Source organism: Mercenaria mercenaria, chromosome 3 (genome assembly GCF_021730395.1).
Source record: "Mercenaria mercenaria strain notata chromosome 3, MADL_Memer_1, whole genome shotgun sequence".
NCBI lineage: Eukaryota > Metazoa > Mollusca > Bivalvia > Venerida > Veneridae > Mercenaria > Mercenaria mercenaria.
Window position 1 is genome coordinate 62704168 of NC_069363.1, and position 72089 is coordinate 62776256.

The 72089-nt window shown below is 35.1% G+C and overlaps 1 protein-coding gene and 1 long non-coding RNA gene across 4 annotated transcripts; both read right to left on the reverse strand.

The window, feature by feature from the left end:
• Positions 1–854: 854 nt before the first annotated feature.
• Positions 855–36961, reverse strand: LOC123524549 (midnolin-like). 3 transcript variants are annotated; one of them, XM_045302828.2, is made up of 7 exons: positions 36607–36961; positions 16340–16427; positions 5872–5928; positions 4935–5111; positions 4409–4529; positions 4051–4233; positions 855–1770 (listed from the first exon to the last, which is right to left on the reverse strand). In XM_045302828.2, the coding sequence occupies exons 1-7, from the start codon at positions 36801–36803 to the stop codon at positions 1466–1468; spliced, it is 1128 nt and encodes a 375-aa protein (XP_045158763.2). In that variant the 5' UTR covers positions 36804–36961; the 3' UTR covers positions 855–1465. The 3 variants fall into 3 exon arrangements, with proteins under 3 accessions (XP_045158763.2, XP_045158764.2, XP_045158765.2); XM_045302829.2 differs by lacking the exon at positions 36607–36961 and adding an exon at positions 24731–25258; XM_045302830.2 differs by lacking the exons at positions 16340–16427; positions 36607–36961 and adding an exon at positions 8731–9125.
• On the reverse strand, positions 26855–36589 carry LOC128555667 (uncharacterized). Its single transcript, XR_008370254.1, has 2 exons — positions 27915–36589; positions 26855–27268 (listed from the first exon to the last, which is right to left on the reverse strand). It is a non-coding gene; the product is annotated as an uncharacterized LOC128555667 (long non-coding RNA).
• Positions 36962–72089: the final 35128 nt, after the last annotated feature.

Below are 72089 nucleotides of genomic sequence, written 5' to 3' on the forward strand. Positions count from 1 at the left end.
ACAGTGTAAACTAGCTTTTCCTTTGATTTGACCTGGTAACCTAGTTTTTTAACCTACATGACCCAGATTCAAACTGGACCTTAAGATCATCAATATTAACATTCTGACCAAGTTTCATGAAGATACAGTCATAAATGCGGCCTCTACAGTGTTAACAAGCTTTTCCTTTGATTTGGCCTGGTGACCTAGTTTTTGAACCCAGATAACCCAATAGCGAACACGTCCAAGATTTTATTAAGGGTAACATTCTGACCAAGTTTCATTAAGATCGGGCCAAAATTGTGACCTCTAGAGTGTTAACAAGCTTTTTCTTTGATTTGACCTGGTGACCTAGTTTTTGACCCCAGATGACCCAATATCAAACTCGTCCAAGATTTTATTGAGGGTAACATTCTGACCAAGTTTAATTAAGATCGGGCCAAAATTGAGACCTTTAGAGTGTTAACAAGCTTTTCCATTGATTTGATCCGGTGACCTAGTTTTTGACCCCAGATGACCCAATATCGAACTCGTCCAAGATTTTATTGAGGGTAACATTCTGACCAAGTTTCATTAAGATTGGGCCAAAATTGTGACCTCTAGAGTGTTAACAAGCTTTTCCTTTGATTTGACCTGGTGACCTAGTTTTTGACCCCAGATGACCCAATATCGAACTCGTCCAAGATTTTATTGGGGGTAACATTCTGACCAAGTTTCATTAAGATTGGGCCAAAAATGTGACCTCTAGAGTGTTAACAGTCAAATTGTTGACGACGGACGGACGGACGGACGGACGGACGACGGACGACGACGACGCGGACACAGGCGATCACTAAAGCTCACTTTGAGCACTTCGTGCTCAGTGAGCTAAAAAAAGGAGAACATTTTACAGTAATGACAGAAATGTTTATGAAAGACTAAGAAAATTCTGTGCAATTATATCCCACTATGAAATACGTTTCTAGTTACAAAATATGTATGCAAGTGAAAAAAGGCTATAATGATGAAGCAGTAGAACAAAATGGCACTTTGGGCAGTTACAAACCAACAAACTTATTATCCCCTCGACATACAGTTACCAAGTTTACAAATCATACAATAAGTAAACTGGTTATCCCTTTGGACAACCCTTGGCAACACACCATTATCATGGATACAATTCCCAAGCATATTCTTTTACATATCTGTGTCCCATTCACATAAACAGTATAACAGCTTGTACATGTGAATACATTCATGTACATCGTACTACACAAATAGTATGACTCCCATCAGAAAAAAATGGAACAACCCAATCAACTGCCCAATAAATGTGCCTTCTGGTTTGACTGGTCAAACTGTTTAAACCAATCAAAACCACCACCAACATCCCATCCTTCAAAAAACAAAGATGGCTGCCATTGCAGACAAAATGGCCTCCAGACAAAATGTGTCTAAAGAGTTAGACACTCCAAATGTGTAAACCAATTTTCAGCCTGGGCTAGCTTCAAACTAGTACACTTTCATGTTCTATTGCTGTTGCAGACGCCGTTGAAAATGTTGCATCAGAGGCAGCATGGTTTTCGGTCTTGGTGACGTCTCGATCCATCCCCAAAGGTGATTCAAATTTCACTGAAGTGTGCATTCGCTGCCGTGCTGATGACACTCTACTAGACCACTGATAAGGAGCTTTCAGTCCACGTTTTTGTTGGCGCCGCAGTTTTCTCTCCTGCATCATTTTTTGCAAAGTTTGTACCTTTCCCCGTAATGAGTCCTCTACCCGGTTATTATCAGTCTGATCAACAGTCTCACCTGAAAGGAGGACCAAATTCTGTCTTTAACTTGCCGTTAATATCAACTAGAGCTTGCATAACATCTGTAACATTTCTAGAAACACCTAAATATTCTCTAAATGTATCAAACATTTACACCCTTTTTATTGCAATTATAATTCAAAGCCAGTGAATAACTGCACTAACTGACATATATTTTGTACCTTTAAATGTATTTATTAAAGTAAAAAACAATTTGTTATGATTTAGTGACATAAAGCAAAAAATTTACATATAAAAGCCACAGCCAATATCATATCACTTTCGCCACTTGTCATACATAAAGTAAACTAATTCAACAGATTACAAATTACAATAAGGAAAGCTTGATTTTCAGCAGAATGTAAATAGGTATAAAGACATTCAGTCTATTGAGGAAGGATGTAAAAACCACATTCTAAATAATATTCTCTAAACCTAAAACAAAACTAGAAAATGCTTTTGTAAAAAAGCGTATGTCTCCCCCAATGCAAAGTCCTATAGGCAAGAAGTTAATAGGGGTCAGGAGCGAAAGTCAAAGAGACACTGATGGTTGGCTGCAATAGGGATCATCTACTTGGCATGTCCAGTCATCCCGCTAAATTTCAACACTCTTGGCCTAGTGGTTCTCAAGTCACTGTTCAGGCTCCTGTGACCTTGACCTTTAATCAAGTGACCTCAAAATATGTAGGGGTCAACTACTCTGCATGTCCAATCATCCTATTAAGTTTCAACATTGTAGGTCAAGTGGTTCTCAAGTTATTTCCAAAAAAATAATTTTACATGAACAGGCCACTGTGACCTTGACCTTTAATAGACTGACCCCAAAAACAATAGGGGTCATCTACTCTGCATGTTCAATCATCCTATGAAGTTTCAACATTCTGGGTCAAGTGGTTCTCAAGTTATTGATCGGAACTGGTTATCAATGTTCAGGCCTCTGTGACCTTGACCTTTAACCGAGTGACCCCAAAAACAATAGGGTTCATTTACTCTGCATGAACAATCATCCTATGAAGTTTCAACATTCTGGGTCAAGAGGTTCTTAAGTTATTGATTGGAAATGGTTTTCCATGTTCAGGCCCCTGTGGCCTTGACCTTTAACAGAGTCATCCTAAAATCATTAGGGGTCATCTACTCTGCATGACCAATCATCCTATGAAGTTTCATCATTCTGGGTCAAGTGGTTCTCAAGTTACTGACCGGAAATGGTTTTCAATGTTCAGGCCCCTGTGACCTTGACCTTTCACAGTGACCCCAAAATTGTTAGGGGTCATCTACTCTGCATGAGCAATCATCCTATTAAGTTTCAACATTCTGGGTCAAGTGGTTCTCAAGTTACTGACCGGATATGGTTTTTAATGTTCAGGCCCCTGTGACCTTGACCTTTAATGGAGTGACCCCAAAATCAATAGGGGTCATCTACTTTGCATGTACAATCATCCTATGAAATTTCAACATTCTGGGTCAAGTGGTTCTCTAGTTATTGATCGGAAATGGTTTTCCATGTTCAGGCCCCTGTTACCTTGACCTTTGATGGAGTGACCCCAAAATCAATAGGGGTCATCTACTCTTCATGACCAATCATCCTATGAAGTTTCAACATTCTGGGTCAAGTGGTTCTCTAGTTATTGATCGGAAATGGTTTTCAATGTTCAGGCCCCTGTGACCTTGACCTTTGACGGAGTGACCCCAAAATCAATAGGGGTCATCTACTCTTCATGACCAATCATCCTATGAAGTTTCAACATTCTGGGTCAAGTGGTTCTCTAGTTATTGATCGGAAATGGTTTTCAATGTTCAGGCCCCTGTGACCTTGACCTTTGACGGAGTGACCCAAAAATCAATAGGGGTCATCTACTTTTCATGGCCAATCATCCTATGAAGTTTCAACATTCTGGGTCAAGTGGTTCTCTAGTTATTGATCGGAAATGGTTTTCAATGTTCAGGCCCCTGTGACCTTGACCTTTGACGTAGTGACCCCAAAAACAATAGGGGTTGTCTACTACAGCAGCCCTACAACCCTATGAAGTTTGAAGGTTCTAGGTCAAATGGTTCTCCAGTTACTGCTCGGAAATGAAGTGTGACGTACGGACGGAAGGACAGACGGACAGGGCACAAACAATATGTCTCCTGGGGGAGACATAATAATACTCTCTAAACCTTAAACAAAATAATACTCTCTAAACCTAAAACAAAATAAAGCTCATCAGTTATTATTTTATTGTGACATCTGATTTTTTTGCATTAGTGTCAGATTTCGCCAAAACAAAATATTTACCTAAAACAGTCTTGCTAGTTTGCTGTAGATATTCATTTCGTTCAGCTGGAGTAGTGGTTACATTTCCAGCAGACTGTCGTAGCTGAGGCGAAGCTAAAAGGAGGTCATTCAAAATCTGGAGAATAGTGTTAATGTCACGTTTCGGTCGCCCAGTCGGGTCTTGCAATGTAGGGTCTAACGTGCCTGCAATCGTAGTAACATGTCATTTAATTTGATTTTTGAAAAACAATTAGCCTCAAATAGTAGATTCTATTATCAGTCTCAAACATAAAATTCTACAAAGCTTTAATTAGTGTTCTACTGAACAGATATCAACAAAACTTACAAATGTAATATAAATTCACTGAAGAATACTCACCAGAAAAAGTCCCTGAATAGACCCCTTGACCTAGATGATTTACACTGTCAATAATGGCTCCTGGAGCTTGACTTGCTGGGACTGGACTAGCTGTTGATGGATTGCACGCACAGTTTGGCTTCTGAAAACCATATGCTTCCATTGAATATATGAACTCAAACTAAATTTAAACATGTCATTCTAAGAGAGGGCCAATCTGCTAACATGTACGGAAGTTTAATTTAAATGCAAGGACAGAATCACAAAGAGACAACCCTACAACCTGGCATCAGTGATGACTCACTGGTCTTGTTAACTTAAGACTGCCCAGTAATTTACAAACCCTGACAAACTTACACTTCATGTGACCTTCAGTGCAGCAAACATGCAAATGTAACAGATAAACAATCAGAATTAATTGAAGAATGAGTACAATGTAAATATATAGTTTTTTATTTCTTTGCGAAAACTGTCATTACATGAAATTCTCTTCCCAGGTGACAGTCCTTAAAGATACTCTCAAGGTCGAAAAACAAGAGTACTTTACCTCACGTGGTTGTGTATGATTGTTCATATTACTGCAATGTGCTGGATTTCCACCCAGCAATGTCCGCCGCCGAGAACTACACGATGACGTTGATAATTGCAATTGCACAAACATCATATGTTCACCTAGCTTCATCGCCAATAACAACGGGGCCCGGCCAGTGAGAAAATCATTCACCTGAAATACATGATACACATAAGTCTTTTTCTTTTATTATAACATTTAACAAAGACTTCCTTACTAAGCAATATCTATTAAACTTAGTTTATACCAATTTATTTTAGCTCCAACTGTGATGAAAGCTTCAAGCTGAATTGAACCACTCTTGTGTCCGCTTCCTAGAAACCTAGTGCAGATGTTCTACGAGAACGTGTAGTCTGGACCTCAATATGGAGGCAGGAAATGAAAAATGTTGATGGAAGGATGGACCAACAATGCCATTCCATAATATGTCACTTTTTTTTTTTTTTTAATCATGTACTCTGACATTGACGTAATGAAAGAATCAAATTAATAATTAGCAGAGGAAGCATGTGGGCTGATAGAAACTGCTTTGTATTGCAACATCTGACTAATGCTCTTAAGTAAAAACTAGAAAATGTTTTTCCTTCATTATGAAAAATTGCCCGAATTCATTTGAACACATAAGACCAACAGCTGTTGAAACAACAAATTGTTTTGTATAGTGTCAAGTGCTGTTACTCTGTTTCTTGGATATTGTGTGATGTTGTAATTCAGTACATTTGATATTGTATCAAATGTTGTTATTAAGTACATCTGACAAAGTTTGTGGATATCACAAGTTAAAATGCAGTCAGAAGGACCTGGTATAATGAAGCTGCAGATATTAAAGTTCCTTTTAATTACAAGCAGATTTCAACTGTTGCTATTACACAGAAAAGTTCCTAAACAAAACCTAATTCACATCCATACTAACCTGTGACTCGGAGAGATTTTCCAAGGCCTGCATGACTCGACAGTTGGAAGTTTTGTTCTGTAAATACAATGAAAAATATATTAATCTTCTGGCTGTCACAGACATAGTTCAAATATTCTATAAGGAACAGAGTGTTTAATATCTAGTTGTTTTAATTTCAAAACCAAAACGGTTCATCACAGTTGCATATAATGTTGGGTGAACTATTAACATATACTGTAAAATCATTTAATTTTGAGGGCATGAAATTTCGTGGTCTTGGTCAAAATGGCAATTTCGTGGGGATATGAATTCGTGGATTTCAAGTTTTGTACATAAAATGAATGGGAATTTTACTTGTGCATTTGGATTAAATTTCGTGGATTGACTCAACCACAAAATCCATGAAAATGAGTCCCCCATGAATATTAATGATTTCACAGTAGTTGAATACACTTTCAACTTCCCTGTATGCAAAACAAAACATTTCACTCAGAACAATCAAGTTTGGGGTCAGTGAGAACGGATAAACACTAAGTAGAAAGACCAAAAGTTACTGTGATAATTCAGGGGTTGCTGACAATTTTGTCAGCCGATCCTTGTCAGTTTCAATTCTGATTTGGAGCATTTGATTTATTTCACACAGAAACTAAAGTTTTTATTTTCACTATTCATGGTTAAATATTATAGAGATATATGGAACTGTAAACCATTATTTTATGTACAAAGAATCTTAGACATTTAATATAACATTTTAACCTTTAGCAATCAAAAATGTCAAACAGAAACTATTTCAACTTCTTAATGAAATATGACTTAAAGGCAGGCTGAACTTTCAAATCTAAAAGCCTGCCTAGCATTTGACATTTCAGGAAAGCTGTTTTTCATATTTGTTCTTTTGTAATGGTAACAATTAAATGAAATCCTGAAATGTGAAAATTCAAAACTGCTTCCAGTTTACATACATGGATATGAAATTCCAAATTTGCAATACCATGAAACATCTGAGATACCAAGAAACAAAACAAATATAAAAAGGAGAGATTGCAATGTGTTCGATTGGCTAATGTTGAAAAACACTTCCTAGTTGCAATATTATTAAATATTAAAGCTCACTTCCTGAAATCATTTTTTTTTTTATTTGTCCCCTCGGTGTTTTAAAGTATTGTAACTACATACAATTTATATACACAGCTTTATTTACGAGGTGAAAGACCCTAATCTTAAGCTTAATCTTAAACGGTCACGTCATTAAATATTTACTTTATCCAGTATGTAAATATTTTGAAATCTCACCCCCCAATCCTAAAAAGGTACAAGTATTTTGGTTTTATTTGTGACGTTTTTTCTCATGCTCACAAACAGTATCTTCAAACTGATTGAACAATCCTAAAATATTAGACTGATGGAAACAGAAGTATCTCAAGGACTTTCTTGTTTGTGGTACAAAAAGGTTTTGCCTTTTATAGAAAAAAGGTCTTGCCTATTACAGAATATAGAAAAAGATGATTCAGTTAATTTATATTTTCACTTGAGGTTTAACAGACCTGTGATGACATCTAATAACAGCTGTTTATATGGTGACAATGATCTTTTGAAAAATTTAAATTACTTTGCACTCAAATCTCATAATTTATAATATGTTATAGTTACGATATAAATATACAAGTCAACAAGTGCAGACTTCTACTTCTACTGGCAGATTCCAACCAAATTTTTTTTTTTTAAGGTTTTTATGTATCTAAATATAAAAGTTTCTGACATGGAGCCATACTCTTTAACCTTTAGCATGCTAGATAAATTGCCGTCTGCTGGAAATGTCGTCTGCTAAAATTGTAAAGTTCATTCAATTTGCTCCAAAATTGGAAGAAATATTGTCAGAGTAGCAAACAGCTTGGAACCTGATCAGACGCCGATTTAATCGGCGTCTGATCAGGTTCCAAGCTGTTTGCAAAGGCTGTTAAGTTCACCTGCAGCCGGCTAAGGGTTAAGGTTTCCACTACATACATTTAGGGAAAAGTGACTATACCCCCTGGCATCCTTTTTTTTATGAAACACAATAACATAGAGGATCACAGAAACACTTATTTGTGTGAAATTATTCTGAAATAGGAAAAGCAGTTTAGGACGAGATATTATTTGAAGATTTTTTCTATTTTTAGCAGCGGACAGTTTGAACAATTTTGGAAGACCACCCAAGGAACATCCAGGCCAAGTTTCATCAACTTCCACCTCATGGTTTAAGAGATGTGGATGGACTCTGAGTGATCACAAAAGCTAACCCCGAGCGCAATAATTAGCTTATGTGAGCTCAATACCTATTAAAACCAGCTAAGAATTTTAAAAAAAAGCTAATAAAACTAGGCAGTTTCATAATTAAAGATCTCAGTCATTGAGCATTTGAAAATTTGACACATGTCAATGGCGCTTGCATGAAATCTGTAAACAAACTAAAAAAAGTGCCACTGTGCATGGGAAATGATAATCAAAGCAATTAATATCTATTAAATTTTTGTCGATAACATATTGAATGTAAAAAACTGTGCTGGAATTAATCTATTACTGATATTAAAGATGGAAGTACATAAATTGTATACATTACAAACACATATTTTTACCAAATTTCACCTAAAACAGTATTTGTGATTTTTAAACTATTCTCTTTCATCCGTATATAGTTGACAGCAGGTCAATTGCGTTTATGTGCATGTCTCTTACACGTTCTCATCACATTTCACATAATTTAAGACATAAAAAATAATTAATACAAAATTAATACACAAAATGAAAAATGTTACATAATTATATACTATATATACATAATGATAAATCCTAACTCTTGTGAATTAAACACAAAGAAAATGAAAAAAATAATTATACCAGTTCTGAAAACATTCCTTCCACACTAGCCAAAGTAATTCCAAATTTATGTATATATATATATAACTTCTACTTTTATTATATATCAATCTACGTCTATCTGCTTTACGTATGTACTGACTTCTGACTGCTTAATAAATTGTTAGTTCTTTAACTCTGGTTGTACTTCCTGATCAATCAAACACTCCTACACAGGCTGAAAAGTGTACTTGCTGTTTTTATCTCACCCACTTCCCCATACATTCTACTTCATACTATATCATATTTACAGAGAAAAACTGTAAGTTTAATGATCGTATCAAAGTATCTGTAATTTTCAACAACTGTTCTTTAGTTCTTTTAAGATTCTTTACGATTTGAAAAAAAAAATATAAATGAAGCATCAAGCTCTCACGCCTACACATCTTAAAATAAATTACACAAGTTGTAAAAGGAAATTGCACTGATCGTTGTAGCATAAAAAATCATGGAACTGCGTGCGTGTAGTTTTTTTACAAACAATATGGTTTAATGGCATTCCGCAAGCTTAACTCCTTATATTTTATTAGCTGCAGTTTATTTGCATTTATGAAATTCTTTTCACCTGATGTAAATCAAATATAATCGCATTTGTTGGTTTTATACTTAAACACTTTTCTTAATCACTTCCACCACTTAAACATAGCCTCGATACAGTTTATTCAGTGTATACGTTACAAACTGACTAAGTACACTAACATACGATTTATTACTATATGTAAAACAGCCAAGTCATGGATACTTATTGGTATCTACGTACAGTGATAAAAGTTGTACCAAATTCAAATTAAACAGCTATGATTTTTAAGTCTCTTTTTTGGGTTATTTTTCAAGTAATTAAATAAGCATGTTGATAAGGAAAAAAAACAACTAATGTCCAGCCAGTCCAGAGCTTGGACCATATATGTCCAGAGGGTGACATACCAAGAAAATTTCCACCATAACAAATTTGACAAGACATTTCAATTAACTAAAAAATTTATTCATTCTCCACTTTAACTTTATGAGTTGAAGTTGTTTTTTTTTTTGTAAGGTCATATAGCGACTTTCCAACTTTCGATGGTGGAGGAAGACCCCAGGTGCCCCTCCGTGCATTATTTCATCACAAGCGGGCACCTGGGTAGAACCATCATCCTTCCGTAAGCCAGCTGGAGGGCTTCCTCACATGAAGAATTCAACGCTCCGAGTGAGGCTCAAACCTACATCGATGAGGGGCAAGTGATTTAAAGTCAGCAACCGTAACCACTCGGCCACGTAGCTGAGCAAAATGAAGCAACTAAGCCAGGTGATCAGTCACAAATATTTCTGAAACCAACTTTAAATAGCCAATTTATTGTCTAATTCTCACGAAAGCTTGAAATTGTACACAAAAAATGTGTTCATGTGTCAAGCAAACAGCTTTAACATAAAAACATCATGAGCATAAAAGAAGTTCTGTTCAACATTACTTCCTTCAGCATACCATGTCACATATCAAAGTATCCTTATATCAGTCAATCTGAGCCAGGTCTTAACATTCATTACCTTTTTACAATTGATTACATTGTTAATTCATACCTTTGATGAACTGTATACAAAATTACAACAAAAGTAATGTAGATTCATGCACTGAAATACCATAATATAATTATATACCTTTATAGAAAAAACATGGTATCCTTAGATATTAGCAAACAAGGGGACCAGCCAGTATAAATTAGCAGCAGAATCAATCAATAGCCTTTATTTCTTGTCTAAAAGTTATGGCAAACAGCTCAGTTTCTTTAAAACTCGAACAATATGATCTTGTAACTTAAAACATCCATTCTACAGTACAGTATTTCAACCAGACATTGTGGCTTTGCAATATATCCTTCAGACTCTTCGGCAGTCTCGGAGTCTCTCTCACTATTATTGACTAATACTAACCCACTACAAGCGGAAAGGATGTGTTAGATTTATAACTTTTTTTTTTGTTCAAAAACGTTTGTTTCTTACATTCCGTTTTACATCTAGTCTACTATTTTGCCTGCTTTAGTAACTTTGTCTGACCTGACAGGTACAAAAAGTCAGTGTACAGACAGTAACACAAGTTCATTCTTTGTTTTGCCTTCATAAAAACCCACTTACAAGCCATCCATCACTGTGGTAAGGTAATTAATAAATCTGACATATATTCACCTTGCTTTTTCCCCCTGTCTTGTCATGCACACCATAAATGATAACCCTTCATATGAAAATTATAATTAATACTGTTATTTCTGAGAAAACAATTATAAAAAATAACGAAATATCCAAAACTTCCCCTCGCCTCTGCATTTTCTGCAGATCATATAAGCATTCTATTCTTTTCCAGGAACACTGTAGTTATTTTTATTGCACAGATTACTGTCAGGTACAAAATGTCAGTTGTTTTACACCTACTTACAAACAGAAAAACTTTTCTATGTTACCTTGTCATCAGAAGAAAGGAATGGGAAATGGCAAAACAATTACAACTATGTACCATTTTTTTATTACTGGTTCATTTATACATGAACATTTTTGTTAAAATGTAACAGGCCGTCACTGACCTACCTAACAGTTTTGTTTTTTTTTGCTTATTATTTGATAATTTTGTCATGGGACGTCAACTTAGAGTTGTATTATTAAAACGCTCTTCCAACCCATCGCATACGGGATGAGAGTGGATTTTTGAGATTCCTCATAGAGCAATAAACAAATCCATCCCTGGCAGACAAGGACACTCACTTGCATATTATAACAGGCATGTGTTGTCAAACTGTAACCAAACTGGAAACTAACTTCATAGTGTGCAACAGTGTCATCGGACAAATTGCATCTAAAATAATTTGTTCTCCATCTTTAATGCCAGTGGGGATGTTGTCAGTTACTTGTAGAGAACAAGTCAGTACACATACAGAAATTACATTCTGCAAACTGATCACTCTTTACACTGGAGAAACCCTGTAAATTAGTTTGTTATATTAAACCCATACCAAACAAAACAAACAAACTGAAGAAGAAAATATTGGAAAATTGTCACATGGTCTAGTAAGTAAGAATCCATTAACTCCCACACATGTGGAGTGTTCATTGCAGGCTTCTTGTTAATCAAATTCTTCTCCATTTCTGAGAACAAATTAGCATTTTTACACTCAACAGCAGAATCTAAATGTTGTGATGTCAGTATCACTGTTCTGCTGCTTGCATTTGAGGTTTTATTCAAATATTTTTAATTTGTAGACTAGAAATTGTTTGATACACTTTCAGATTATTGCACACTTCAAAATATTCAGTTTATTTGTGACTGATTAATATCAGCTGTGTCATAAATGGAAGAATATTAACCATATTGACACATTTTTAAGTCATAAGAAAATGACAAAGGTTCCATAGTCTGTATCATAAAAACATTTTTCCGCAGTACAATGACATGTAGCCCTGTGTGGGTGTACCTATCTACTGACCTATGTTTAAACTAGTTCAATGCCCTGTAAGGTATGCAAATTCAGCAAAATCAAGATGGTCAATGAATCATCTTTCTTTTTTGTCTGTTGGGCACCTGTGGAGTTTCTACTTTTTCTATTTTTAATTAATCTTAGTCATACTGACAATTTTACAAAGATACTAGGTCTTTGCTCTTGACCTCAATTTCAGCTGATTGAAACTGCACAGTTTCACTTTATTTTAACAAACTTACTGATCACTTTCAAGTTTGCTTCCTATGCAATTATGCAAATATTGGTGCTTGTAGCGAGGGAATGTTACTCTCAAGTCATTCATGCAAATATTGGTGCTTGCAGCCAGGGACTGTTACTCTCAAGTCATTCATGCAAATATTGGTGCTTGCAGCCAAATGGACTGTTACTCTCAAGTCATTCACACAAATATTGGTGTTTGCAGCCAGGGACTGTTACTCTCAAGTCATTCATGCAAATATTGGTGTTTGCAGCCAGGGACTGTTACTCTCAAGTCATTCATGCAAATTTTGGTGCTTGCAGCCAGGGACTGTCACACTCGAGTCATTCATGCAAATTTTGGTGCTTGCAGCCAGGGACTGTTACTCTCCAATCATTCATGCAAATATTTGTGTTTGCAGCCAGGGACTGTTACTCTCAAGTCATTCATGCAAATTTTGGTGCTTGCAGCCATGGACCGTCACACTCAAGTCATTCATGCAAATTTTGGGTGCTTGCAGCCAGGGACTGTTACTCTCCAACCATTCATGCAAATATTGAAGCATGCAGCCAGGGACTGTTACTCTCAAGTCATTCATGCAAATATTTGTGTTTGCAGCCAGGGACTGTTACTCTCAAGTCATTTATGCAAATTTTGGTGCTTGCGGCCAGGGACTGTTACTCTCAAGTCATTTATGCAAATTTTGGTGCTTGCAGCCAAAGGGACTGTTACTCACAAGTCATTCATGCAAATATTAGTGCTTTCAGCCAAAGGGACTGTTACTCTCAAGTCATTCATGCAAATATCGGTGCTTGCAGCCACCTGGGATTGTTACTCTTAAGTCATTCAAACAAATGTTGGTGCTTGCAGCCAGGGACTGTTACTCGCAAGTCATTCATGCAAATACCGGTGCTTGCAGCAAGGGACTAGATCTTGGAGTTAGTCTTTTCCCACTGGAATGGGCTTACTAATATCACTGTTAGTAATTTGGCTTACTTATCACTCTTATTTAGTCTTTTCTCAAGTAATTGGCTTATGATCACTCTCATTTAGTCTTTTCTCCAGTAATTGGCTTACTGATCACTCTCATTTAGTCTTTTCCCCAGGATGGGGCTTACTTAGATCACTGTCATTTAGTCTTTTCTCCAGTAACTGGCTATAATACTGATCAGTCTCATTTAGCATTTCGTAGGAATTCATATAGTTTTGGTCTTACTTTGTTTCAAGTCTGTTTCTCAGGGATTCATGCACAAATGGTCATTCTTATGTCTCAGCTTCCATAAGGCATACAACTGCTGATGTTGCAAGAGTTGATATCTAGGTCATTTTTAATGCAACAATTAAACATGGTAAATGCAATATCAGTATCCAGCCTCTATTAACTTGCTGTCTGAAATTTTCAATCTTAAAAAAGTATTCCGACTACCAAAGAACGAAATCAGCAGAATCACTGATACGCTATTATAAAGTCGCATTTCAAATTGCTTTAAAAATGTACCATTTTTGCAAATAAGAAAATCTGCATCCAACGCATTAATTTAAAAAAAAATTCAAACCACAAAAATACTTTTCTATTTATTAGAATGATTCCCCAATTTTCTCAGTAGCATCTCTTTAATCAAGTTACACAGCTGATTACCTGAGAGATTCCAGAAGCTGTGTGGGAGGCTAATCTACATAGATATCCTCTATACTTACATCTGACCTTCCAAGTTACATACTCCAGATTATTAAGGCCATTATTAATTAATTGATAGATTATCTTCCAAGTTTTTCTTTGATGTTAACCTAAATTTCTAAAATGGACTGGTCTATCATTCAATTTGGACAGTACTTTTTATTATTTGAAGGGGTGTTCACTGAAAATTTACTGACTGAACATCAAACAGTGCAGACCATGATCAGCCTGGTCACCTGACACCAGTTGGCTATAGGTTTAGAAAGGGTACTTACTCTTCATATTGGGGAATTTCAGGATTTTATTTTTCTAACCTCTCATACTTGTTAAAAATTGTATGAAAATGGTAAACAATTAAAGATGAACTTGAAACTCTGATTTTTTCAACCCGAATCAAAAATGGCATTTCTTCGTTACAAACTGAACCTATTAATTCATTTTATATTAAGCGGTCATCTTTTAAATAATAAGTCATCTTTTGTAGATCAGTTTAAAAAGATCTCAGAAGATAAATATAATAAACTTCAGAAACTTTTCTCTTTTAGTTATACTTACAGAAAGGGGCTGCAGACAGAATACCCTGCCAAGCTTATATCACATCATCAACATTTTACAATAATGCCCTACTTTTCGTTCAGACACCTCATTTGTTGAGAAGACATGTATCAATTTTTTTATCCAACTTATTAAGCATTTTATTCATATATTTTATCATTATTGTATACACTCCTCTGACTATTACATTCAGTAGGTGATGATGTACAGTTTTAACGTCACTAACTCATCATTCTGACTGTGACCTATAAAACATACCATGACCAACATATTTATGAATTACAAATAAATATATTTGCCTACATGTGTATTTAGTAATCATCCCACTAGATATTTACTCCTCATATTTTTCCATAAAGTAATATTCCTATTGAATGGCCATGGCAGATGATAGTCATATAAAAGGTAATAACACATAATGGGCTCATGATGAGAAGGCACTATGTTACGCCTTTCATTTTTTACCACGCAAGGTATTATTAATTGACACTTCCCTAATTCTGCTTTTTTTTAGATGTAAGAAGGTAAGAGTGTAGGTTTTTTTTTAGGTAAAATCGTGATTTTTAAGCTTCAATTAATAAGTGACACAAAATACTACAGATTTTAAAACTGTTTGGCAGTTTTAAAAGTTTACTAAATCAAATTCAAGGTATTTTCCAAATTCAAGGACTTTGATAAAATTCAAAGACTTTCCAAGAGATGAGCAAAAGGGGATAAATCAAGGTCACTTGTGGAAGTAAAGTGATTGAAGTATATACAGTTGAACTTCATTCGCTCGATGGGACCAGCAAAATTTGTGCAAGTTATCGATAGTTCGAGCCATCAAACAAAATGCACTATATTGGGATTTTGCCGAGACTTGGCGATGACTTCGATTGAAGGGCGGTGTTCAAATAATCCGAGTTCAAGCGAACGAAGTTTGACTGTATATGATATCTAATGAAGCCAGGTAATACAACAGTGTTCCATACAATGTTTCATGTTTTACTCCCTCTTTAAATAACCCATAAAGAGAATCAAAAACCTAACAATGAACTTCTAAAACAACATTTTCAAGACAACAGAAAGCAACAATGCATAATGAATTACCAGTATCATTAAAGTATACAAATTTATTGTTTTCGTGTCTTGCGAAGAATAATAAAGCACTCAACTTGCCTGAATAACAAGCATGTTTCTAATGTTATAAGATGCTCTAATTTTAGTACTCGGCATGAGAAAACAGATATTATACCATTTCCAGTATGCAGTGAAGCACGCCTGGCAAGCAGCACCAATATAGTTCAAGTGCCAAGTTTGTGTGGTCCCAGAATGTTTTTCCTTCTATTTTCTTATTTTGATTGTTGAAAACCCTACATGGGAAGCTTGGGTATTTTGCTCTCATTTCCTTGAGATTGAGCGATTGATTATTTTAATTAAACTGTAGCTGTCTTAATTAATTTAACTTTAGCCTGCTGGTGTAATGTGGTTTTGCCTTTGCAACCAGTGCAGGCCAAGATCAGACTGCATGTTCTATTGAATGCTGGCATACGTTGGTCAGGTAAGTGAAATCATGGAAAGTGTGCATGAACATCAAAGTATGAAATGTTCTTTTTTTAACTAAGTATATCGATGAAGTGTGAAAATTAATGTAACTACTGTAAAAATTATAACCTACCTATTATATTTACAGAAATAAAATATTTAAATAAAGCATACCGCAGTTCCTGTTTCCATATTTGGTACAAGGGTCAGGTGACTGCCGTCGCTCACTTGATTATCCAATAAATTCCCATGCAGTAATAATCTGAAATCAAATATACAGCACATTAACTTCTGATATGAGCCGCGCCATGAGAAAACCAACATAGTGCATTTGCGACCAGCATGGATCCAGACAAGCCCGAGTATCCGTGCAGTCTTGTCAGGATCCATGCTGTTCGCTTTCAAATTCTATTGCAATTAGAGAAACCGTTAGCGAACAGCATGGATCCTGACCAGACTGCACGGATACGCAGGCTGGTCTGGATCCATGCTGGTCGCAAAGCCACTATGTTGGTTTTCTCATGGCGCATTAACTTCTAATATAATTATAAGTCTACTTTTATGGAAGTACATAAACCATATTATGATGCTGAAGTAACAACCACTGTCTGAAAGGAGGAAATGGCCCCAATTAAAACAAGTTTTTCATATTACACATTTACTTCTTTATAAGGGGATAATTATCGCAAACGTCTGAACTCATAATTTAACTTAATTCAGCCAAGTACAGATGTACCTTCAACAGTTCCATTATACTCCAATCACAGAAAGCAGTCCATTAAGAACATAACACTGAGTGCTAATAACATTTTCACGAGGATGTTTGCACCCATTTACTGATTTACTGGTGGCTATTAACATTTTAGGTCTCAGCAAGCTTTTACTCTAAATATGGTCACCTCTACTGACCTAATGATCACCTTAGCCAGGTAGATGACACCAGTATCCGTATGATGTCAATAACAGTGATTGCAATGATAAAACCTGGTTTTCTTTTGCAAGTATTGTACAGATATTAACAATTTATAACCATTATAATGATATTGAGAGAAATCAAAATCAAGTTTACACTGTAACTAATCAAATAACCAAGTTCCAAACTATTTATTTCTTAATAATGACCTCAGTGCAACACAGTTGTTAAACAATACCAGATCCATCATGGTTTTGCAATGACAGGTAATGAAATATGACATTTGCTATTCAGTGATCAACTAGAACTAAATTGTATTGCAAAGAGAAAGAAATCCCTGGAGAGCAGGCTGAGTGGGAGGCTCAAATATTCACTTTGTACAAAATCTGGGTCAGAATCTCTCCCGATTATTCAAATTACCCAATGATATATCAATATCTATAAGTACGGCACAGTTTACGATTATGGTGTTTTTATTTTTCAGTATGTAAATAAACAATCAGTAACATTCTGGTTCCAAACGGAAGATTAAGAAGGAAGATCAACAGTTCAGCTTGTTGGTGCAGGGGATGGTTCGAATCTTGCATCCATCCAAAGATTTGGTTAATATGTTTTGCATAACATACTTTGTGTAAGTTTGTTTAAATGTTTACATTTTAAAACGCCTAAATACTGTGCAATACCTATAAATATAATACTGTAAAACAGAGAATTTCTGCATTTTCAAAATAGGGCTCAGACTATGAAGAACTTTCTAAAATAGTTCCATGCAAATACAAAAACATTACTAGGATACCACGATCCAATAAAACAACTCTTTTTTATCCTTCTGAGACTCAGAGTGTGCCTGAACAGACGGTTACTAAGTACTTTTCAAAACATATTATTACAATAATGTTGTAGGTGGTTAGCTTCATTTAATTAACATAAAGCACTTGAACTGCGCAATATGCTAAATTGATCTAGTTAAAATACATATATATCGCAAAAGCCCTACAATTCTAAATATATTACATAAACACTTAAAAAAAAACTACGTAAAGTATTTTTTTTTTAACATGCAACAACTGATTTACACTGCGCATTTAAATTAACATAATCAGTGGTTAAATCAAACGCATTCACAAAGAACATATAAAAGAAGTTTATATAGACATTAATATCGACAAGTACGAAGTTAAATACTGCTGGCAAGAAATTCAATGCGTAGGTTTTCAATCTCCATAAAGATAATGTGTGGGAGGGAATGCGAGCAAGGCCAATACACTGAGATCAGCAAATTTTCTTCCTGATATGTGCAACAGTGACCCTACATTATTTAAGATTTTAGGTAATATATTTCCATAAATAAGTATCTCAGTCTCAGACTAAAGAAATTCAAAACAAAAAGCTTAAAATATAAAATTGTATACATAATACTTTTAGATGTTTGTTATTTACGACTGAAATTAAGCACTTTTAATTAATTTGCCCTTAATTAATCTGCACTTAATTTTCATATTAAGGTAATCAAGCATTATGCAAAAAGCATCAATTCTAAGCCAGTGTAAAACAGATACACCCACTCAAATGATGTCAATCAAAGACTGCATGCTGTTAATTTCCACAAGGAAGCAGATATCTTGAAATCTCTGCTGTAAGCCTGAGGAGTAAACAATAGCATTTTCAGGGTCAATTTACCTGCACAAAGGCAGACTGTCAAATACAAAACCTAAAATCATCATAAAAGGGAGATAATAAAATGCCACTTCTGAAAGGGAGACAATCAGCATCACTTTATAAGGGTTGTAACAGGGAGATAATCAATATATTAGTAAAAGGGAGATAATAAATGCCACTTCTGAAAGGGAGATAATTGGTGTCACTTTATAAGGGTTGTAACAGGGAGATAATCAATATACTAGTAAAAGGGTGATAATAAATGCCACTTCTGAAAGGGAGATAATCGGCGTCACTTTATAAGGGTTGTAACAGGGAGATAATCAATATACTACTAAAAGGGAGATAATAAATGCCACTTCTGAAAGGGAGATAATTGGCGTCACTTCATAAGGGTTGTAACAGGGAGATAATCAATATACTAATAAAATTTAATGTCAACATCAGTGTCTTTTATGAAAGGGAGATAACCAAATGTCACTTAAAAAAGAGAGATAACCTATGTCACTTGTTTTTCAAAATAATATAATCAATGTTAATAATCAGTGATAATCTATAAAAGGGAGATAATTCATTGTATCTTTCAAACAGGGCTACAGTATGTGACATACTGAAAAATCTTGTTGCAAATTAAATAAAACTAGAATTGTCGGCCCTTCTGATCAACCCATCCTGATGCACATAATGTCTCCAGTATACAGTCCCTTAGTAAACAAAGTTTACCTGGGAGTCGACAGGGAGGGGAGTTTAAAAAAGTTAATTAAAGGCAAAATTTATACTAATAAGCTTTGATAATGTGGCAGTTGAGTCCAAAAAGTTCAGGGGTGTTCAAAGATAATCCATCACAGATCTATTGCAAAGCAATTATTGGATTTACCTGTGTTGGAAAATAAACAGTGTCGATTGCATTGAGGTCATTTTTACTGCCACATGATCAAAGTTTATTAGTATCTCACAACCTCTAAAGTTCAACTGGTCACAGAAGGCATTAACCACTATTGCAGACACCACACCTCCAACTTACAAAATATTTGCATGATATTATAACAAAAAATACAAAGAAGACATAAACACCATGCAATTTTACAATTATCTTTTTATCATACCGTCCATGTTAAGTAAACAAGATACATAAACAGTAAAGCAGCTGAGATTATCACATACTTGTGGTTTTAGGTACATCAAGGTTATCTTGAAACAGTAAGCCAGATTACAGTAGTCTAGTAACCTTAAGCCTGCTAAATTTCTAAAATGGACTGGTCCATCATTTTATTTGGGCAGTACCATTTATCATTCGAAGGGGTGAAAATGTAATAACTGACTGATCAGCGAACAGTGCAGAATCACTAAATTGCTGTCAGCCACAGAATAAATTTGTTGTAATTTAGAAGAAAATGTGAAATTTTGTCTCCTTATGCGACAAACAATAAATGCAGGCTGGTGTAAATGAGCTTTTTAATGCATTACGTAAGATTATCAGCATGCCAAAAAACCCCAGAATATTCTCAATCCATCAGCTACTCATAAATAATATTGATCTACCATAAAAAGTCTGATCTTCGCTGCCAAGATTTCATTTAGGAAATACCACTTAGTGAAAAACATATTCCCTCTAAAAGGATAACCTTTAAAAGAAAATGAACGCTCTGTCAAATTCCAACGGAGAGACAATTTGTTATATGGAAATTAAAAGAACCTGGTAATCTCCTTCCAATATCCTAATACTAACAGTTTACTTCTGTTTTGTGAATGTCAAGAGGTGTTTTGGCATGGTTATTTACTACAAATCTAAAAGAGAGGCTTCCAATAATAAGACAAGTGAATTACATTTCTCCCAACTCTTGAGAGATTTAAAGGTTAACTGTGAGCTTGCATACAACCCAGAAAAGGTCACAGGTTGATTAAAAACAAACTGAAGTCTGGATCTCTGATGAAATGACCTTTGATTTGTAATAAGATATAAAGTCAATATTGCCAATCATTTCTGCCAAGAATGTTTCTACCTTTAACATTTTATCAACAATTTGTGCAGAAAATATTGAGGAAGCAACCAAACCAACAATGTGAAAGAGATCTCCAATAAACAAGAGAGCCAGCATGCCACAAAGGGCATATATTGCTCACCTGATCTAAGTTCCAACCCAGATAACCTAGTATTCAGTTTGGTTTAAACATATTTATTTTCCCAATATGTACATTTCAATGATTTTTACATACATAAATTCTGGATTGGACTGGAAGCCAGTAGGCTTATTGAAGTCCTCTCAATAGTATTCAGTTTGACGTAGATTTTATTACAACAATTAACATTTGATCCATGATATGACCTAGTGGCCTAGTTTTTGATCCTAGATGACCTAGTTTGCACTGCAGGCTGATCATGGTCTGCATTGTTTAATTGCTATTTAGTAAATAAATTTGCAGTGAAAACACCTTCGAATAATAAATGGTATCTGCCCAAATTGAAAGATAGACCAGTTCACTTTAGAAATTTAGCAGGGTAATTATTAACCCTTAGCCTGCTGCAGGCGAATTTAACAGCCTTTGCAAACAGCTTGGAACCAGATCAGACGCCGATTAAATCGGCGTCTGATCAGGTTCCAAGCTGTTTGCTACTCTGACAATATTTCTTCCAATTTTGGAGCAAATTGAATGAACTTTACAATTTTAGCAGACGACATTTCCAGCAGACGACAATTTATCTAGCATGCTAAAGGTTAATGAAATTTCACAGTCCCAAGTCTTCATGTTGTGTGATGATGGTCAAATATCATAAAACAAGGCAAAAAAGTAACACCTTATTTTTCATATGCCTTACAGTCAGGTAAGTGGATACTTCATACACCTACATTATTAACCCTTAGCCTGCTGCAGGCGAATTAACAGCCTTTGCAAACAGCTTGGAACCAGATCAGACGCCGATTAAATCGGCGTCTGATCAGGTTCCAAGCTGTTTGCTACTCTGACAATATTTCTTCCAATTTTGGAGCAAATTGAATGAACTTTACAATTTTAGCAGACGAAATTTCCAGCAGACGACAATTTATCTAGCATGCTAAAGGTTAAAATCAACATTTTTCATCAATTAATTTTGCATTCCATTAATTGCAAAAAAACAACAACAACAAAGCTGTCATTTTCGAGCAATATACAACAGAAGGTCAGACAAGTATCATATAACTTACAGTGTTCAACTAACTAACTACAAATGTCAATTTATTATATAAAATCAAACAACAAAACAAGAAAAACTTCCAAGACAAACATAGAAAATGTCAAGTAATTTGTTATTTAGATTGCCCTTTAAAATGATCTTAAAAGACATAAATAATTGTTAAAAATTGATAGAAAATAATGCTGAAAATGTCTGGAGATACCACATACTGGTATACTTAAACAGTAATGATCAGGAGGACTGCTTTGTTTTTGCTCTTTAAAGGCAAAAGTTCGTGAGGTTTGATCAATGAAACAGATATTATACAAGAAAAAATTGATTTATTTAAGATTCCTATCATTATTTGTGTCTTAAATACACCCATATTACCTAAAAACTACCAAGCCAAAATTTACTAATTGTAATTTATAAACTGACCGTTTCCTTAATAATTCCTTATTCCTATGCATATATTTACAAACTCACCATGCGTAGCCTATCTGATGCACCGGACAACTTGTTAACAGTATTGTAATCTTATCAAGATTACACTTGCCCCCATCTCCCGCCCTGCCCCCACCTTCCATCCTATCTTAGTGCCGGCCTGTGCAGGAAGGGCATGAACCTAAGCCTTAAAACACATGATTTTATTTTGCAAGAAAGTCCCCAATATCCTTCACTGGTGCCTACATACATTGTAAATGAACTAAAAATGTGGGTATTGCTTCAAGTAACACACAGACCACTGCAAGATGGATGTGCATTATCTGTAAGAAAAGTTTTATTTATCACATTATCATTTCTTTGTACTTCCAACCTAATGTGAATTCGAAAGCATTACCAAATTTAATGAATAAGTGCTCAAGCATGTTGTTAATTCAATAACATATCCCACTTTAATACCTCACATCATTTTTTTCAAATTTATTTCATAATACATCAATTCATTTTCAATTAATTTTTATTAAAATGCGCATTGAAAACAGGCTTTATAAAGCCCACATATTTAATACTGTTTACACGACTTTTAAGCTAAATACATATACTACCTACACATTTAAAGTAAATGTATGTAGGTAATCAACCCCAGGTCACAATTAGTTCCCTGACCTATTAAGTCAGCAAATACGCCTACACCAAAATTACCGATCGTAATCTTTTTGTTTTAAGTAAATAACATTAGTTGCTACAATACATTGCCGTGATTATAATGATTATAACAATAAAATATTATTTCCCGAAGCAAGTAGGAACTTGCAAAAAACACTGTTTATTTAATAAACATAACACCTGATATCTAATCAACTTTCATGTAATCTTTTAACGCTTCTATACAAATTTCAAGTCATTTTGTGGTTTTAAAAAGATTAAGTAGTCCTCAATGAGTTTTGCGGTTAGCATTGACTTAAAAGTCTAATATCTCTGTTACTGTAACAAAAGCAGATATTTCCTTTCTCAGCTCCCAAGGGCAACAACCTCGGCACAACATATTACTCCCAACAAATGCAGATGCTAAATTCCCTGGAAGACCGATTTCTAACTTAAAAGACTTCAGCAGATAGACAGAACTTCTGTACAACAAATGAGCCGCGCCATGAGAAAACCAACATAGTGCGTTTGCGACCAGCATAGATCCAGACCAGCTGCGCATCTGCGCAGTCTGGTCAGGTTCCATGCTGTTTGTTTTCAAAGCTTACTGCAATTAGAGAAACTGTAAGGGAACAGCATGGATCCTGACCAGACTGCGCGGATGCTCAGGCTGGTTTGGATCCATGCTGGTCGCAAATGCACTATGTTGGTTTTCTCATGGTGCGGTTCAAAAAATTTAAATTTTACCCTGTGGTATGACATGCTTAACTGTTATAACTGCAGCTTAAGTAGTCCCACAAGTAAAGACGGCCGTGGGTGCAATCCCTTGGATTGAGTCATGCCAAGTTTAGACTCTCAGGTAGTTTACTAGCTTGCTGCTTGGTATTAAATGGGCTGTACCAAGAGGTGAAAAAAAGGTAAGATAAGATACCTTGTTTAATGGTCACATATGTAATAGCTTAAATGTTGTTTGCATGATCATGCAATGAAGCTTCGTAAGTAATCTTTATCTTTTTGAAAAATTTAGCTGTGTCATTATAACTGTCAGTGTAGCAGATATGTAATGAATTATATTCTGGTCTGTTTTTCAGTCCTGCTAAAAACAGGTTTATTTTCAACCTGCTAAAAACTGTTGTCTTTTAGCCCCGCTAAAGTCATGTGACACAACAAATAAAAGGAAGAAATCAAAACTGCTTTGTGACATTTCACGTTCTTATTTATTATCATGTCTATCTAATTATTTTCTACCAAATTCTGGGGAAAATGACTATCTTATACAATATTTTGCTATATTTAAATGCTATTAATAACAGAATTATTATAAATTATATATAATACAGGGAAACAAATATTTTCAGTGGCAGGCATGACATTCTGAAAATGTCTTGGCAATATGGTAACCTTTCCAACAGATCGTTCTGAGCAGAAGAAAGAACAGTGATAAATGATTTTCAATAAAGCAAATTGTTTATCCAAAGGAAAATGTCAGTGGGAATTAAATGTTAAGATCAGCCACTTCACACAGCTTTAATTCATAGCCCCAAGTATCAGATGATTCTGGAATTGGGGAAAGTGCAATGACATCACTGCACTGATATTTTTTTTAACATTTAAGTTCATGCACTGAAATTCTTGAATATGAAGCTGCTGCAGCATTGAAACTCTTTAATATGATGTTCATACACTAAAATTCTTGGGTATGAAGATTTCTTTCCAAATTGTTAGACCAAGTGCTTAATTGATCAGTTACCATATAATCCTGGCAGTATGTCAAGCTATTACTTCTGAAGTCAAGGGTCGACTTCTGGCTGCATAACCAAACACACTCATGTTCCTCTCTCAATTTTCTGAGCTCTAGATCTATCCATCCCTCGACTTAATATTGGTCGAAGTAGGTCCTCGTCTTATGGCTGAAGTAGTCTTATGGCCGGGAAAATACAGTTAACAAGCTGGGCCTATACTTAATTGACTCATGTACTGTGCACCATATAGTTGAACTATACATTACAATATATTATATTAAACAAATTTCTAATCTTCTGTGAATTTTCACAATTTTTCAGAGTTGTCAAACTATGTTAAACTTACACACCACGTTTGGTGCAGATCCAACAAAACTTTCATTAAAAGAAGTTGTGTTTAAAGAAAAACGTTTCTGCCAGATATCACTGACACTTAACACCGTTGTTCCTACCTTTTCCGTGACAAAAGTCTTACCTGCTTAATTTCTAAAATGACAAGTCGATCATTCAATTTTGGCAGTACCATTTATTACACAAAGGGGTGTTCACTGAAAATTTACTGACTGAATAGGAAATAGGCTGATCATGGCCATCATTCAGTCTGTAAATTTTCAAGGAACACCCCTTTGATAAACAAGTAGTACTGCCCATATTGAATGATGGGTCGATCCATTTCAGAAATTTAGCAGGGTAAAGAAACTCATTTTAATTTATGGATGGGGTGGATCAAACCGGATCTTACACAGTCATTTTCTATGTCTTCATTACAGTCATCATTTAAACAGCTCAGTCAGATCCTTCAGCTCCATGGCAAGCTAAACAACTAATTTCTAAATAGAAAGATTACAAAATGTATAATAATGCATTTCTAAATTAAAACATTCCTATCCTATATCAATTTCAGTATTTCAAAATCTTATAAATGTCTGAAAATGTCATTTGAATTCAATTTCAGGTATGCAGGGAAAGCCAATTACTTAAGTTCAATCATTAGATGCTTTGAACTTTGATCATAAAAATGAAAATGTCAAATGCACAAGCAGTAGAGACTTACCCTAATACCCTTATTACTCAAGGGAAACAACTTTATTTATAGAATGTAAAATATAGAAAACAGTTAACCTTAATCCTTAGTACCCATGTCATTTTAATGCAATGGAAAAAAAAAAATCTATATTTGGCAGCCAATGGGGGACTCAGGCCAGCTAAACCTATCCTTATTCTTCCTTTATATTTCTCACATAGTCATATGTGCAAAAAAAAAAGGTCTTCCCCTTTTTGACACAATACATATGAGCCGTGCCATGAGAAAACCAACATAGTGGCTTTGCGACCAGCATGGATCCAGACCAGCCTGCGCATCCGCGCAGTCTGGTCAGGATCCATGCTGTTCGCTAATGGTTTTTCTAATTGCAGTAGGCTTTAAAAGCGAACAGCATGGATCCTGACCAGACTGCGCGGATGCGCAGGCTGGTCTGGATCCATGCTGGTCGCACACCCACTATGTTGGTTTTCTCATGGCGCGGCTCATATTACACGGAATCCTCATTGGTACATCTAAATGCTGTCTCAAATTGGCTTTATTTCTTCATGAAAAAAATCAGTTTTTTTGGGGCCAAATGTTTGGGGACCCTCCCCCCCCCCCCCCCCCCCCCCCCAATTCCCCTGCTCTTTCACCTATGGTTTGCAGCTGATTAACCGTACGATATATGGAAAGCATTAGAACAACCAAATCAAAACAGGACACAGCAGCCAACCTTTTCATATTCTTGGCCTAATGCCCACTTTATACTTTATTACAGCCCATGTTTGAAACAACTGGTACAAATTATAATGCTTCTTTTCATTCCTAAATTCATTAACAATTCAAGTTTTATTACCAACTGGGAAAAGGTTAAAACAATAAAACTCCAAATATATAACAAATTAGGACAAAACTGCATTACAAATTAGGCTAATAAATCTCCCTTTCAGGTCAAAACATAAAACAATAGGGTACAAAAATGTAGGCAAAATTCATTTCACAACATTATAATTTTTGTCTACAATGCTGTGTTGGACAATATAACACCTTAGGGGAGAAAAAAACAACTTAAAAATTAAGTTCTTCGGTGAAACATAATAATTACAAATTTACTGTTAATCTGTTTTTAATTAAATTTGCTTTATAAGTTAGTGCACTGAAACTGTTCAATGTTCCAATCAAAGTCAAGAATGCAAGAATGTAAAGTTCATGCACTGAAATTCTTGAACATTAGGTTCACTCAGGTAAAGTTCAATTACACTGAAATTCTTGTCTGTTAAGTTCATTACACTGAAATTCTTAGACTTGAAGTTCATGGGCTGAAATGCTTGGACTGGAAGTTCATGAGCTGAAATTCTTTGACTTGAAGTTCATGCGCTGAAATTCTTGGACTTGAAGTTCATGAGCTGAAATTCTTCAACTTGTAGTTCATGAGCTGAAATTCTTGGGCTTGAAGTTCATGAGCTGAAATTCTTGGACTTGTAGTTCATGACATTAAATTCTTGGACTTGAAGTTCATGAGCTGAAATTCCAGAATGTGATGGTCATGCAGTGAAACTATTGAATGTTAAGTTGACTTTGCACTGATTGAAAATTTAATGTAAAAAAGTTCACTCATGTGAAGTTCATGCACTGAAGCATACTCTTTGAATGTGAAGTTCATGAACTGAGACAAAGAAAACACAGTTCATGCACAGAAATTCTTGAATGTGAATTTCATGAACATGAAGTTCATGCACATAAAATCTTGAGCACGATTCACTAGCAAACAGTGCAAGGTTGACTAGAGACTTTATTGATTAAAATGGAACTTGCATATCTGAACATATATTGTTTAAGGCTGTAGTACTGTACGAAATCCCAATTAGCATAAAGAAGAAGTTATAAAACTTTATACAAAAGTTCAGTTTTATTGAAAGAATACAGGTTTTATTACACAAACATATGGGCTCAATGTAAACTACTTTTTCACCCTGTTTCAGATGGTGTGGGTAACACCTATAATTTTATAAAAGATAGTCACGGAATTTTGATTTTCTTTTTTCAACTATAGCTAAATTTAGCCCTACGATGGATTGTTATCACCAATTTGAATAGGTGAACATGATGATCAGTCACGGCAAGGTACATGATCTGTATTTTGTACACTAAAAAAAGAATTAACTCACGTATACTTCAATATCTTTATCTCATTCAGTTTAAACTAAGGTATATTCTAAGGTATATAAGTATATTGATGATATTCACACTAAATTTGGAGCTTTTTGAATTTATAATTTATAACTTTTCTTGCCGGATAAAAATGATCTTTATCTTGACTATATATATTTTCAATGTTCCTGAATTCCATTAAATCAGCTTATATTTCAAAATACACAATAATCAATAAATATTCATGTTTGCTGGTAATTGCACAATTGACATTAGCTGTTACAAAATTTTGACAATTTTCAAATGGCTGAAATTTTTTTGAAATATTAGATCTATGCCTTTTGAAATATTGAATAAATAACTGGAGAGTATAGAGAACCAACCAACTTTAACAGTTATATACTGATCAGTCAATTAAGATTCATAATAAAAGGCTTTTCTATACTGGCATGAAATATGGAAACAATTATGCTGCCTGTAATCATTATTAAACAAGAAGGCCGTGATGGCCCTTTCAGCTGGTCGCCAAACGCCAAGTTTCATCAACTTCCACCACATGATTTTATAGATGTGTGGTTTAAAGAAAAGTGTGAATTGACGGACAGATGAACGTTGGACTACGAGGCAACAGACACTGAATGATCACAATATCTCATCCCGAGCACTTTGTGCTCAGGTGAACTAAAAATTATTAAATAATGCACCACGCATTCAAACCTCATTACTATATCTTCCTTTAAGAATTAGTGTCAAATGATGGATCAAAAGAAAATATTTTCATCATCTAATATGAGAGAACTTATCAAGAAAATATTTACATTTTATTTACAGACAAATTTGTCAGAACAACAGAATGATGTGTTTTCATATGTATCAGTTCTAGTATCAAATTATGAAGATGTCTTTATCTATTTGCTCATCTTCTACGTTTTAATCCTACATGATAAGAACTCTTGCAACAAGGCTTTTGTTTCCTTTTTGTTGGGTTATACTAACACAATTACTAATACGGCATATGTCAAATTTACTTTCCTATCTTTGTTTTCCTTGATGGAGAAAGTCCCCAGGAAGAACTCTGTGTGTGTGCAGACCGACATGTGACATGATATCTCAGTATACTGACACCAGGCTGACCAGTCCTAGCACTATCCTTCTTAATGTTGAGCGCCAAGTGCGGAAGCTACTAGTACCATTTTTCACATGTTTGGTATGATGCAGCCAGGGATCAAAGCCACAACCTTCCGCACTCAAAGTGGTTGCTCTACCACCTGGCTACCGATCGAGGCAGTCCTCCAGGAGAACAGCTGGGCAATATTTCAGGCAGACCATGCTGGCACCTGGGTAGAACCATCAACCGTCCATTTATAACCAGCTACCATGGCATTCTCACATAAAACAATTATTCACCCAATCTGACTAAAGTACTTGATCTTCTAAACGAAGATCTGAGAACGACCCATTCACATTCGTCTTCTGTATATTTTGGATTTCCAGTATTGCTATTTTTATTTTATCCAATCAGACGACATGTTCGAATGTCAAAGAGTAAGAAAAATGTGCAGTTATTCCAGGGCTCGAACCCAGGACCCCTCGCTTACAAAGCAAGTGGCCTACCGATTGAGCTAACCGGCTATCTGATACATTATGACATAAGAATTGTAAATATCAAAAGTCAAGGCTACAGGTAGATTTGCAAGATGTTGTAAGTTAGGCTCTGATTGGCTAGCGAAAGGGTCGTCAGAACGAGGCAATGAATAGGTCGTTCTCAGATCCTATGCGTAGCGTAATAGGATATGTACTTTAGTCAGATTGATTATTCACCCTAAGCAAGGTTTTTAACATACAGCAGTGAGGGGCAAGTGATTCGAACTCATTGACTTTTAATAGCTTCAGGGTGACATGGAGGCCGTTAATACTTCATATTAACTTCTACTATAATTATAATTAAAGTTTTCATGAATTTTGTGTATGTAAGTTAAAATTGTGCCCAACTTGATAACTAATTATGTTCAGCTGGTATAAGGCTGTTGATGGCAATGTCAAATGTTTGATCCACAGAGCAGGAATATTTGTGAAGGATGACATATTTCTGTCCCAAGTCATTCATCCGTCACCTCTGATTCATGTGGAGAAATGGTCAATTGAGCCGTGCCATGAGAAAACCAACATAGTGGGTTTGCGACCAGCATGGATCCAGACCAGCCTGCGCATCTGCGCAGTCTGGTCAGGATCCATGCTGTTCGCTAACAGTTTCTCTAATTGCAATAGGCTTTGAAAGCGAACAGCATGGATCCTGACCAGACTGCACGGATGCGCAGGCTGGTCTGGATCCAAGCTGGTCGCAAACCCACTATGTTGGTTTTCTCATGGCACGGCTCAATTACTTCTGGAGATAAGTCAGTTAACTAGCAAAGAATCCCTTAATATCCAGGTTAACTGCCAAACCAATATAAATACAATAGAAATGATATTATAAAGCCATGCAAAACCTTAATCAGCTAACATACAAAAAAAAGTGAAAATGTTATATATTTCAATAATTCATAGCCGATTTACTACCCTAAACTTACAGACTAATTGTAAGCCTGTTAGGATTTGCACAGTTATTAATACTATATTAGAGTGGGAACATGAATTAACAAATAGTTTCTCATCTATTTAAGGAACAGTCTTTCTAAATTTATCATGCTTTCTCTTCAACAGATAGAAATAGTTATGCAGGTACTAACACAACTTGTACCAAAAGCGCATTAAAACGAAGACCGCATTGACGTCAGTCCTATTTCTGTCTGTATATTATAATACAGAGTGACAAAAAAATTCGACACATCAAAGAACTGATGTTAAGTATTTACCTGTTAAACTTACACTGTTACCTGATACACAGTTACCTGTGACGTCAATGTCCTCTCCGAAAAGATAACATTAAAACCATTAAAAGTATAAATAGTTTTCTCTTTGACATGGAGTAATATAACTAGTTATTTTTTATGTTCATGAATTTAATAATTTAAAATCTCCCTCATGAAATTATTTTTTTGAATATTTCTGAACATGTCTGAACAAAGATTGTGTCCTGTCTGAACAATTTTTAGCAGTCTGAATATTGTCTGAATTTTCTGAACTTCTACTGAGATATATCAGAAATACTCAGAAATGACTTCAGAAAATTTCAAATGATGATATATAGCATTTACATAGAATGTTAATGTTTTTGTTTTTTTTATATTAAATAACTTAAACCAAGATCTGTCAGTTTTCAAATGGACTTTATTTGTAAACATAAGCATTTAGCACAGTCCAATATAAATCAGGTGAAAAGTGAAGAACTGCTGTTTTTTTTTTTTTTGATGATTTGACCTAGTGACCTACTTTTGGCCCAAGATGAACCAGTTTTTAACTTGACTTAATATTTAATACAAACAAACAGTCTGACCAAAGTTTAAGTTAAAAACGGTTTTTTGCCATGACTTGATCTAGTGACCTAGTTTTTAACCACCATGTTTTAACTTTACATAAATTTTATAAAGAAAAAACACTGTCAGCTCTAATAAGGGGTTAACAAGGTTTTTAAACAGTTACCTAGTTCTTGATCTCACTTTTATAGATAACCTGGCATTAAGGCCATACCAAATTGATTCATGGTTCTTCGGAAAATTTTCAAAAAAAATGGGAGCGAGCAAGCGAATTTTTTTTTTTTTTTTTTTTTTTTTTCTCAATTTTGATTTTTTCAGAGGCGGGTAGCTTTTACATGGAGCGAGCGGGTATTTTTTTTTTTTTTTTTTTTTTTTTTTTTTTGCAGTTATAATTATACATAAAGTTAACATTTCTTTAAGAATAACACAGGACTTAAACATTTAGTGTGACTAACACAGTAGATAGCTTTTCTATATGTTTTAAAGACTACATGAATGGTTTTGCAAATAAATTCTTGCTAAAACTCACGGAATCACTTTGTTTTTATTTTGTATTCATAATTACTAAGGGATGAGTGTCTTATTTTTAATTTTGATTGTTCTACATTAATCTGAAGGTGTGCCCATTTAACTGCAGAGGATGAGGAATATTTAACACAAAATGGGCACCCAAGTGGAATAATTAACATATCTTCTGAAACCCAGTTAGATGGCTTCGACACATGAGCAACTTTGTACCCCTAGTGAAACTCGAAATGGTAGAGGTGAAGGGCAAGTAATAAGTCACTTGACCAATGAGATCAAACGGAGTTGGGCACACAGTTAAATGCTCCGACATTGCTCGAATCCCATTGGAATAATTTCTTAATTAACAGATCAGGCTAGCTTAAGTTTTTGTGGTAGAGGTTCATTTCAGTCAAAAATGAAAACAGACGGACAAAAAAAATGATCCCAATATGGCCACTCTTAAAAGCGTTATTTGTTGTGCTTTGACTGACCAAAAAATTTTGAGTTGGGAAGGTCTGTTTTTTCAGATTCTTTCTTTCAATCAATTCACAGCAAATTAATATACTAACAGGGAAAATTGGTGTTACAATACGACAGAAATTAATTTTTATATCTACACTACATGTACTTATTTGAAAAGCTAAACATTTTTTTAAATTGAATATATGCATTTTGATAGAATATCTGACTGCAGTACTAAAGAAGTTTCATACAAAACGATCTGGGCCCCAGACAATTGATGTGATGGATCAGTCAGGATCTGTGAACAAACTTCTTTTTTTTTTTAAGAAAGCACTGGCTTTGGCTCGAGACCTAAAATAATGAACTAAACAACTGATAATAAATGGTTTGAAAACTTTATCTGAACAATATTTCTATGTTTAATCCAAATATTTTTAATTGAATCACTGTGCACGTCTTACAAGTCGGGCTTGTTCTTTTCACTGTATTGAACAACCGTAGAACGTGCCTTAACTTCATCACGTATGAGTTGTTAGAATAACAGTAAACTTGTAGTCAATCAAAACATCACAGGCGATTCACACTATCACTCAAACTATATGATCATAATAGCATATTATATACACATATAACAGGAATAATATTCAAATTTCTCAGAAAATCATTCTGGGAATTGCTAATGTGTATTCCCATGTTTTACTTAACCATGAACGGCATCAATTATGGATGTTCGTCTGATACACTGTCAGAGTGCAGATTTTCTGAGGTTTCTGCGGTTAACCTATACAGACTCGTCAAATATTTAGCCTGCAAAATTTCTTAAATGGACTTGTCTATCAATCAAGTTGGGCAGTACCATTTGTTATTTGAAGGGGTGTTCACTTGAAATTTACTGACTGAATATTGTACCAAACACTAGGATTACCATGATCAGCCTGCACAGATGTGAAGGCAGATCTTGGTCTACACTGGTCGCAAATGCAAAATCACTTGCCGCCAGCAGGCTAAAGGTTAAATGAATAATTCTGTAACAACCTGATTAATAACTTTCATGGTGACACAATTAAATCACTCAAAAGGTTATTGACTTGGAAAATTTTTAAGTAGTTTTTACAACTGTATATGATTTTATCATTCGATACAAGTTGAGAAAAAAATCACCAGAAATAAATCAAAGCATTTGAATTAATGCATACATTATCAAGCCTCAGCTATTTATATAAAACAAAACACCATTATATCTGTTGCTAGTCTTAACTGCAAATAACTGAAATTTGAATATTACGATTTTAATTGAAACAGAAATAACATAATCTTTCTCAAAACCTAACAATGTTTAGTTTATTATCTCTTTAGCTATATATATACAGAAGTTCTTCAAATAATATCAGATTCAGAACATGGAATATCTATTGTCACCATGGAATTTATCGTACTTCTGTACAGTAGTGATATTTGCATCAGCAAATAGATTAATGCTGAGTAATACCGGTACTAGAAATCAATCAATAGTGCCTCCCACCAACAGAAAACATGTGACACTATTAGATGCTAGTGAGAAGCTGTTGTTATTATTACTCATCCAGTTTCTTCCACAAACAAATATTGTATCTAACTTATTCATCTGTGGTATTTAGCAATCACATTTTTCTCAGGGAGAATTAGTGCAATAGTCGCGAAACTGTTGTCTAACGCTTAGCCTGCTAAATTTCTAAAATGGACTGGTCCATCATTCAGTTTGGACAGTACCATTTATTATTTGAAGGGGTGTTCACTGGAAATTTACTGACTGAATAGTGAACAGTTGCAGACCATGATCAGCCTGAAATCTAACTGTATTGAAGTTTGAGCGAAATCTGCTCAAATGGTTAAATTTATATTCCCAGGATTTTCATATTAAAATTGTTTAAATCAATCTGTTATCCTGTCCTAATTTTTACCCTTACAATATATGGAAAAATATAATCTAACTAAACATGTAGCAAGTTGTTCAATATTAAATGAAGTTGTGAACTCCTTTGTGTCCATAGTATCATAACAAATTTCCTAATCAATACAAACAAATGGTGTCACAGGCAGAACTGATCGCAATGCAAACAAGCTATTTCATTACTGTATAAGGTACCAGAAAGTTTAAGCTGAAACTTGATAAATGTGGGTGCTTAGCACAACAGCTGTCTTTTCATGATGTAAGAGATTCCTTCCAAATGACATCAATTGATACAATTAGTAACCACAGAATTATACATAATATTATGATGAACATGAACACACTAATGGACTACAATACATTGCTACACCCCCACTCCAATGAACTACCCTCATCTCACCATAAGATTGCATGTGGCTGGACACATATGAGGAAGGAACCAAATAACCAGATACATACATGTATCTCTCTGTAAATGACCATGAAGAGATAATTTTTAAGTGCAGCTGTAATCAAAATCTTATGCCTGTTTCTTGGTTAACCCTTATCATGCTGGACACAACTGATCAGTGCAGTTGTGACCAGTGCAGATCATGATCAGCCTGCACATCCATGCAGTCTGATCGTAATCTGCACTATTTGCTATTCAGTCGGCAAATTTTCAGTGAATATCTCTTTGAATAATAAGTGGCACTGCCCAAATTGAATGAAGGTCCAGTCCATTTTAGAAATTAAGCATACTAAGAGATAAATGTTGAATCTAGAGGTAAATCTGCTGCAAACATAACAAGTTCAAGTTTTTGAACTTCCTATGTTTACATACATGAGTCATTGGAGATTGCCAGGCAAACAATAGGATAAAGTTATCTGAAATCCTCCTTCTTGTCCTGAATTATTCTCAAACTTGTTGAACTAAATCCAGACATGGCTCTATATAAACAAGACTGAAGTGCTTACATAAGACAGGGCACTTGACTGCTGGTCAAACAAGGGCAATAACTTAGCAAGACTTATGTAACGGAGTTATTTCATACCAATTCATTACAAATAAACCAAATAAACATTATGTCATGGCAATTTGAAATTTACTTTAACTAAATTTTCTATGTCAAATGATGGCTAGTTTGAAAAAAAATTTCAACCACGAGTTGTCTAACCTGACTTTGAATGGACAAAGGAGATGCCAAGTGAAGTTTCATTTCAATATATGCATTATCAGTTGTTACCGAGTGACATACACCTTGACAAAGGTGAATGAATATAAAACTTTGACTGAAATTTCTAAGCAAAAAGGGTCATAATTTGAATTCAGTTAACCCGAGAGTTATCTAACTTGGTTATTTCAGTAGGTATATTCTTCAGCTGTTATGTTGTTTGTAAATTGAACCAATTTCTGGACACATTACGAGAAGCTGATAAACAGGTCATAGTATAAACACATGCATCATTACTGTATGATAAGATCTATGGAGTTGAAAATAGAAGCAACATGAAATGGTAGTTTGTTTAACAATTATTAATATAACCTGGCATTGCCTGGTTTGGTGCCTCCAAAATTAAAGTGTGCAATATAACATCACAAAGGACTGACTCGATAGTTAACTTAGTTCATTGTCTCATGATTAAGTCAACAGTGGTTGATATTCTTAGAGGTTTAGGTATCATTTAGCTGTTAACTATTAAGTAGTTTTGTACTAAAAGTTATCTTATATATTTTCAAACTATGCGTTTTAATAAAGCTGCTAGCAGGTGTACAGTACTTCATCTATCTAACTGCATCAAAACTATAAAGACCATACATTTACTGAATGGCTTGCCAGACAATAGTTGAAACTATTGACTCTCAGTAAAAGATCTGGAGGACTGAGGGTCATTAATTTTGATTATTATATGACTTCTTATACAAATCTCTGGTCTGAAGTTTATGCCATTTGAGAGTTTTATGTTCAACACAGGGTGGGCAAAAAATGAAAACTGAAAATTAATTTCTGATGTCAATGTTTTAAAATGAATGGCTTTACTGGTCAATAGTCAAAGCTATTGCCTTCAGAGATCAGGCAATAGTTTTGACAACTGACCAACAAGTTATAAGCAATTCCATGACTGCATTCTATATAATGACCTGCAAACCATTCAGAAGTGTTTTACATTGAAATGCCATCAAATTATTTCCACACTTTTCCGTTAAATTATGACATCATGTCAGCAAAATTTCACACTGAAATAATTGTAGATTGGTCAATAAGAAACTTTGGGCCAGGACATGTATATAGGTATAATAACAAATTGATGCTTCTTTTAGATCTAATTAAGAACGCTCTCCATATTATAAACAGCTGTACAAAACAAATGCAAAGAATATAAATAATAACATTAAGTTTTTTAAAAGCTTACCTTTCTTTGTACAAAATGCTCATGCGTTCTGCATGTAAGCGAAGTTTTCGTGCAAGCGTGCACTTAATTCCTGCAATAGATTCAAAGGGTGAAACTGAAAGTTGATAGTGTCCGCCCGTAGTCGGACAAATTGTCAAGCGCAATGGATGAAGCGCTGGTCTATTTACAAAACTAATCCTATTGCTTTCTCTGTTCATGTTCACAAGCAAAAAAGTCCCTTATTCCTATCAATTGTGCAAGTTTTTTAAAGTCTTGACGAACTACAAAACACAACTGTCAAACTATGTGCGCGTGAGTACGCTACACCGATGAACTGTATGTTCTACTATATCATTCGTAGAAGAACCAATCAAATCAGACTATAGTTTGGATTCGTCTGTATAGGGGTGTTCTGCCTTCATTCAATAATCTGACATCAAAATATCGATGTCTTTTTATTATATCTAGCATCAAACCTGTAAATACTTCTTTATTTTAAATATCTCCGTTTTAAACATACAAAAAATGAGAACTATCTGCACCGCAATGACTTGTAACACTTTTATATCGAACGAGACTTACCTTTAAGAAAGTAGGTCTTTTTATTGTCAATCAAAAGGCCACGATTGACGTCAATGGGAGATCACGTGACTTTGTTTTCCTCAATGAAATCGGTAGTAAATAGTCGATGAAGTGAAATGTACAAAGAAAAAAGCCCCAGGGCTGATCCACAATTTCGTAATTCGGTTGAGTTGCATAATATTTACTCTGATAGCAAAATATTATTAATATGAGGGACGGGATTTAGAATAAATTGCTCACTATTCCCACACATTATAACAGCACATTGGGCCCGTATAAGGTGTGTGGCCGCTCATCCCTTTGATGTGTTTTTAGTGCAAGTTTGATGACACAAATGAGTACATATCAACAAATCATCAGGTTTGTACTTAGTGAGTCGCAAGCATGTTATGTGACTTTCCTATATCCAATGGATGGATAGAATCGATCAAATTAGTTTTTTTCAGTTTTTTTTTTCATGCTTTGTCCCATGTATACTATCAGTTGAATGGGCGGCCAAAGAGTGGCGGATGGTGCCCAAATCCTATCCCAGATGTTTTACTGGTCTGAAGCGAGGAAGGTAGCATATGATAATTCGATATATCAAGTACACGAAAGACACGCGAGTCCAATGAACAGACGTTACACATTAAACGATCGTTTAGTTTATAATCAGCCTGGCTGTGATAAATGCATATAAATCTGGATTAAGAGCTTGGCTCTGTAGCCTACTGAACCTACACAAAACAATGTATGTATTTCTTACTAAAAACGAAAATGGAACAGCGTTTTATAAAACACTTCAGGCCTATCCCAACAAATTTGAGTAGAAGACCTGTATTAAGTTCCCCCAAACCCTAACCTGCGATAGCAGATATCAGTTCCACAAATTCCTTCAGTAGTATATAGTATCAACGTAACCTTGAACACCTTTCGATAGCAGGTAATAAGTTCCCCAAAACCTTTCAGTAGCATATAGTATCAACGATCCAAACCCTTCAATAGCAGATATCAGTTCCCCAAATACCTTCAAGAGCATATAATACCAACGTACCAAAACCTTTTGATAGCAGGTATTAAGTTCCCCAAACCCTTCAGTAGCATATAATATCAATGACCCAATCCCTTTAATAGCAGATATCAGTTCCCCAAATACCTTCAGGAGCATATAATACCAACGCACCAAAACCTTTTGATAGCAGATATTAAGTTCCCAAAAACCCTTCAGTAGCATATAATATCAACGGTCCAAACCCTTCAATAGCAGATATCAGTTCCCCAAATACCTTCAGGAGCATATAATACCAACGCACCAAAACCTTTTGATAGCAGGTATTAAGTTCCCCAAACCCTTCAGTAGCATATAATATCAACGGTCCAATCCCTTGAATAGCAGGCATTAAGTTCCCCAAACCCTTCAGTAGCATATAATGTCAACGATCCAAACCCTTCAATAGCAGATATCAGTTCCCCAAATACCTTCAGGAGCATATAATACCAACGCACCAAAACCTTTTGATAGCAGGTTAAAATTCCCCAAACCCTTCAGTAGCATATAATATCAACGGTCCAAAACCTTTCAGTAACACATAGCAGTTCAGGAAACGTATAAAATTCCGCAATACCATTCAGCAGGTACCTGGTATATGTACTGGAGTAGCTGATTCCTGCTATTGAGGATATTTGGAAATGTTGATTTTATATTTTGAGAACTTAATATCCTTTTGCACTTTTGAATGGTTACAGGCTATTGAAGAGTATTGGACACGTTGATAGTATATATGCTACTGAAGGGTTTTGCATAATCTGTTTGTCGCTAAAATATTAACGTCATCACGATCACAGACAATTAACTTATACTGACAGAAACACTGGACAAGTACGAGAGCATTCGTTTCAGACCGTTCAAATAAAAAGTTCTTTTTCATCCAGAGAAAGTTGCATAGCAGAAAAATGAAATTCTGTCTCCATTATAAAAGTTCTTTGTTCGCGGCAAAAAATAGGACTCCTTAGTTTGTAATCAATGGTGATTACACATTAACTAAAATAATTGGAAGATTAATTTAGGTTCTACATTTCTTATTTGTTGATACTTGAAATCATGACACCGTGCACCTTTCGAAATAAAAAAAAAACACAGTGAACCCGTCATACACATGGGACTAATGCTTTAAAATGTACAATTTCGTAAATATACCATAAGAAACCTAAGCAAGATCTTAATGAAAATCTTTCCTGTATTGTTTAATAAAATGTTACCAGTTTTTGAATTTAGAATTTGATGGATTTACATTAAAAAATATCTTTAAAGAGAGAATTTACATTCTTTTGGTTACTAAGTTCAGTTTTGATTATGTGTGAAATTTGGAATTAACACTGATTGGATTAAAATTTAACCAGGACAGGACTATTCTCGCATATCAGAATTGAACTTTACGGTTAGTTAACATTTTCAGCAGTACAGCAGCAGTTCATTTATTTGCATTAAGCCAACCGGCCCATACACATATATACAAAGAAACAAATATACAATTTATCAAATTGTAATGATAGCTTTTTAGAATATGTTCATTATGTAACTAAGTAATACATACAATGACACATACTTTATCAAATAATATTGATATATCTAATTATCTTAACTGTTATTTCAGATCGAAGCTTAAAAGCATAATATATAAACATGGTTAAATTACATAACATATTTTCATTTTTACATGACATTAGCATATTAATTTATGCAAACTTGCATGTTCCCAGTATTTTTAGGAATGTACTTTAAACGTCTGGACATTTTAAGAGGAAATGATATTCACACTCAATTATGTTATCGCAGTGTATGCAAAAACAATTATCTCTTGGTATTCCAATATGTCTTCATGTCTTCCTTTCTCAATCATCACCTAAAGGCTGCAATACTACGCCTGAATTTCACAATATCAATACAATCTAGGTATATTTCAAAATCAAAACTGCTTTTAAAGTTTCTATTTAACATTAATTTCCTACTTTCAAAACATTCATTACTCCAATTTTGCATATATTGGTCTTTTAATCTAATAACATAAGTTGGATTTTCTACTTTTTGTTTCTCCCATATATAACCAAAACCATTCTTATATAGATTCAATCTTAATGTAGTCACCCAATTTTTACTTCCGAGTTCATCTAAGCGCTTAAGCATAAGATAACATTTTTTAACATATCTATCATTATTCATATACAAAATTCACATCTTTTTTAGGAATATATATATATATATATATATATCAATTTCAAATGATCTTAGTTGTTACTTTTCAAAATAAACGGTGTTATTGTTAATAGTTGCTGATTTGTTTTCTTGCTACCTTTAGTAATTTAAGTAACAAGCAATTGTTACCTTCAGACGTAACAATATATATAATTCAAGACATTACACATTTTATTGTAATATTCAGTTTGTGTCAAGTTTTTCTTGTATTGTATATTCGCATAGCTTATTATTATGATCATTGTCATTACAATTATTATCATTATTAATATTATTACTACTACTACTACTACTACTACGAATGCAGTTACTTGTTCTTACTTCCTTGACCTAAGTTGTTTCATCCTTTCTTTACTAGTCTTTGTTGACTTCTGCTGTTGTTTTTTCTTTTCATTTTTTTTATAAATATTACACATAAATCACGCACTACGGTACCACTAAATAAGGCATTGCAGTAGTCTAACCGTTGAGTACCCAGAGAACTGACAAGGGTCTATGTGGCACTATTGGTAAGCTATCGTCTAATGTGACCTATTCTGCATAATTGTGTATATCCAGCCTGGCACATAGTCATAGGGTTGTCTAATACTGCACCAATATTCCTAGCACATGTTGTTGATTTTGTCACAGAGTCACCAACCTTCACCGAGACGTTCTCAATGTACTTGAAGTTATGCTTTGATGTGAATAATATTACCTCCGTTTGATGATTAGCATTGGACTTCGGTATACGAGACAATTTCAGCCAGACAACCCTCGATACGGCGCAAAGCCTCACTTCTAGCCACTTATATTGGCTTAAAGGACATGTTTAATTGAGAGTCATCGGCGTAGAAATGATGATGCAGTCTATGGCGTCTGCATATGGCACCAACGGGTTTGGTGTACATGATATACTTCTTTGGGCCCAGTACTGATTCCTGGAGCACACTGTTCTTCATCAACACAAGTGTTGACAAGACACCGTCAACGCACATAGTTTAATAGCGTTCACCTATTATGAAGACATCCAGACATGTGCTTTGTCTATGACTCGAAAATGATGTTCGAAGCGTTGTAACTGGGTTTGGCGGTCAGTCGTGTCGAAAACTGCAGACAGATCGAGTAGCATGAGCACTGTTACAGAATTTTGGTCGGGAGATCTGAGGATGTCATTCTGTACCCTTTACTTAGTTTTATTTCAGATTTACCTATCTTTTCCAACGTTGAGTGACACTTAACGAGAATACGAAAGCAAGACATACGGGTGATTTGTTTTTCGAGGAAAAAAGCGATGGTTTCAAGATATTTCTTAAATGTATGCGGAAAAACTAGAACTTTAGGTTTATAATCTAGCAGTATCTTGACAGCCAACCAAAGTGTGAGCAAAGGCAAAATCACTTGCCGCCAGCAAGCTTAAAACAACATCTAAGCACGGTTTGGACACGCGAAAATGCGACTACGAAGTATCATGTTAAACTTGGGAAATACAGAGCTGCCATTGCTGCCATTTGTTGTGAACTTCATAGTTCGTGTCCGAAAATGCTTGTTCTACCGTATACAGCAAAGACGCCATTACTTCCGCTTTACCACCTCAACTGGGAGTGCCTTCTGTGTGATTTTACAGTGTAATTTATATAAATTGGAATGGCCCTTCACATGTATGACACACATTCGTGACGGTGCGCCAGAGACAATTTCTATTTTTGAACATGTAATAATTACTGAGAACGACTGTTTTCTCCTGTTGTGACATTGGGAAGCCTTACTGAGTTACAGTTTTGCAGGAAATTGGTGTTGAGTAGGAGGACCAGACTGGCGCATGCATTGTTCAGTTATTATTGTCATGTTCTTATGTAATTGTATGAATGATCAGGTCGACCGACTTTGTCTATTTTAGACAACAAGTCCTTAAATACAGCTTGTATAACGCCTAATGAGACCATTGTTGAAATAATAATGCTTATATGGACATTCGGCGCACGCCTGTGCCTTGGTTTTTGATCAAAGTTTGCATTACACGAAAAAGCAGCCACACACTCTCTAATGCCTTACACTAGACCACGTTATCATGTTTTCATCGTATCACGTTTATTGGCAGACCAGTCCATTTTTAGTAACCATTCTCATTTTATCTTTGAAGTATCTTTGAAATCATTGTAGGTGTTCTTTATAGGTATATACGGACTGGTTTTCAAAGATAACTGATAAATGGCTAGGCCATTCGAAGAACTACGTATATACTTATTATATTTTTTGTAACCTTTGTAAGAAGCACAGAGAACGCGCCCTGACTGCTAATGAGCAGCAAGAATGCAGGAACATATTTAAGAAAATGATATATACAATACCTTGGATTAGTCAGACAGCTGTTTTCTATGACATTTCCGCCCTTTATAGATTAAGGTTCATATGTCATACAAAAATAAGGCAGTTAAAGGAAAATTAATTTCCTTACCTGACCATTATATCATTAATGCCACATGCCAAGTATGACGGAAACCTGTCATCATGGCATCTCGTGGAGTGCGCCTCGGCATTGTAATACAGTGACGCCTACATTTGCTGTTTAAGGTGAGCCTCATTTAGATCATTACATACATACGTATGTGAAAACCTGGCACCAGAAGCTATATACTCCATCCCCGGTCATAATCCCAGATGTGCCGCAAGTTGAAACCGCCTCCGTCCAGATTCAGAGCCGGGTTCATGGCCCGAGTGAAGAGTACCTCTTTTATCTCCATTCGAACCAAAATGGCTCGTGGTTGTTATTCACTTGGTCCAGTGCGCAGCCTGTGTGAGTGTGTATCAATAGCTCTGGCTTCTTTCAGCTCGGGCGCCAATGCTCTAGTAACCTTTGTTTCAACGATATTTTTTTTTCATTCTTATTGTCTGGTCAAATCTCTACCGAATACTCATATCAAATCTGCCGCACGTCTGAAACCTTTTAGTACTATCACTCCCCGAAGATTACTTTGAGCGTTGTTAATGATATTGTCATCATTCAGCTGTTTCCGGCGTCATCATCTGAAGCAAAGCCTTCAACTTTTTCATCTAACTAAAGTCACCAAATCTACCATTCTGGTTAAACACCCATCACGACCTAGTGACCTGCTTTGTCCTCCAACATGAACTTGGTGAATGCTATTCTACAAGATGACAGGTAGACAATTTAGGCCCTCCTTGAATTAATGTGTTTTCACAACTTCATCTGCAAACGTATTCAGTCATTCTCTTCTATAAACATACAATGATAACAGTCTTACACTGTAGAAACAGTGTGGTCTAAACTCACCTTAATACACCAAGTACTATGTATACTACTACATCAATTTAATAATATATTTAAACATTAAACACATAGTGTTGGCCTTATATATGTCACTGTCAATTTGTAACTAGATATTTGTTATTTCTCTTTTTTTCTCATGCTAAGCATGTATAATTACCATCATGGAAATACAAAATAGTACAGTTATTTTGTGGTGCGTCTTTATATGACAAATCCCCGTATGAATTTTCGCTGATTCACGGGTAAGAATCAACTTCTTTTCTCGTACAAGTTGGGAGCTTCTGTCCGTACTTTATTTACGAGTCTACTAAACACTTTTATCACGCTGGGATTGAATATTTTCTTATTACTGGTAGAGAGGACCCTTTGTCAACATTAGATACTGCTTCGGACGGTTCTGTTTCGTCTATAAAGTCAGTGTCCTTTCGGAAAGAAATGAAATTGTCTTTGAAATAGTCCTACTGTTTTATAATGATAAACAGAAAATAATACAAAGAATAGCTATAAAATGCAAAAGTGCAAACACACAAGGAACTATTGTAGGAACAAGTCAGCTGTTTCAAAAGGTACAAAAAACTGGAATATTTCAAGGAATCAAGGAAATCATGCTTTCAAAAAGGTAATGCTAATTACATGCAAGAACAGACGGAAACATGCATTTCTTCCTCATATCTCAGTGCCATTTAACGATGTCCCATTATTTTGAACCTGGCCACAAATATGCTAGAGAGTGGGACGTTTCAAATTTTGGAATATTTTCTTAGTTAACCTTTTTGTACGAAATATAAATAGGATGATTTGCGAGGCATGGCCACGAGGTTATCAACTCCTGGAGTACAAAGTACAGTTACAAAAGTATTAACCTGCTTTTGCGACAAGTGTAGATCATTATTGGCCTGCACAGTCTGATTATGGTCTGCACTGTTCGCCATTCAGTCAATATCTTTTTGGTAAGCACCCCTTTTGACTGTTAATGGTACTGTCCAAATTGAATGATGGACAAGTTCATTATAGAAATTTAGCAGGATAAGGGTTAAGAGATTCTCCATATGATGGAAAGCAAATAAAATGCTTCAAACTATGCAATTAAATCTGCAGATACAAGAAAAAAATCACAAGGTCTCATTGGTACTGTGAAAGTGACAACAATTATTAGCAAAAAGAAAAATAACACAATGCACGAACTTTCTATGGGTTAAGAGGGAGGTAAGGTGCGTTTAAACTACCAAGTGGCGTTTTAGTTACTGTATTTCTAACCCCTTTATGGTTGATAACTAGTTTCAGAGACTATAAGATTACACTTTTTCCGTCTGTCATTCCGTCCGTCTACAGTTCTGTATCCGGTCCATGACTTTGTTATCCGTAAAATACTTTTAATAAAACATGGCGCAATGTTTCCCTATAACATTTTCGCTGCAACCAAACCCCTAACTCAAAACTCTAGGTCACAAGTGAAGGTCAAAGGTCAACTGTCCGGTCTGTAACTGTACAATACATCAAGAGTCTTGCATGTTAATTCGCACAGATTTTCCACACACTGAGACTAGGTGTGATGTGCAAAATCCAAATCCCTTGCTTAAATGTCTAAAGGCAAGAGGGCTATTTCCGGTCTGTAACTCAATCATCCATCAAGGTATATTGGTATTACTAGGCACATATTGTCCCCATAATAAGACGGTATGTCACGATGTGCGTGAAATTAGCCAGAGCAGCCAGAGTAGCAAGAGTTCAGCCAGAGTTTAGCCAGAATAGCCAGAGTTCAGCCAGAGTAGCCAGAGAAGTCAGAACTCTGGTTACTCTGGCTAGCCAGAGTAGCCAGAGTTTAGCCAGAGAAGTCATAACTCTGGTAACTCTGGCTGGCCAGAGTAGCCAGAGTTCAGCCAGAATTCAGCCAGAGTTCAGCCAGAGAAGTCATAATTCTGGTAACTCTGGCTTGCCAGAGTAGCCAGAGTTCAGCCAAAGAAGTCATAACTCTGGTAACTCTGGCTGGCCAGAGTTTAGCCAGAGAAGTCATAACTCTGGTAACTCTGGCTGGCCAGAGTAGCCAGAGTTCAGCCAGAATTCAGCCAGAGTTCAGCCAGAGAAGTCATAATTCTGGTAACTCTGGCTTGCCAGAGTAGCCAGAGTTCAGTCAAAGAAGTCATAACTCTGGTAACTCTGGCTGGCCAGAGTAGCCAGAGTTCAGCCAGAGTTCAGCCAGAGAAGTCATAATTCTGGCTTGCCAGAGTAGCCAGAGTTCAGCCAAAGAAGTCATAGCATTGGTTACTCTGGCTGGCCAGAGTAGCTCTGGTTAGTTACTCTGGCTGGCCAGAGTAGCCGGAGTTCAGCAAGAGTAAACAGAGTTCATCCAGTATCCAGAACTCCGGTTACTCTGGCTGGCCAGAGTAGCCAGAATTCAACCAGGGTAGGCAGAGTTTCCAGATTTTTAACATGTTCTGGCTACTCAGGTCAGCCATAGTAGCCACAGTAGCCCGAGTCACCAGGATATCATTTGCTCTGGTTACTCTGGCTGTTTCTAATAGAGTAGCCAGAGTTCAGCCAGAGTAGCTAGAGTTTCTAGGATTTTAACATGTTCTGGCTACTCTGGCCGGCCAGAGTAGCCAGAGTAGCCAGAGTAACCGGGTACCATGTTCGCAAAATATTTTCAGTCTTAATTAAGTTTAATTATGATACTTAATATGTCATTTCTATCATAGCATATTTATTTTCAGGTATGTGTTTTTTTACTTTCAATTTGGTGCCATTTTGTTTCAACAGAAGGAATATGAGACAATACACTGGGGATAAAATATGCCATGAATAAGATCCAGAATGGGTCAATGCAAAACAAAAGACCATGACAGCCAGGTCGCACTGCACTAAATCACAGTCCAGTGTTTTATGGCATACAGCCGTATAAGTACTAACAATGTATATAAACAAACAACCTTTGTATATACCCGTTTATTTATTTATTTTTTTTTTTTTTGAAAGTGTCATTTTCTGATTCGTGTTACTCTTAACTTTGTTCGAAAATCATGCCGTCTTACTATTTCTTTGTTGTTGTTGTTGTTATTTTATTTGATAGTTTTATGCTTGTTTATAAGATTTTCAATCTACCAGAAATGTATAGACCTGTTTGCTTTAATCTTTGTGAATTACAGCCTTCATATATCACACACACACAACACGCAACAGGTCTAACTTTTTATTTACATTATAATTATATACAGCAGTTAGTGCAACCTAATCAGGTATAATACGATTTTTATGAAAAAGGGTCATACATTTTAAAAATGGATCTAGTTTACATGTTTGTCTGTATTTTCTCTGGCTGTTCTGGCCAGCCAGAGTAACCAGAACCCGTGCACATTTTAGTTATTTCTGGTTACTCTGGCTACTCTTAAAATCCTAGAAACTCTGGCTACTCTGGCCAGCCAGACTTACAAAAGCAAATAAAATCCAGGTGACTTGGACTATTCTGGATACTATGGCTGACCAGAGTTGCCAGAACATTTTAACATCCTAGAAACTCTGGCTTTTCTTGCTGAACTCTGGCTACTCTGGCCAGCCAGAGTTACCAGAGTTATGATTTCTCTGGCTGAACTCTGGCTACTCTGGCCAGTCAGAGTTATTATTTCTCTGGCTGAACTCTGGCTACTCTGGCCAGCCAGAGTAACCAGAGTTATGACTTCTCTGGCTGAACTCTGGCTACTCTGGCTAGCCAGAGTAACCAGAGTTCTGACTTCTCTGGCTAAACTCTGGCTGAACTCTGGCTACTCTGGCTGAACTCTGGCTACTCTGGCTGCTCTGGCTAATTTCACGCACATTATGTCACGCGTGCTGAAATATTATCGTAATTCATTTGATGGTGCGATTGTTTACGACGTCTGTAAGGTTCTAGGCCATCACGATTTTCATTTTGTGTTTGATGAAATTATGATTGATTAAAAAGAGCTTATTACAATGCCAGACTATTTTCAGACACGCCGCGTGTTTGACTTCTAGACGCAACGCTTTTCTTCCTTTATTGTTTACAAGTACGAAAGTTGCTGCAAGATGCAGCAAAAGGAAACTCCGCGTCAAACAAAGCAGTGTACGTAGTACTGATAGGACAGGAGATGATATAACGATACTGGTGTCTTTGTTGTAGACCCTAGGCAAACAGACATTGTTGCAGTTTGAGCAGAATTTTTATTGTTGTATTTAGTGACCTAATTATTGACTGATCATGATCTATATGCGGAACTGACCTCTTAGTTTCGGTATATGGAATGAAATGTACTGCATACAGGTTGTGCATAAATTCAGACTTACGTAGTTGTTCATCCGAAATGACTGAGTTTCAAACTTGCTCAAATGTTCTCAAGACCATTATTCTGAAGCCTGCGAGCTCTATATGATACTTTCAAGTAAAATGATGAGGAAGGACTAAGATGTACAACTAATGAAACACGAAAAAACATCATTTATCCCGCCTAGGGGCGTAAACGGAACAAGGAAATTATAACCCAAGTGTTATATGTGGTGTATATTTACCTAGAGAGTATTTATCTTGTTGTTGTTTTCTTCACCTCCTCCTTAGGAGAATATGCAGCAATGAATATTGACTCACAGTTCACTTGAATAAACACCTTTACCACTATATACAGTCATATTCTGATCTTGGAAGGATAAACAGTCAATGTTGTGCAATCAGTCACCTCTCAAGAAAGAGGTAAGCCTGTAATAAACCTTCACTGAGATAACAGAGCAAGGATACTCTAAAATGCAAGTCTCCTTGGTTCAAAGGCCAGTTTTTGCCTTATTGTTAGGTGACATTTGTAAAAGGTTTCACTATAATCATGCATATCAAACATTAAACACATAAATACTTAAATTTAAAAAAATCAAAGTAAAATACTAAAATAATGACACTGTTTATTCCAGACGTACGCACTGTGAAATAAATTTGGTGTTGATTACCGAAAGAGGAATAGGCATAACCACGCCTTGCGTACAATAACATGGCAGAGCCTTGAACCTTTAAGGAATTGCAGTGTGAGTTATATAGAAACAACCACATAGTAACAACACGATACACAACATGCAACAATCCTTAACAAATGCACACTGCTAATACAGAAGAAGTAGTATAAAAAATTATTTATATACAATCCACAATAAAATGGGTTTTAGCTTTACAAAGCAGTATCCGGCATTTCGGTTGGAATAAAAGGCAAATACCGCCCCACCCCATGATATGAAATAAATGTGGCAAATAACAAATATTATTGCCTACAATATAATAGATCGATATTTAAGATAAAATAAAGTTATTACACACGTAAAAGGTAACCTTCTTTCTTGCGCATTCATCAAATTCCACGTGATGTCCGACACAAATTGCTTTCTTTTCTGCCCTGTGATTTCTTTCCTGCTTTTTTTTTCTAGTGAAACTTATTTTTCTCGTTTGTGTTGTTAAATCTGATACCATTATTATGAGCCAGATAAGATATTAGAAATAAAAGATTGAAAATTTGCAAAACGAAAGGAAAGAATCGTCATTTTTTTGCTGAAATATCAAAAATTCTTATTTCTTTACTTGTTATAGACCTAGTCAATTCGATTAACGTCTCTTATATTATACTCTAAACGAAGTCGACATCAAAGCTAAACACTAGTGTAATACCAAATGCTTTATTTCACTACTGCGACATCAAGCATGTGATAAAACGTTTGGTATTTTTAGATCATGCGTACCTTAAAGCTCTCCAGTGGTGTTTTTGCAACTGATCGTTGCAAGGTGAGCCTTCTTTGTTCTTTTATTTTTATCTTGTTCACCTTTGCTGTCTTAGTCTATAAATAGTTTTACTTGGTGTTTGTATTGATCAAGTTCGCACAAAGCCTGGTCGCGGTTTGAAGAAGCTGCGTTACCGGTTTATTTATCGCGCTCATTTTTGATCTTGAGGTCTATTTTATCTCAACTAAGCTCAATACTGAAACAGGAATGCATCCAGGACCGGAAGTTTAAAGACGCACCACAGAATAATTGTATTCTTTTGTCTTTCCGTGATGGTTGTTATGCATGTATTGCATGAAAAAAATGAGAAATACAAGTATCTAGTTGCAAACTGACAGTGGCATATACATATATTGGACAAGGGCAATGTGTGTCTAAACATTTTATTGAATGAATGTAGCAGTACGCACAATATTTGATGTATACGGTTAAGTTTAGACCATACATTTCTCCAGTGTTAGATAGTTATTAATTTATGTTTTTAAAACAATACTGGAAAGAGATTGACTACATAAGTTATGAAAACACATCCATTTAGGGAGGGCCTAAATTTTCCACTTGATATATTGTAATATAGCTGTATGACACCAGTATTATCAGAATGATTTTCACAAAGTTCATGCGGGAGGAAAAGGAAGGTCACTAGGTTGTGTTGGGTAAATAAAAGCCACACTGTGAAAATGTACCAATATAACTTTTGCGTCTGTATAACAGAGCCTATTACAAGTTTAACCATACAAGGAACCAGCGTACTGCAGACACGACACTCGACACCTTAAACAAATTCTTGACAAAATTGGAAATCATAGGAAATTCTTTAAATGGTAATAATAGTTGCATGTTGAGAGCTATGGAAATACGCATTTCCTCCCCGCATCTCAATTTCATTTCGCATTGTCATTTTGAACCTATATAAAGCATGATGTTTCTTATTACAGTGTATTTCTTAGAATACAGGCGTTGTATGAAACCTGAATGTATTAAGATGTAAATGTTCATCGAGCGAATGAGGGGTGGTACAATTTCAATCTGTTGAAACTTCCCAGTGGTGCTTAAATTTGACAAAAATTGCTAGACAGATCGTTACAATATGCCGATATGAGTATGAATCCCTTACCCACACTGTAGACACATGGCCCACCAGGATCACATTTGTTTACAGTTTTCATGTACGTTTTTTCCATTTGCCACATCTTTTGTGATAACTTCATGTTCTGTGAGAACTTTTATGAAGAAAACCATTTTAGTGAACCATTTTTGTAGGGTCATCATTTACTTGGATCACTTCTGGGTGGCTGTCATTTACTGGATCCATTTATGTGAGGGCATAATTTACTTGGATCGTTTCTGGATGGCTGTCATTTTACTGGAACCATTTTTGTGAGGGCATAATTTACTTGGATCATTTCTAGGTGGCTGTCATTTACTGTAACCATTTTTGTGAGGGCATAATTTACTTGGATCATTTCTAGGTGGCTGTCATTTACTGGAACCATTTTTGTGAGGGCATAATTTACTTGGATCATTTCTAGGTGGCTGTCATTTACTGCAACCATTTTTTTGAGGGCATAATTTACTTGTATCATTTCTAGGTGACTGTCATTTACTGTAACCATTTTTGTGAGGACATAATTTACTTGTATCATTTCTAGGTGGCTGTCATTTACTGCAACCATTTTTTTTGAGGACATAATTTACTTGTATCATTTCTAGGTGACTGTCATTTACTGTAACCATTTTTGTGAGGACATAATTTACTTGTATCATTTCTAGGTGGCTGTCATTTACTGGAACCATTTTTGTGAGGACATAATTTACTTGTATCATTTCTAGGTGGCTGTCATTTACCGGAACCATTTTTGTGAGGGCATAATTTACTTGTATCATTTCTAGGTTGCTGTCATTTAGTGTAACCATTTTTGTGAGGGCAAAATTTACTTGGATCATTTCTAGGTGACTGTCATTTACTGTAACCATTTTTGTGAGGACATAATTTACTTGTATCATTTCTAGGTGGCTGTCATTTACTGTAACCATTTTTGTGAGGACATAATTTACTTGTATCATTTCTAGGTGGCTGTCATTTACTGTAACCATTTTTGTGAGGGCATAATTTACTTGGATCATTTCTGTGTAATTTACTTGGATCATTTCTAGGTGGCTGTCATTTACTGTAACCATTTTTGTGAGGACATAATTTACTTGTATCATTTCTAGGTGGCTGTCATTTACTGTAACCATTTTTGTGAGGACATAATTTACTTGTATCATTTCTAGGTGGCTGTCATTTACTGTGACCATTTTTGTGAGGGCATAATTTACTTGGATCATTGGTAGGTGGCTGTCATTTACTGAACCATTTTTGTGAGGCATAATTTACTTGGATCATTTCTAGGTGGCTGTCATTACTGTAACCATGTTTGTGAGGGCATAATTTACTTGGATCATTCTGTGTAATTATTGGATCATTCTAGGGGCTGTCATTTACTGTAACCATTTTGTGAGGGCATAATTTACTTGGATCATTTCTAGGTGGCTGTCATTTACTGGAACCATTTTTGTGAGGGCATAATTTATTTGTATCATTTCTATGTGGTTGTCATTTACTGGAACCATTTTTGTGAGGGCATAATTTACTTGGATCATTTCTAGGTGGCTGTCATTTACTGGAACCATTTTTTGTGAGGGCATAATTTTCTTGTATCATTTCTAGGTGGCTGTCATTTACTGCAACCATTTTTTTTGAGGACATAATTTACTTGTATCATTTCTAGGTGACTGTCATTTACTGTAACCATTTTTGTGAGGACATAATTTACTTGTATCATTTCTAGGTGGCTGTCATTTACTGGAACCATTTTTGTGAGGACATAATTTACTTGTATCATTTCTAGGTGGCTGTCATTTACCGGAACCATTTTTGTGAGGACATAATTTACTTGTATCATTTCTAGGTTGCTGTCATTTAGTGTAACCATTTTTGTGAGGACATAATTTACTTGTATCATTTCTAGGTGGCTGTCATTTACTGTAACCATTTTTGTGAGGACATAATTTACTTGTATCATTTCTAGGTGACTGTAATTTACTGTGACCATTTTTGTGAGGGCATAATTTACTTGGATCATTTCTAGGTGACTGTAATTTACTGTAACCATTTTTGTGAGGGCATAATTTACTTGGATCATTGGTAGGTGGCTGTCATTTACTGGAACCATTTTTGTGAGGGCATAATTTACTTGGATCATTTCTAGGTGGCTGTCATTTACTGTAACCATGTTTGTGAGGGCATAATTTACTTGGATCATTTCTGTGTAATTTACTTGGATCATTTCTAGGTGGCTGTCATTTACTGTAACCATTTTTGTGAGGGCATAATTTACTTGGATCATTTCTAGGTGGCTGTCATTTACTGGAACCATTTTTGTGAGGGCATAATTTATTTGTATCATTTCTATGTGGTTGTCATTTACTGGAACCATTTTTGTGAGGGCATAATTTACTTGGATCATTTCTAGGTGGCTGTCATTTAGTGGAACCATTTTTTGTGAGGGCATAATTTTCTTGTTTCATTTCTAGGTGGCTGTCATTTACTGGGACCATTTTTGTGAGGGCAAAATTTACTTGTATCATTTCTAGGTGGCTGTCATTTACTGTAACCATTTTTGTGAGGGCAAAATTTACTTGGATTATTTCTGGGTGGCTGACATTTACTGGTACCATTTTTGTGAGGGCGTAATTTACTGGGACCATTATTGTTAGTAAACATTTACTAGCACTACTTTTGTAAGAGGTCAATATATACCCTATTAAACAAAGAAGACTGAAAATTGTGCGTCATTATGCACCCCCCCCCCCCCCCCCCCCCCCCCCCCCATACACACACATAAACAAAGAAAAACAACAGGGATAAATATCAAACAAGGAACGCCACGCTCCAAAAACGCAGCCTCTCCAAAACGAAACTCACAGCACGCACATGTGCACACTGCTAACACACACACTCACGTAAAAAGCAAACACATGAGGACAAAACGAACATTTAAAGGAACACAGTGGGGTACCGCCTTGGAACGGGCAGTGGCAAAACCACCACTGGTGAGCTTAAACCGGTTTATGATGTGCACCCAACCTCACTCTTATCCCCACCGTGAATCTCTAGCACACACAATGGAAACAAAAGGCATGTCATGTAAAACACAAAAAATGCTTTTGTATAATTATACAAAAAGCAAACATTAAGAAGCAAAAACATATGTATTCAATGCCTTTTCAGAAGACAGAGCATCTAGAGAAACAGGCTAGAAGACAGAAATCAAAACAGTTCAGTCCTGGTGGGATTTAAAAACTGCTTATCACAGTCTTCCCCCTCTTCCGTCAGACACAGCCTATGTCCAATTGTAAACGGGTTGAACACTAAACATGTGGTGTGTTTCAAAACAGTTTGGTCGTAACCTCTTTTAATAAAACGTTTTATAATTTTACCAATTGCAGTTAGAAAATTATCATGGCTCAAATTCCTACGAAGTTTGTAAAACCACATCCCCATAAAAACAGGTTTTGAACACTTCCACATTTCACTATTTGAAAGTCACCATGATTAAGTCAAGGCGTCAAACGTCATAGCTGTGCGCTAGAAAAGAAACCCGCACCAAACAGGCAAATATTTCTTGGATGTCGTCAAGGATATAAGTAAGATTTCTTGGTACATAACGTGTTAGAATCGAAATAATATATCTCAAACAGTGATTTGCTCCTGATTAAAATCATTGTGTGTGTCGTTAAAATGCGTATTATTATATCAATCGGAGCCTACACCCTCGTGATATACATGTATTTCGTTCGCATCTGAACTCCAAACAATATTTTTATTCAACGACAAAGCATTGTTTGTGATGATATTATTTCTTAAACAATGATAAAAAATAATCACAGAACATCTTACGCACTTCTGTTGGTGTACTTTAATGCTTTTAAGTCAGGATTTAAGTTTATGATGTGTAACTGGATATTGTCGAGTAGGAGGACCTGATTCCATAGAAAAAAAAACTTTGCGTGCTTGTTTCTCATTTTCAAACATAATTATTTGTCTGGAATTTCTCATTTTTTGCGAACCAATTTTTGTAGCACCATCAACTACCATCGTAATTTATCATTCACTAAATGTTATTTACATTTGCTTGGCATTGCCAGGTCAGCATTTACTAGTACACTAGCGTACGGCCTACTCAGTCCTAATATTAACAAGTAACGAATATTTTCTGCTGTTGTGAATAAGGAAACCATATTCAGATTCAATTTGCAGGAAATTAGTCCAAATAACAGATGAGTAGGTTGTCTCGAGCTTATTTAATATTTTTGTAAGTGATAGACTGTCTGGGCTTGTTAATTTTTTATCCCTCACCATAGGCGGAGGTTTATTGTTTTGGTGTTGCCCGGTTGTTCGTCCGTTCGTCAGTCCGTGAATGCGTCCGTCAGTTCGCCAATCCGTCCGTCCGAAATAGAAAATGTTTATTATTAAGAAGTATTTTAGCTAAAATCACTAAACCTCACATTACCATTAATTAGCACATGACCTTTGCTTTAAATTGATCACATATTGTATTAATCATATAAGCAAAATCATAAAAGGAACTGAGAATCTTATCTCTATTGAAAAATGCAATTTCAAAAACGTTGTCATATTGTTATTTTGAAACTGACCGCATTTGTTCCGCAGACACGTACGTATGGATTGTCACGTTTCTGATTTAGTATACAGGCATTGAAAGAAACACATTTTTAAAAGGACAATTAAGGCAATATCATTTATTTCAAGGGTTGAGTTTCTTTTATTTTGTGATGTACATCCCACAAATGCGGATTTTCAAACAATTAATTGGTTTAAATTCCCCTATTTCGTTTACATTTTTCTAAGTTACTCTATTGATTCGCAATGCTACAGTGTATGTCATTGTGGTTGTGATTATGAATCCCTTACATATCATTGTCGGTTTTAGGGGGTCTCCATGGGCTAATGGTTTAGGCAGCTGAATCCACATCACTTGCCCTGACCGATGTGAGTTCGAGCCTCTCTCTTCATGTGAGGAAGCCATCTAGCTGGCTTACGGAAGGTCGGTGGTTCTTCCCAGGTGCCCGCCCGCGATGCAATAATGCACGAAGGAGCACCCAGGGTTTTCCTCCACAATTAAAAGCTGCAAAGACGCCATATGGCCTAAAAAAACAAAACGCCTGTTGGTTATACCCTGTAAGGATCGCATGTTTAACGGTGAGCATTTTTGAAATTACATTGCCTATGCTATTTTTGCTAAAAAGGCTATTGCGGGTAAGAATGAGATAAAATGTTTGTAACTCAACCTGATTATACAAATGAAAACCGATGTCGCATGTGACAACAGTTATAAATAAAATGTTAAATCCAACGTAGTTCTCTGACAAAAATGTATCTCAAAAAAGCCATGGTTATTTGTAAGAGTTTATTTGCTTAAGGTGATTCGCATATTATTTTTTTATGCAAAAATCTGACTGGGTCCATGTAATTAGAGCCAGAAGGTCTTTGTTCCTTACTCCAAATTTCTTTCTTTGTCCTTGATGTTATCACTTCCATTTCTGTCAGTATGAACAATCTGGCATATGCAACACAATCTTACCTTAAGATAGATGGATGGAAGGATGGATAGATAGAGAGACAGGTAGATAGACAGACGTTTTTCGACAAAGAAAAATCACAATATCTAAAATATAACAATAAAAAGATATTAACCATGGCATGCTTACAATACCAAGGATAACATAATAACGAACAAACTCTTATTTCCATTGTGGTCCTTAGCATCGCTGGCATGACATAGAGAGGCAATTATTAAAACATCTTATTATAATATAAATTACAAATATTACATAACAGAATTATCACAAGAGAACAAGAGAATATTATATCAAATTTGCCACATTGTTACCAACAGTACTGTAAACTATGATCTTTGTTTCTGTCTAAATTGATACATTTTATGTGAGCTCAATATCTTTATAAGCCGGCCACCATGCCCGAATAGTTTTAATCACTTGCCCAGCACTCTAGTCCAACAAAATTCGAACTCCTCCACTTCAGGCAGCAACAGACTTAGTTTGCAGATAGTCTGTGGATCTCATAACAAGCCATTTTCCTTGTAAGAAATTGTCTTTAATATAGTCCAAAGCTACAAATGCATTGACATCAATAAACTTGCGACGTGAAAATATTGCTAAAATATTCCGTCATTATTACAAATACTGTAGATAAAAATCATAAATGGAAGCCGTCTAATAAAGAAATCTCAGTGATTTATAACAAATATCTAGACAAAATTGGAAATTTCGAGAAAACCCTTTCGCAACACATAATGTTGGCAAGAGACACGTCTGGGCTGTGAAATGTCTGTAGGTCTCCTCTGTGGAGATAAATAAAAGCAACACTGTGAAAATGTACCAATATAATGTTTGCGCCTGTATAACAGATCCTATTACAATTTTAACCATACCAGAAGTCGGTGTCGGTATGGGTCGGTGGTGCTTGCACATCTTTCATCAGAATCTCTTCAGTAACTGCAGATATACTGTCTTTTAATTGTTTTAAAACTAATAAATTCCACAAAAAGGATTCCCATTGATACTTATTAAAAAAATATAGATCAATATAGGGCAGAGTTTTCCCCTTGATTTTGGTAAAAAATAGGAAAAAAACCAAACAATTGCACGGTCTTTTTGTACATAACTTGTGCACATTTGGAAACTAAATATCTTTCAAAATAGAGTCCCATCATTCACGAAACAACCTATTCGGCGGCGGATATAAATTCACTGAATTTGCTTTTTGTTATTATATTAATTTTATACAAAGAAGTTAGAATGGTGCTTTTAAACTGTAAACTAGTATATTGTATGAGGTTTCTGACAAAGCAAATATTATAAATAAAAAAAAAACACTTGAAAATCGCACCACGAAGGTGATGATTTTATTTGCATAAAGGGATATACACATTCACATGAATTTGGACCAGTAATGGCGTCTTTAATCGAAAGGTCATTCTTTAAAACCCTTTCCTTGACAATTTTGATTTCATTTCGGACATGTAGTATGAAAAAAATTTCTGTCTAAGCTTATGCATTTTACAGGAGCTGAATATTGACATAGCCGAGTGGCTTTAAGAACTTGTCCAATTCAAGAGTCCCGCAATATTCGAACTCTTTTACAACACATATTACAGGCAGCGACACTGGTACATTCGGATACGGACGTTCAGTAGTTTTCTAAAGATTCCATTCTTGCATACATAACCTGTTTAAAACTTCTTACATAACAATTGTCCTTAAAATAGAAACTAATTAACCAGTGAAGTGGAAAATGTAGCAATAAAATGACATTGTGTCTGTATAGCAGAATCTGCTGATACAAGCAAAATCTTAAAAGGAACTAAGATAATAAGTTTTACAGAAACATGAAATATCTTATCTCTATGGAAAAATGCATTTTCTGCCATTGAATTTCAAAAATGTTGTCATATTGTTATTTTGATCCTGGCCGCATTTATTCCGCAGAAAAGTACGTATGGATTGTCACGTTTCAGATTTTAGTATACAGACATTGAAAGAAGCATATTTAAGAACAATTAAGGCAATATCTTTTATTTCAAGGTTTGAATTTCTTTTATTTTGTGATGTACATCCAATAATTGTGGATTTTCAAAGAATTAATTGGTTTAAATTCCCCAGTAACGTTTACCTCTATTGATTCGCAATGCTGCAATGTGTCCCATGCCATTGTGGTTGTGAGTGTGAATCCTTTACTTATCACTGTCGATTATAGGGGGTTTCCATGGGCTACTAGTTTAAGTAGCTGAATACAAATCACTTGCTCTGACCGATGTGAGTTCTAGCCTCTTTCTTCATGTGAGGAAGCCATCCAGCTGGCTTACGGAAGGTAGGTGGTTCTACCCAGGTGCCCGCCCGCGATGCAACAATGCACGAAGGCGCACCCAGGGTTTTCCTCCACAATCAAAAGCTAGAAAGCCATATGACCTAAAAGACAAAACGCCTGTTGGTTATACCCTGTAAGGATCGCATGTTTAACGGTGAGCATTTTTGAAATGACATTTCCTTTGCAGTTTTTGCTAAAAAGGCTATTGCGGGTAAGAATGAGATAAAATGTTTGTAACTCAACCTGATTATACAAATGAAAACCGATGTCGCATGTGACAACAGTTATAAATAAAATGTTAATCCAACGTAGTTCTCTGACAAAAATGTATCTCAAAAAAGCCATGGTTATTTGTAAGAGTTTATTTGCTTAAGGTGATTCGCATATTATTTTTTTTATACAAAATCTGACTGGGTCCATGTAGTTAGAGCAGGTTACAGAGGTATTTGTTCTTTGCTCGAAATTTCTTTTTTTTGTCCTTGATGTTATCACTTTCATTTTTGTCAGTATGAACAATCTGGCAAATGCAACATAATCTTACCTTAAGATAGATGGATGGAAGGATGGATGGAGAGACAGGTAGATAGACAGACGTTTTTCGACAAGGAAAAATATAACATGGTTCAAATCACAATACAGAATAGAACAATAAAAGATATTAACCATGGCATGCTTACAATACAAAAGATAACATAATAACGAACAAACTCTTATTTCCATTGTGGTCCTTAGCATCGCTGGCATGACATAGAGAGGCAATTATTACAACATCTTATTACAATATAAATTACAAATATCACACAAGAGAACAAGAGAATATTACATCAAATTATGACAGGATTTGCCACATTGTTACTAACAGTATGATCTTTGTTTCTGTCTAAAGTGATACATGAAAATACGTGAAAATTTTGCTGAAAAATATTTCATCATTATTACAAATACTGTAGATAAAAATCATAAATGGAAGCCGTCTAATAAAGAAATCTCAGTGATTTATAACAAATATCTCGACAAAATTGGAAATGTCAAGATTTTCCTCGCATCTCAGGATCGTTTTAATTAAGAAATAATTTATAGCAAAAGTGTGCTTTAAAACTATTTATGCACGATGGGCGGTTATACGTCGGGCGTAATAATTTCACGAGAGCGCAGCCCGAGTGAAATTATTTGTACGATGTATTACCGCCCGAGTGTATAAATAGTATTAAACACGGTTTTGGTATAAATTATTTCGATTCTTATACGCCCTTAATCTAAAACAGTAGATAAAATATAGTAGAGCTCTTTCTTTGTCGCAACAAAAACATTGACGTCACCGCACGTTAACCTGACGTCATTCTAGCGTAAGAGTGTTTTAACAGAGAAAAATTAAAATTCAAAGTTCAGAGTTCAAAATAATTGTGCGACATCGTTTTTTGTTAATTTTACAAGTTTAGTGAGGTCATCGTTTATTTGGAGGACTTTTGTGAGGCTATATTGACTGAGATAACTTTTGTGCGACCATCTTTAATTAGAATCACTAATGACGTAATCACTTACCACAACCACTTTTTATCATGATGCGATTCGCCGTTTATTTGAACATTATAATTTATCCGCATTGTCAGAAAACGCCTCACTTTACCAACATCAGCACTTTCCTGGTGCTGAAATTTAATACAAACAAAAATGACTGTTTTCTTCTGATGTGGCAAGAGAAAAAGCATACACACAGTAACAATCTGTAGGAAATAGGTTCAAATTACTGTTGAGTGGGAGGACTTATTTCGTTGTCGCGTGCTTTTTCACATTTTCAGGAAATGATAAGCTGGCTGGAATTGTTCATTTCTTTCTCATTACCATATATTACAGTAGGAATTGTCTTTTTTACTTAATTTGAATTTGCTGTTTTGTTTAGAATTGAATTGTGGGGGAGAAGTAAATAAATTTTACAAAACCTAATGATACAAGTGAAAATAAAAAGAACATGTTGCATAACTACGTAGAAATAGACAACAATTATGCGTAATACAATAAAACGCTGTTGTTTCACACTTATAGCGGAAATATATGTAATTAAAAAGAAAGTTGGTGCATATGTATTTGATCGTATTATCGTATTAGGGAATTGAACATGACTATTTGAAACAGGTCTTTCTAATATTGTAATTATGAGGGAATAATTGCTATAAAAGTATCTCAATATTTTTAATTCATGTGGATTTTATGCTACAAACTTTAGGAGAAGGAACTGAAACGTTTAAACAGGCGGGACATTCAATTTACTTGCTTTTAAGGTGTCGCGATTTCATAGTACAATGCTTCATTAACATTAAAACACTATATCAGCGCATATATATAGGCGTGTACATGATTAATGAATAAACATTATTACACTAAGTAAAAATTTTTTAACAAGGTCCAATAATACAAATAAATAAAGTCGGGAACCGATATGGCAGAATCACAACTGGTTAATGGACCATGTTCCAACGTTATAGGACAGTGTAAATTAAAGGTTACATTTACATGTTTTAAGCCAAATGCTGACAAACACGTACCTTTTTTCTTGGATATCGTAAAATTCACCTTATAAGTTGCATTGTCAGCAGAAATGGAAGGGAAACCTGCATCAGTTAAACAAAGAGTGGTAATTTAGGTCATTTCATATGCATGGTCATATAGTATTTGTATACTATTCTGAACAAACCGCTAGTGCAACAGAGTCTTACAGGTCTTTGCTAGCTAAATATAAATGCGATGTTTTATCATTAATAACCAATACGAACAGAAAAAGGTAGATACGTTATATGCATAAAAGCCCATGCCTACCCATACTCATGGCTGCTAAATCCAAACTTGAAGGCAAGAAAAGGCCACGATGTTATCACATATTTCATTGTTGCTGGGATTTTGTTAACTCTGATGTGTATTTATGTAGGTACACCGCCGTATGAAAACATCTACAGGAGTCTCTAAATTTTATTTGGTACTTGTAACATGTACAAGTGCTCGTCGGCAGCATCATGGGTTTCCACTATCAGCAGAGCCCGCAACATTTTCTTTTTTTTCGTGTTTCCCGATCATTTCTTTCATGATTATTCATATTTAGACCATTTTCACTCACAGAGCGTCTAATTACCGAAATGAAAATAAAATGTTTGAATTAAGAGAAAAGCTCTTGGCACCACAATTTACGTAACATTTTGACAAAATCATAGCCGACATGTGGTGTTCTTAAAGGGAACTACATTCTCCGATTCTATCAAAAAAGAAAGAAAGAAAAAAAGTGAGATCAAATACAAATTCTAACTGGTAATAGCTTTGACAGCTCCTTTCCTTATCACCACTTTTCGGTGATGGAGCTTCGGTGTAGTACCTAAGATGAATTTATAAACATGCGAATCAGTTATTATAGAAGCTAGGCTTCTCATTCATATTGTTCAGTTAGTGTCTGGAGTTGTCAAACTAGTAAAACGTGAGTTTAAATGAGTAATGTGTTTTCCTGTTAGTACATAATACATTTTTAAAACTGCATAAAACATTGATGATTAATAGACTTATCTGACTTTTAACATAATATACAATGGAAAAAAGCTAATGTTACGCAGAAGGTACGTCATCAAATATGTAGTAGGCACACCCCGTGATTGTTATCTATTTCTATGTCATCGTATTTTAATTAAAATTTTAATCAATAGCCTGCAGAAACACATAAGAATAATTAGTTTAGTTAGTCATAGGAGCACTGACCGAACAAACACGAGAACTATTTGTGATTATGTCATGACGTATGAACAAATGAAGTTCATTCATTCAAGCAATCCAGATAGAGTAACGAGCAGAACAGTCTGTACATCATAGTAAAAAAACAGCCAATAATTTCATGAGATGCGTAATTTATTAGGGCACACACATTAATAATTCATCATATTTGTAACACAGTGTTCTATTAATGAATGTCTGACGTAACATCTAAATTACAGTTTTAATATCGGTCGGCCAGATGAAATCAAGTGACAGATCATGCGAAACAGTGAGGATAATGCATTATATAATATTACAACTGTCGCTGGATTATTTTGATATTTGATTTACAAAGAATCAACAAAAGATTAAAGAAAAACACCGAACTTACAAAATTCTGTTGATGCTGTTTGATCTTAAAGGCTGAATAATGCCAAACTTAAAACATCCTTTTTGCCCTGTTTGACCTGAAAGGAAGCACAATGTAGAGTTTACAACATTCCAATGGTCCTGTTTGATCTCAAAAGCAGAAAAATGCCGAGCTTACAACATTCCATTGGTCCTGTTTGATCTCAAAAGTAGAACAATTCTGAGCTGACAATGTTCCATTAAACCTGTTTGACCTCAAAAGTAGAACAATTCTGAGCATACAACATTCCATGGTCCTGTTTGACATAAAAGGTAGAACAATTCTGAGCTTACAACATTCCATGGTTCCGTTTGACATAAAAGGTAGAACAATTCTGAGCTTACAACATTCCATGGTCCCGTTTGACATAAAAGATAGAACAATTCTGAGCTTACAACATTCCATGGTCCTGTTTGACATAAAAGGTAGAACAATTCTGAGCTTACACCATTACATTCCATGGTCCTGTTTGACATAAAAGGTAGAACAATTCTGAGCTTACAACATTCCATGGTCCTGTTTGACATAACATGTAGAGCTATTCTGGTTTTACAACATTCCATGGTCCTGTTTGACATAAAAGGTAGAACAATTCTGAGCATGCAACACTCCATTGGTCCGTTTGACATAAAAAGTAGAGTTATTCTGAGCTTACAACATTCCATTGGTCCTGTTTAAACTAGATTTGAACTTAATATGGCCGACTTTCAAGATTTAATATTTAGTGATAATCAGAGTAAGAAAACTTGTCACAACATGCGAATATGTGTTCTCTAAATCTCACTTAGCTCAGTCAACCTCTGTTACATTGACCGTCAATGATATCAACAGAATTGCAACTGTTTAATAATCGGTTACTAACGTTGAAAAAGAACAAATAGAGTAAAAGAAATAAAAAGAAGAAATAAACATAATAAAAATGAAATGAATAAAGCATTTATGCAATTAAGATGGGTGTAGACAGACAAGAACATTACAGCAGAAATTTATGTGCACGAATTGGCAATTATGAATTCGAAAAAGGCGAAAGCACAGATATAATTGTATCACATGTCTATGTATGTACATTGGAAAGGTAAAAACTAGTCCTGAAGAGATTGATAGATCCGATCGTGAGTAAAAAGTCCAATGTACATAACAGTTAAATTCAAAAGCTTAAATTCAGAAATCAAGTTCCTGAACTGTAGGAAACAACTAATAGAACTGAACTGTAGGAAACAGCTGATAGAGCTTTGTACGTCAAGATCTTATAAAAGCAAGAAAAGAATTTTTCTACTAGTGCCGACTCTTGGAGAGAACCGAACAAAATATATATGTATAAGCAAAGGAACCATCAACCACTTTTGATAAACAATATTCTGAAGTAGAATGTCACAAACATCTAGGAATCACATTTTTTAAACATTGATCTTGACATAACATACTTATAATATAAAACATAAAACTAGACAGAGGATCAATACAATGAGAAAACTTAAATTCACACTAGACAGAAAGTCCCTTGAAACAATATATTTCTCTTTCATCAGACCATTCTAAGATAATACAGACGTCGTATGGGATAATTTAACACAAAAAAGAGAAAAGTTGTTGAAGCAGAAACACTCTGAAGCAGCAGGTATTATTACAGAGGCTACGAATTTGTCTCTGCAATCTTTATAAAGAATGTGCCATTGAAACTAGTCGAAAGCACAAATTAATAATGTTCTATAAAATGGTAAATTTCAAGGTCCCTCCATGTGTTTTGTCTTTTAGTCCGTCAAAGAGCTAAAGATGCCACTCTCTATAGTTTCAGAAACGGTTCATACACTAGAAACATACATTGGATCAGTTAGTGTTTTTTTTTTTCAAACTCATTTCTTTCTTCAAGCATCAATGATCGGAACCATTTACCTATGGAAGCACGGGCAATCTTGGAATGTTAAAGAGCAAATTTTATTCTGACAATACTAAAGTACATTTTAACCATTATGACGCCCGTGAGTCACAGATATTTCATACAAGACTCTGAACCCATTGTAGTGTTCTCAAAGAGCATGATTTTTTTCTAAAAAACAAAAACAAAACAATATTGAGTATACTTTAAATTGAACATTCATTACACTTCTTCAGTAACTGTCATATTTTGTCTGACCAAAGTACTCTGGGCCACCTTCGGAAAATTACAACAGTTACTCTGTCCGCGTTGCTTTTAGGGAATCTCGGTCCTAGTAAAGAATAGAATAATAACTACAAGCGTAAATTGAAACACGCCGAATAAAACAATCTGAAATGTCACAATATAAATATTGTAGTAAATCATGCCTGTATTAAATGCACACGTGGCTGCCCTCATGCTTTTCCAAAATAGACGACAAAACCGTCATTCATTTTGTAAGTGACATATTTTATCTCCTCGTTACACTGAGATACAAAGGATATAGGGGTTACATTGGAGTCATGCATGTTCGTTTGTCCGTCCGTCCATTCGTTCCGCTCCATATCTTCTTCTTCGTCAGGTAGATTTACATAAATCTTGCATCAATTATCAACCTCATCAAGACGACCTGCAGAGCGCAGAAACAATGTCACTTTGTCCTAGATCAAGATCGAACTTGGAGGTCAAAGTTCAGATCAGATAGGTTAACTTCGAGTGCGTGTCATATGGTCTAAACTGCCTGAAAGATATTCACAAAACTATCTTCAGTCGTTTACCTCATCAGGGCCATGTCCAGGGCGCACAACCATAGTCACTAGGACCAGGGACAAGGTCAATGTCATACAGCTTAATTTCCTGTCCGGTCTATATCATTCGAACCATTTGGAAGCTTTCTACATCTAGCATCACTTGTAATCCTCATCCAGACAACGTGCAGAGTAGATAACACCCATAAGTAGCACATAAATAACAGTCTAATCTCTTGTCTGTCCCATGTGTTTTAATCGTTTTAAATATTTTCATTAACGTACCATCAAATATTAACATTATCTACATGAAATGAAGAGCGTCCAAAGGCAAAGTCACACTTGGAGTCCAAAAGTTAAAAGTTAAATATTATCCGCTTCATTTTGTCTAAATCACTTCGAAGATTTTCGTAGAATTAGCAACAATTGTGTACCTTATAAAGATGACGTACAGAGGGTACAACCCATGACACTAGGTTCAAGGTCAAGGTCATATTTTGAGTTCAAAGGTCAAATAGCTTTTATTCAAGTCCATATCTTCAAAAAAACCTGAGAAAATATTTAAAACTATTATCAAATATTTACTTCATCAAGCCGATACCTTGAACACACAGCCCTGGACGCTAGGTCAAGGATAAGTGCCCCCCCCCCCCCCCCCGCAATTCCAATATACAACTCCCATCTTATCTGCTGCTTATCAGCGATTATGTAACCGTAACTGATTAAAGGGCAATTAGCACAGCAGGGACCCCAACTAGACCATGAAAATTTGTGCAGTGGAGTTGAAAGAAATTAATTTTTCTTCAGCGAATGTGGAATGATAATAATATTAATTATTATTTTGATATTATATAGATGATAATAACTATTACTTTATTATTATTATTATTATTATATTACATAAAGGTTGATTAAAGATACAGTAATAATATTGAAAATAATAATGATAATAAAACACAAGTATAGTGAAAACTTCACGATTTCTTTGTGCTGAAAAACAATATTTTTCTAACTGGAAACGGGGTTTCTTGTATTCATGTAATCAACATTATTTGAACTTAAAATTATTGTGTTCCATCTATACTGAATTTTCATTTTCAGTATGTTGCCAAAAGTGACTTTTTTATGCTTTGCTTTGTAACTTTGAAATGCACATACTGTTTTCAATTTTAGACAAATGTTATTTACAGTATTCTGCAAGTTTTAGATGAGTGAAAGTCACATTTTTTTCTGAAATATCACGATTCTCCAGACAGACTTTGAAAAAATAAAAACTTGCATATTTCTTTAAGTAAGTTTATCATTATTTCATTTTTGTGAAAATAAGTTTCTGATTATCTTATTATTGTGTTTGATCAACAAATATTTTTCTTGACATAGAAATGCCAAAAAAAAAAAATAAAAATAAATAAATAAATAAAAAAAAAATAAAATAAAAAAAAAAAAACTAATATAACTTTAAAAGTTATCAGTTATATATCAATTTAAAATAAATTACATTGTTTCCCCCTTCTCACTAATTGATACACTTGTAAGGTAGACTGACTCTCCAATAAACGAATTGACCCTTGTTTACTGGAAACATACTGTGATGGTCATTAGCCCCCAACTGTGCTGGTGAAGACAGAAATCCCTTGCCCCACTGCCAAAATCTAGGCCTTTAACCTCATCTTCATACTGAGTGCACAAACTAGGTCACTAGGTGTACTACGATGAAGGTCACGCTTACAGCTCAAAGATCAAATAGCTCAATTTTGTGCCCACTCTGTATCTTCTTAACCACTGGAACATTTTCACTGAGCTTATATCAGTTGCTGACCTCATCATGACGACATGCAAAGTGTACGACCCATGTCACAAGGCTCACGGTCAAGGATACACCTGAAGGTCAGAGGTCATTCTATAACATTTTACTTTTCCTGTATTAGGGTATTAATGACCTTGTTTTGTTTTCTTCTTAATTCACATTGTAAATAATTTAGGAAAAGAAACGTGGTTAAGCAGTTTCAATCTATGTTTGTGCAACATTAGGCGAGGGCATGGGTACTGGTTACTTCATCTTGTAATTTCTGTCAATGTTTGTGCCATATTTGATGAGTATGTTGGTACCAAATACCTCAGCATGTGGTTTCCATCAATGTACGGCAACTTTGAAAGAGGGAATGGGGACCAAATACCTGGACATGTCGTTTCAATCAATATTTGTGCAACATTGGGCAAGGGTGTGTGGAATAGATACCTCAAAGATGTTACACTATGTTTTAATTTCGTAAATATGAAAATGTATTTCGTAAAAAAATATATTTCGTAATTACGAAATACATTATTATTGCGTTGCACTAAATACACGTCGTAAAAACGAAATGATATATCATTGTTATGATATAACAATATTTCATCTTTTCTGAATATTAAAAATCTAAAATAAAAATTTTGGGTGTCACTTTTGGGACTCCGTAGATACTGGCCCTTGGAATCAAGGCATATCGTTCAATGAATTCAATGTCGGAATCGTGTGAAATTTATTATCATATAGATATGACAAAGAAAATGTGACGTATTTAGCATTAGTCATCGAGTAACCCCTATATGATCTACTTCGATTTACAAGTCTAATGTGTAACTTATAGACGATATTGAGGAATTTTGAGACAGAAGATATGGGAGAATACATATCTAGACACGAAAGGCTACATACTTTGAGGAAGTTCAATAGATAAAACCAATGAGTAATACGATTTGTTTTGAAATTTATTATCAACTGCCATACCTTATACCTAATTCAGTATATAAATATTTATGAAATATCTTCTTCTGTCGTCTTAAATAAAAATGTTGTATATTTAAAATAGAGATTGCACTTTCTTCCTCATCATATTACTATTTTTAGACAGTGGAAAGTTTTAAACATTTCAAAACATATGTAATAACTAATGAAAAGTGGGCTGTAAATTTTGAAGATGCAATACAATTAAATCCTTATTTTAAACAGGGCAATAAAATAGGCGACATATTAGTGTTTTATTCTTGCAATAAAATGACAATATACGACCTCTTACGTTTAAGTACACGATCTAAACGAAAATAATTCGAAAGTTAAGTTTATGATTATATAAAAAGGTAATCATTCTTATTTAGCGTGGGTTCGAGTCCCGTATCAACAATGTTTTTGTTACCAATCTCGGTTGCATTAAGGTAGTTCTGCACGTTCGGATAATTTTTACAACAATGTAGAATTTGATTAAACCCTTTTTAAAGATTTTTTTGAAAGACTGACTTGAAACCACATTTCATAATGGCAGTCTATGGAAAAATCACAGGTTTTTTTTATATTTTCGCGAATAGATTTTGATGACACCTCAGTCGTAAATACAATATGGTAAAATAAAATGTATATAAATATGTATTTGTTTCTGAGATATTTACCCATGATTGAAGAGATCCACACATTTCAAGCCGATTTAAAGACATTATTAAGACTTACTTAGTGTATCGCAAAATTTGATATTATATATTATCTTAAAGATAGTAATACTGCCGTTTTAATAAACCCCCAAGGATTGTCTTTAATAACATTTCCGTATGCTTTAAATTCTATTTCATTCGGATAACTGACTTTACGCCATTATTTCTGATTCACCTTTCTCACTATAACATGTTAATTAACATTGTTCTGGGTTCCCTGCTAGTCATCGATTAATAGGTACAAAGGTACTATCATAGATCATGTTATATTACAATATCGTTAGGTAAGTGCCTTGACTTACAGTTTGTTAACGGTTTGTCAATGGAGAAGGATGTAATATGTAAAGACGACAATTTTATCAGCTGAAAACAACTAGAGAATGACTTTTCAGAGTTATTATACCATTGCATGGATTTCGTGCTGCAAGACCATGACCTTTTACCAAAAAAATTCTACATCTTGCCTTTTACCTTTAAGCACCATGTTACACATCAATACATGCTTTCTGTCAGCTATCCTTTAAAGACATACAGCCCCTACTGTAGTAATAGTAAATGTTTTCATTTTAAGACATTTGTATACGTCAATCAAATTCATACTGTAGTAAACGTTTAACTATTAAGATATTGGTAAAGGTCTATCCAGTCCTTCATGTTTCCATTTAAAGACTTTGGTACATGTCTGTACAAGATTAACTGTAGCAGTTATAGATGTTTCAATTTAAGACATTGGCCCTGGCTTGTCCAAGTCGCAGTTTAGTAACATTAAATGTTATTGTTTAAAGACATTGCCTCAGGTCTGTCCAAGCACTACTGTAGTAATCATATTAAATGCTTTCATATGGGAACAAGTAGACCCATCGATATTTCGCACGAGTGATTTTCACGGTGAGTCGAACTTTCCCATATGTCCTTTAGAGCCAATTGGTACAGATCTGTCCCGGTTCAACTGTAGTATGTAGACGATGTGTCTGTCAGTTTTGCCACGCGGCGATGACATTAAAGAGATCTTGAGAGTCTAGTTTCACCCCACCTTCACATTTCTTTGAAGTGTATGCGTGACCTTTTCAATCTCTCCTACGATGTTCAAAGGCATTTGTCCTTATTATTACATATTTCTTCGACCTTTTCTTTATATCTCCTACAAATGTGACATTTTCTCCGATGTTGATAACAAAATTCTACTTTTCAGGTGCTCAAGCGTATAGAAGGGCACTTAAACAGAAATAAAATCGTAATGTCAGTGGTCGTATTGTAGGAGTGGTGCGGTATTAAAACAACATCTCATAAAATTATAAACAATATAGGTTATACTTTTAATTCACCAGGACGCTAACATTAATATTAATACGAATTTTAATTCATATTGGTATTTTTTTAACCACAAAAGGCAAATTTTGAAATGAGAACTGCTTCTAAATTTATCTGCATGACATTTGTAAGCTCGCTTAATTTGGGGCATGAATATGTCATTAAATAAATTATACTTACAAATGCAGCTGTGTGTTCTTCAAGTAAATCTTTTATTTCGCCAGTAAAAGTTTTTCATTCTGCGTTTCTTTCTGTACAGCCTTAACAGTAACTGTTGTGCAGGTCAATATAAAACCCGCTTTTTTAATGTAGATGAAATAAGTCTATCTAAAGTTCATCAACAGTTATTAGATTTAGATCTGAGCATGTGAACTTCGTCAAACATACGGTGAACATGACATTATCGTAAGAAATCAAAGTTAGACAACGCGTTCATATTTAACAAATTATTCAGTATTTATCTAGAAATGATATTTCGCAGAACCATGTACAATACGAGGAGGTACAACCTAATATGTTTGTTCAGTTTTGCAAATATACAAAACAGATTATCATTTGCTTCGTGTGTGTGGCCAAATGAAATAAACATGAACACCTGTCTACAAGTCAGATGAATATATGGCCAGATTCTTCTAATACTTAAAATCCCAAATGACTATATAAATGCCACTGAAATATTCATTATAATTATTTAAGAATCAACTCTTGTACCTTTATCTATTTCATAGATCATCCACCAACAAAAACGGAGTGCTTGTCTGTCCGTACTGCTGTGTTTTGTCTAAAATGTTTTGATGACAAACTTTCTGAGATCACCAGAATGTTATGGCAAATTAATAGTGCCTGAGTTTTCAGGCTAGGTATGTTTCAAACAGAGCATAGGTCATGAATTTGTGTGTCGAATACGTCATGATTACATGAAACTATGTGTAAAGTAACACAATATTAAACTGATTATTTTAACAGTACTCTTGGAGAGTTTACGTGTATACATTATGATATTTAGCGAGCTTAACACTCCTTACATATATTTGTTGGGACTGGCATGTTCATAAAACTAGGTATTTTTAATGGTTTTTCATTTGCGGTCATACAACCGATTCCATTTCGTTCACTGACGAGCTCATCATTCACCACCACACAGTATTGGTACGATTATTTACTGTTGAGTGTTGAACACCTGTTTGTTTTATCATCACACCGACGTAATGTTAGGTTAAACAACGATTTTCTAGTTTCTGATCATGGCGGAAGACCCATGTATCCCCCTTGGCATACTTTCAGACACCTGCGGGGCACCTAGGTTGAACCACCGACTTTCCTTAAGCTAAATGGATGGCTTCTTCACGCGAAGGAATTCTGCATTCCAATGGCAGTGACTGACTGGCTGCTATTGCACTATGACGGAACTGTTTCCGAATAACTGAACAGTAATATATCTTTGACAGACTGAGATCCATACTTATGATGAAAGGTGATTGAATTAATGTAATTCTGTTTTGAGGGATACTGCTGTCTTTCACACCGCCTTCGCTGCAATTAATTTCGCATCTCGCCTCTTCGTTTGGCCTGTTTAACAAATTGTCAACGTTGGTTGTAGGAAACACAACAAAAATCGTGACTTGGATTTAGCAAAAGAAACAATAAGCAGACTGATAAACGATTAGGTGTATTACAATAAAAAGTTAATTTGCTTTGTATTGTTGACATCATATGTACGCATTGAGAAGGCGGTATTACTTATTAGAGCGATAAATATGTCAGAGGTTCTTCATGTTATGATAGTGAGTATATACGTCACCTAAAGAATACCTGTTGTCGATATTGCTCGGTGTGACGTCACTAGACAGGTAAATAGTTATTTTTGTCAGTTCTCAACTGTGATGTGTTGCCAAATATATTTTTCCGCAGAGTGTGAGAAAGAAATGATTATTGTATCGTATAATGAATGGAAAACATATGCTTACGCATGCATAATTACAAATGTAGTTTATGACGAGTATTTTGTGTAAACAATATGGTAATTGGCGATAAAAATAAAAGTAATAAACATAGTTGTTAGTGTCCTTGCATTTCCAACTGGAAGTCACGATCAATCGCTTAATCTTTCTAAAATGAATTATT

What these genes read in the sequence shown, in the direction of transcription:
- LOC123524549 (XM_045302828.2), bottom strand. Translation starts at nt 36,803, where the DNA reads ATGAACAGAGAAAGCAATAGGATTAGTTTTGTAAATAGACCAGCGCTT. An exon ending in AGCATTTTGTACAAAGAAAG is followed by an intron (nt 16,428 to 36,606) that starts GTAAGCTTTTAA and finishes ATTTGATTTCAG; the next exon opens with ATTATTACTGCATGGGAATT. An exon ending in CTATTCAGGGACTTTTTCTG is followed by an intron (nt 4,234 to 4,408) that starts GTGAGTATTCTT and finishes CTACGATTGCAG; the next exon opens with GCACGTTAGACCCTACATTG.